Source organism: Leuresthes tenuis, unplaced genomic scaffold (assembly GCF_036924035.1).
Source record: "Leuresthes tenuis unplaced genomic scaffold, fLeuTen1.0.hap1 SCAF_20, whole genome shotgun sequence".
NCBI lineage: Eukaryota > Metazoa > Chordata > Actinopteri > Atheriniformes > Atherinopsidae > Leuresthes > Leuresthes tenuis.
Genome location: NW_027325374.1, coordinates 23,169,104 through 23,230,051, shown reverse-complemented (window position 1 = coordinate 23,230,051; position 60,948 = coordinate 23,169,104). Strand labels below are relative to the sequence as shown.

General features: G+C 40.8%; 1 protein-coding gene across 1 annotated transcript; it reads right to left on the bottom strand.

Annotated features, from left to right (window-relative positions):
- Positions 1–253: 253 nt before the first annotated feature.
- ipmkb (inositol polyphosphate multikinase b) lies at positions 254–32,599 on the bottom strand. The gene is made up of 6 exons (XM_072372717.1): positions 31,595–32,599; positions 20,149–20,234; positions 14,612–14,708; positions 11,367–11,539; positions 2,854–2,935; positions 254–2,487 (listed from the first exon to the last, which is right to left on the bottom strand). The coding sequence occupies exons 1-6, from the start codon at positions 31,821–31,823 to the stop codon at positions 1,697–1,699; spliced, it is 1,458 nt and encodes a 485-aa protein (XP_072228818.1). The 5' UTR covers positions 31,824–32,599; the 3' UTR covers positions 254–1,696.
- Positions 32,600–60,948: the final 28,349 nt, after the last annotated feature.

Genomic DNA, 60,948 nt, shown 5'->3' with positions numbered 1-60,948 from the left:
TCAAGCCTTGATTTACAACAAAGTATATCTGCACCAAGCCTAAGTACAAACACCCACATATAAACACACACAAAATCATTATTTTACCATATTCCTCTCTTTCTGTCAATCATCTGTTGTTGATTTAAAGCAGCATTTTCCTGGAATATTTTACTACAATCTTGCAACTCTTAGATCATAATAACTATCATCATGTCAACCAGTCCCAGCAGATCATGCGCTCTACAGGATAACAGGTTTGTTTTGTTCAAACTATGGCCTCTCCAGCAGCTGGGACGTGAATGGCCGGTTTTCCAATTCTTGCTCTGATCGGGTTTCATTACAAGTTAACTCATACATTATAATAACTTAAAATCAGAAGTTAAATCATACGTCACTCTACAACAATGGCACCGACAGACACATGAGCAATGCTGCCACTCGATATACAGTTCCATCACATGTGATCACACCGATTCATTTTGAATGAGTAGGTGTGTTGGACTCGCACTCTGAGTAACTCTTAAAAAAAGGAATACAAGTATGATATCGGCAATATAATCCTGTTCCTCAAAGCAGGTGGGGGCAGCGCATAACTGGAATGAAAGAAAGACCACACCCTTCTAAAATGAGTACAACAACAATGAAAACAGCCACTTTAAAAACTTATACATCATGTAGAGGCTCCTCCTCGTCCTTAACAGCTCAAACATACAAAATCCAAAAAAACTCAAGCTCAAGAATGATGAGATAAGGTCCGTCATGAAATAACAGAAACATCAACTACGACTTTAAAAGATAACCCTTTAAAAGTGAACAACAAGCTTACAGCATAAGGATCATTTGCTGAGAAACTAAGAGTAGTATTTGTCTTCCAGTAAATACCTGAGTTAGATACCTGTTGACAGTGATTTCAATGATGACCCAAGTTAACATCAGCATCGTCAGAGCTTCTTCCTTTCAGCTCTCCTGATCAGGGTTAGTTCACTCCGTCTCCACCCTGATCCACTGGGAACGGAGTCAGCCCTGCTTTGTCTGGACTGGGACTGTAAACAGAAGTTAACCAAATCCAGTTGCAAGGACACGAACGAAAGAAAAATGTGAGCATATGTAAGACTCACGTTTGACTGGGCTTCCAGGTAGACTGAAAACTCATTTCTACCCAAACATACAGTGACATTCACTTTGAATTGGCCATGATTGGAAAATCTACTTTCCATCATACAGCCTTTCCTGAACTTCTTTCAAATGCAAATCAAATTAAAAAAATTCTTGTGGAATCTGGGGATTGACTCTTTATCATTGGGAGTTTTCAGCAGGCAGCATTCAGGAGTGAACCTGATCCAGGATGTTCTTCTAAGTATAAAGGCTGATCGAGTTCTAATCCTTAGTTTTCTCTTGATATGTTGTCAAAACAGTTAGTTTTTCAAATGGTGCAGTACAAGTGGAAATGAGGGGTAGGGGACAGTCCTCATCAGCCAGGACTCATTACAAGTAATCCATTTTTGATTGAAACCAAACAAAAACCCATTGTCTCATGACAATGTTATGTGATGAACATCGGTGTAATGTTGCGTTAAGTACAGGTCACAGTGCCTTCATTAGTGCACGTAGAGCTGCTGATCACAGCGGTCAGCCGACTGAGCGACCATCACAGGCTGCTGTGACGACAGCTGATGGCTCTGCTGAGAAAAGGAGAGAGTGGTTCTTGGATGAGTCAGGAGGTAGATGACTGTGAGCAGTGTGCAGCGTCACACAGGATCTGCTCCAGGACCGTCAGCAGGTGTTTCAGACCGTAGATGTAGCCCTGATCCAGGCTCTGACTCGGGAAGACGTGAGCAAAGTCAATCATCCTGACCTCCACATCTGCATCTCCTGTACTGCCCTGCCCTGCATCTGCTCGTCCCTTCACCTCCTCCTTTCTCCTTCTCGCGCTGCTGTTGTCCCTGTCTCCATCCTCATTCTTTGCTTTGTTTCCATTTCCATGAGGTGCTGGTTTCAGCTCACTTGTTTGCTGCCATGTGACGTTGTCTCCCTCACACAGTGCTGAAGTGCTATCCCCAGAATCTCTGTTTGATGTCACCTGTGAAACCCCATCATCTCTACAGTTATGGAGATGACTCCTCACACGGTGATCACTACCTTTCCTGTGATGGCTGTAGATAGTAACCAGGCTGAAGTCGCAGGTCGCTGCCAGCTGAATGTTGTTGTTGTACTCAGCCACTTCCTTTTCCTGCCCCATCTCCTTCTCAATTACTTTCCTTTCCTGACCTCGAGTGCCATCGCCCACCAACATCTTGGCAGTTTTTATAATAGTAGGACTGATTGGTGGGATAGTGTGGAGGGAAGAGGAGGGGAGGCCTTCATAGACAAAGAGAAGGGAGCTGGCATAGAAGGCCAGTTGGTGCTGGGAATCAAACCAGTGGAGGATCCGCTGAACTCTGCGAATGCTGGCTGAAATGGCATCCTTCCTAAGACCAACTCCATTATGGAAGAATTTAGCTAAGCCTGGAGGGGAGAGGAGAACAAGCAAGGTAAATCTTTGTGTGTGATGAGCTGGTCCTCCCTCAGCGTATGGAAAGGAAAGCTCACACATTCATCTGGGCTAAGCAGCCCCTCCAATTTATGATGACAGCCATCCGTTAGCCTAACCCTGCACTTTTACTTTAATCATACTGTAACAACAACATGTTCCAAATGCTGCTAAGACAATTAGACAACAAAACATACAACAGTGGAGCATAAAATAAAATGGCAACAGTGACGTAATAAAAGCCACAAACTTAACAGGAAATTAAAAGAATGTCCATAATCAGTTTCTTTAATTATTCGATTGGAAAAAGAAATACGGAAAACACAGATGGGCACACGCACCTTCTTTAACAGTGTCTTTAACCAGTCCTCTTCCATAGTGTTGGTCATAGGAATCAAAACGGTCACTGCGCACATTATACACCTGAACGGCAAGACACACATTAAACATCACATTGGCTTTATAACACAGCATGTCACCACTGTTATCAGAACAAAAGGATTCAGTCATTCATCAGCTCTTACACAGCTGATCAGACTCTGGCTCCGCCCACACCTGCTTCATCACTGTGGTTGGAGCTTTTAGCTGCAAAACGTGTTGTATCAAAGTTTTTTCAGTTTAATAATTCAGGTTTGCTCCAAAATTACTGAATTTGAGTGGCGTTTAGGGTTCTCTCTGGAAGAATCAGGTGGTAAAAAAGTCAAAGAACATTATCTGCTAACCTCACCATGTTTTCTGTGCTGCCTTCAGGCACCCCTGTAGAGAAATAACATACTCCAATTCTCAGACAGTACACAGTTCAGATGACATTTAGAATGTTGGAATCTCACATGTTAACACATGGAACTATAGCCATCTCTGAGAATGTTTTACTCATTTGTTCTCATCTTATCATCCTCCTCTCTGTCCATTTATTGAATCGTGTTTTTGACACAAATCATTTGGGATATTGAACACTGACATGTGATTGTGGAGCTGGTAAGCTGTACATGAACTGTCCTTTTTGGGATCAATCTGAATCTCAAACATCGAGGACTACAGGTGTTAAAGCAACAAAGTCTTTCAGTCTAAACCATACTAACATGCATTTAAACAACACATTTCAGGTTGAAGCCTGAATGCAAATTCGTTTTCAGACTCATCAATGGCTCCTACTTTTTGTCTAATAACTAAAGAAAGTTGATAAAATGCAGAGAAATAACAATGAAAATGTATGTTTCTCTAATTTTAAATCGAAATGCACAGTTGAAGCCACTCAGGCTAAGTAAATCAATGATCAAACTGAATTCAAAGCGTTTTCTCAAAAGCATGTTGTCCTGACACATTGAAGAGACATTTGATGATCACATAATCTGTCGTGTGTTTTGCTTTCAACATTCCTCAGACACCCCCCACCCCCACTATCCCTCCCCAAATCAGGAAGATCTTTGTCAGTAATTGGTCTCCATTCCATCCAAACAAACACTTAGCAGAGATGAGGAGGAACATTTCCCAAGCTCAGTGTCAGGCAAGCCCAAATTGCAGAGCTAAAGTTACACTGCACTCATACCAAATGCAGTAAGCTTCTCCATCAGAGTGCTGACAGACTGGACCAAATACCGGTTCTATTTGTTTGTTTGTGATTTAACATAGATTGAAAGAGGAAGACTTTCTTTTTATTGAGCTTAAATAACATTTGCCTGAAAATGCTCTATTCTTTATGCTAGTGTTTCCAATCCATAGTTTTGGGGAGCTACTACAAGCCATTGACATTATGAAGAGCAGACGCCGCATCGACCGCTGGGGCGCGAGAAATGCGGGCGCCATCTTGGACCGGTCATCCTACCCATAGACAGCAGAGTATTTACGAGAGTATTGCTGTGCAAATTGGCGGACGATTGCGAACAGTTTTCTCTGGACCCCTGCCAAATCTGACCAGTAATGACATGTTTAGCCGTATGTCCTCATTCAATCGCTGGTTGTCTAGATGGTGTCCAGCAAACAACGTGGGCTACATAGATAATTGGCAATCTTTCTGGAGAAAACCTGGTCTGATGAGGAGAGACGGCATCCATCCCACTTTGGAAGGAGCGGCTCTCATTTCTACAAATATGGACAAATTTATTAGTCATCCAAAAACATGACAACCCAGGGTTGAGACCAGGATGCAGAGTTGTAGTCTTACATACTTCTCTGCGGCTTCCCACCTGATGCTGCCCCCCCTCAATCAAAAAACATAAAAGGAGAAAATCCTCTTGTGCAAAAAAAATTTAAAACAAAAACTTTAACTGAACAAAAACACCAAACTATTAAATGTGGTTTGCTGAATATTAGATCTCTCCTTTCGAAGTCTCTGTTAGTGAATGATTTGATTTGTGATCATCATATTGATATATTTTGTTTTACAGAAACCTGGCTGCAGCAGGAGGATAATATTAGCATTAATGAATCAACTCCCTCTGACTATTTAAATGTTCAGGTTCCTCCAACCACAGGCAGAGGAGGAGGAGTGTTTCAGATCAGGGTTACTAATCAGTCCTAGACCCAAGATTAGTTTGAGCTCTTTTGAAGCTCTGATTTTCCCACCCAAAGTGGAAATCACAAAAACCTCTTGTGTTTGTTGTTGTGTATCGTCCACCTGGCCCTTATTCTGAGTTTCTGTCTGAATTCTCAGAGTTTTTATCCCAGTTAGTGCTGAGTACAGATAAAGTCATTGTAGTGTGTGACTTTAATATTCATGTAGATGCTGAAAATGACAGCCTAAATATTAACTTTAATTCTATATTAGACTCTATTGGATTTTCTCAAAGTGTTCACAGACCTACTCACTGCCTTAATCATACCCTTGACCTTGTGCTGACTTATGGCATTGACAGTGAACAGTTAGCAGTGTTCCCTGATAACTTGTCTAACATTTGACTTGTCTGACCATTTTTTAATAATTTTTGAATTTACATTACTTGACTATACGGCTTCTGAGAAGAATTTTACATATAGAAGGTGTCTATCAGAGAATGCTGTAACCAGATTTTGTCACGGTTTATATTCTGTTCCATGTCTTGTCTCATCATTTCCTGTTTTATTTTGAAATCACTGTCTCCTCTCGTTTCAGGTATCTTGCCCTTCCTCCCGTGTCAAGCGTCTCATTGTCTTCCCTGAATCTCAAGTGTTTCCACCTGTTCCCCTTGGTCCCTCATGTGTTCAAATAGTCTGTGTTTCCCTTGTCTTGTGCCAGTATGTTGTCTCTCCACATGAGCATCATTAATTCAATTCAATTTTCAATTCAATTTTATTTATATAGCGCCAGATTACAACAATTGTCATCTCAAGGCACTTAAGTAACATAGTCCAATTCAAGCCAATTGGAATTCAATTCATTGTAATCATTGTAATTCAAAAATGTATATCCTAGCTAAGGAAACCAACAGATTGCACCGAAACTTGTCTTCAGTCCAATCTCCCGTCCTGAGCGTGCCTGAGGCGACTGTGGAAAGGAACAACTCCCTTTTAACAGGAAGAAACCTCTGGCAGAACCAGACTCAGGAAGGGTGGCCATCCGCCTCGACCAGCTGGGGTTTGAGAAGACAGAAAAGAGGGAAAAGAGGGGGAAAAAACACCATAACGCCATTCAAAGGATATCTATTGGAATAGGGAAACACAAGTTAATAACCACAGTAATGTCACATGTACATAATATCAATTGTGAAATTAAACAGGGGGAATAAGAGAGCAAAGTGAGGAAAGGTGTGACAGATGAGGTCCCCCAGCAGTCTAAGCCTATAGCAGCTTAACTATGGGATATTTCAGGATTACCTGAGCCATCCCTAACTATAAGCTTTATCAAAAAGGAAAGTTTTAAGCCTAATCTTAAAAGTGGAAAGGGTGTCTGCTTCCCGGACATTTACTGGTAGCTTATTCCACAAGAGAGGGGCCTGATAACTGAAGGCTCTACCTCCCATTCTACTTTTAGAAACTCTGGGAACAACAAGTAAACCTGCAGTGTGGGAGCGAAGTGCTCTGTTAGGAAAATATCTTACAGTGAGATCTTTAAGATATGATGGAGCTCGGTCATTAAGAGCTTTATATGTGAGAAGAAGAATCTTAAATTCTATTCTGAATTTAACAGGGAACCTGTACTCTGGCTGCAGCATTTTGGATCAGCTGGAGGCTTTTCAGAGAATATGTGGGACAGCCCAATAATAAGGAATTACAGTAGTCCAATCATGAAGTAACAAATGCATGAACTAGTTTCTCTGCATCACCCTGAGACAGGATGTTCCTGATTCTTCATTTACAAGAACAAACTGGAATCTATCAGATAAATATGACTTAAACCAGCCTAATGCAGTTCCTTTAATCCCAATAACATGTTCAAGTCTCTGTAACAGAATGCTGTGATCGATCGTATCAAATCCAGCACTGAGATCCAACAGGACAAGCACAGAAACAAGTCCGCTATCAGAGGCTAAGAGGAGATCATTGGTAACTTTCACCAGTGCTGTTTCTGTGCTATGATGCACTCTGAATCCTTCCTCACACATTGGAGTAAGTCATGGAGTTCCTCACGGTTCTGTGCTTGGACCAATTCTTTTTACTTTGTACATGCTTCCATTAGGTAACATTATTAGACAGCATGGCATAAATTTCCATTGTTATGCTGATGATACTCAGCTGTACTTATCTATGAAACCAGATGAAACCAATAGGTTGGTCAGACTACAAGCCTGTCTTAAAGACATAAAGACCTGGATGACTCAGAACTGTCTGCTTCTAAATTCAGACAAAACTGAAGTTGTTATCTTTGGACCTGAGCGCTTCAGGAAGAAACTGTCTAGCTATGTGCTATCCAATTGAGTATCCAATTGAAGGATATTTAATTTGTGTTAGTTTGTTTTGTTATTGTATTAAAATAAAATCATATTTATTTTCATTATTTTTTGTAGCTCAAAATATGCATCACACTTGCCGAAAGCCAGTCTGTAGTCTATGCCAGCCAAAACGCTGTGCATTTATTGAGACTTTCAACCCAAGGTAGACCAAGTATGGAGAAAGGTAAGAAAAGAAAAAAATAGAACATTTAATGATGCCTGGGCAGATTAATTTGCATTTACCTCTGACGAGAGAGGCTTACCAGTATGCCTACTTTGTGGTGAGAAAGAGACCTTCAACTCTGCCTTTTTTTATTATTCTTATTATTTTCTTAAGAGTTCAAAATGTGTTCATTACATGAATCAAATTTCATTTTCTCTGTAGCACTTCATGGATTTCATAAGCAACACATTTAAGTTGTTTATACAAAGCATGAGGTAAAAAAAACTATCTTCATTTTAGATTATAAAGTATTTGTGGCTCCAAGTGTTTTCTTTTCTGTGGAAACCGTGTCCAAATGGGTCTTTGAGTGTTAAAGGTTGCCGACCCCTGCCCTTGATGGTATTTCCTTGGCTTCTGGTACAACAGTGAGGAATTATTTCAGACAAGGATCTGTCCTTTGACTCGCATATAAAACAGGTTTCTGGGACTGCCTTCTTTCACCTTCGTAATATTGCTAAAAATCAGGAACATCCTTTATTATTGGGCTGTCCCACAGATTCTCTGAAAAGCCTCCAGCTGATCCAAAATGCTGCAGCCAGAGTTCTGATGAGAACTAACAGGAGAGATCATGTTTCTCCAGTTTTAGCTTCTCTTCATTGGTTCCCTGTTAAATTCAGAATAGAATATAAGATTCTTCTCCTCACATATAAAGCTCTTAATGACCGAGGTCCATCATATCTTAAAGATCTCATTGTAAGATATTTTCCTAACAGAGCACTTCGCTCCCAAACTGCAGGTTTACTTGTTGTTCCCAGAGTTTCTAAAAGTAGAATGGGAGGCAGAGCCTTCAGTTATCAGGCCCCTCTCTTGTGGAATAAGCTGCCAGTAAATGTCCGGGAAGCAGACACCCTTTCCACTTTTAAGATTAGGCTTAAAACTTTCCTTTTTGATAGAGCTTATAGTTAGGGATGGCTTAGGTGATCCTGAAACATCCCATAGTTAAGCTGCTATAGGCTTAGACTGCTGGGGGACCTCATCTGTCACACCTTTCCTCACTTTGCTCTCTTTTTCCCCCTGTTTCATTTCTCAAATTACATTATATACATGTGACATTATTGTGGTTATTAACTTGTGTTTCCCTGTTCCAACGGGTATCCTTTGAATGGTGTTATGGTGTTTTTCTCCCTCTTTTCTGTTTTCTCAAACCCCAGCTGGTCAAGGCGGATGGCCACCCTTCCTGAGTCTGGTTCTGCCAGAGGTTTCTTCCGGAGTCTGGTTCTGCCAGAGGTTTCTTCCGGAGTCTGGTTCTGCCAGAGGTTTCTTCCGGAGTCTGGTTCTGCCAGAGGTTTCTTCCGGAGTCTGGTTCTGCCAGAGGTTTCTTCCTGTTAAAAGGGAGTCGTTCCTTTCCACAGTGGCTATTTACCTCATATTCATACTTCTCTCACTCAATGAGCTTAAGACAGGAAAGGATGCTACTTATTGTCATGTCAGTATAATAATGTATGTCTTTTCATTCTTTTCTCTTCTTCTCCTCAACATCAGGGACTAAACAAAATCTTTTAACACAAAACTGGCCCACAACTACCTCGTCTTTCACATACATACTGACAATAAGAATACAAATGATAGGCATTTTCAATGTGAGAGAACAGTTCATTGAGCTCAGTAGGTAATTATTGTTTATCTTGTAGGAATGGAAACTGATCAAAGTCTAGATAGTTCTGCAGTTTGACTCTTCCTTTCAAAATGATAAGTTCTGAGTATTTCCTGTAATCTGTTTGTTTTGATCATATTGGACAAAAGAAGTGTGTGCGTGTGATAGGGTAGATAACGAAGAGCCGTTAGGGACACTAATTAGAGATGGCGTGCATACACATCAATGAAAACAAACTGTACTGAAAACTTTGCACACACACAAAAAACACTAAGTAGCCCAAGTGACTGTATATGCCAGCTTGATTTAATTCTACAATGGTAGCGGTTTCCAAATCAGTACATTCACAGATGGTTGTCCATTATTGGCGTCCTTCTGGCTGGATCTGGGATCAATGCATAACTATCCCCCAAAGTCAATACTTTGTAAAGCCACATTTTACAGCAGTTACAGCAGCAAGTCTCTTAGAGTTTGTCTCTATGAGCAATTCTAGCCACTTGGATTTTTGCTCGTTCAAGTTGGATGGGTTCTGCTGGTGTACATAAATCTTTAGTCATATCACATATTTCTCAGTTTGATTGAGGTTGAGGTCTTGGCTTTGTCTAGGCCATTCTAACACATTTAAATGTTTCCAATTAAACATTTACTTTGATAGACATTTACTTCACTGAAGTCTCAAATCTCTGGAAGAATGAAAGTATGTCCTTGTAACAAGCACCATCTATCATTCCCTCAATTCTGACCTTTTTCTAGTCCCTGCTGATGCAACTTTCAATGTAGCAAACTGCTTGTGGTGTGTTAACATTACATTTATCTGCATGTTTCTGATAAAGATGTAGGTCTCCAAGTACAATAATTTAATGGCATTGCTTTATACAAAATGTTTAAACGCAGTAATTAACGGAACACATGCATTACTCGAGTTACGCTGTGTACATCTCCGGCTTGGTCCATTACTGTTGATGAGAAAGCATTGTTTGCTAGCATCTGCTGCTAACTTACAGCTACATGCTAAACTGTTTCCCTCTGTGATCAACAGAGGAACTATCTGTATCTATATACAGAGCTGGAGCGTTTTTGGTCTGACTGGAGGAGTAGCTTCATTAGTCTTGCATTTACTGATAACTGTATGTAAACACACCATTTCGTATAAACTTGTGTTTATAGAAGCATGACAGTGTGTCCATAGCCAAAAATGACATAAACTAACCCTTTACAGACATCCTGTTGCAGGCTTGTTGGTTGAACCCATTTTGCGGCGCCTTGTTGTTCGTGTCTGACTCCGGTTCAAACTGATATGGCCGTTCAGTTCAGTCAGAGACAGTCAGTTTGGAAACTTTCTTCCTAACCTGCGATTCACTCAGCAGTTAGTTATGGTAAGGAGAAGCAATATTTCACAAGAACAACCCCAAGAAGGGAGCTGATCAGGGTGAGTAGCTTCTCAGCTGCTTGGTCTACACCCCTCCAAACAGGCTGCTCTCAGAGTTCTTTGCTTTGGGGTGAGGGAAGAGCCACTGTGTAAACTAACAGATATTTTGACCATAGCTTGTCTCGTACAGTTGAGCAAGACTTCAGGATATTGTGCCAGTTTGTTAACAGAATTACATAATTTGTGTCTTTTAATGTGTTGGTCACTTGCATTACTCTTTGAGTTAATATTTTTTTATATCCATTGGCAGATGTGAACCAAAGAGGCAGCCAAAAGAATCCTTAAACAATGACATTTAGCATTTCTGCTTCATTTCCACATGTTGACTTTGTTAGACTTTACCTGCTTTTGTAACTTTTCTCTTTTTGGGACAGCAACTAGCCCATTACCAAAAAAAGGATTTGTAGCTGATCACAGAGGCAGCGCCATAAGAAACTGAGGAATCCTTGAGACAAAACACAAACTTCTACGTGTGTACATCTTTAAAGAAGAGAGTAGAGAGTGGAGGCGCGCATCCTGGTCTGAGTGCAGAGGGTGCTACATCTTTTCAAAGTAAGCAAAATGACTGCGCACAGGAGGCTGTTGGCATGCAAACACCAGATGAATGGTGAACCATTAGGGCTCTGCAGCATTTTCATAACAACTTAAGTGAAGTGTTAAGATTTGTCAGGAGTTGCTTTTTTTTGTCATTTTTTCATCATTCCACTAATAATGGAAACTGAAGATGCTTCATAGCAACCACACAAGAACAAGCAACTCACCCTCATGCCGAGGATCAGAAAACCAATTTCTTCCATAAGAGGGTATTTTCTGATCTGCTGTTCTCGTTTCTCCTGTGAGGCAAATGGATCGTAGCTCTGCTGGCCCAGCTTTACATCCATGATGCATGGCTTGCTGAAGCGGCGAGTCACGTCCTCCAGCTTCAGGTACACGTCTGGGTCAGTGATGCAGATAAAATAACGATTATGTGAGCGGAAATTTAACTGATATGACATAATGAATTATGCTTATCAACATCGAAAGAGGTACTGCAGGTTGTGATTATATGCAAGAGACCCTCAGACCAACTACAGCCAACCCAAACACTGCTGGAAGAGAGAGGAGTGCAGCCTGCAAAAGAGTGTAAGATGAACCAGCTTGGAACTAAGGCTTCCTCTCAGTGTAGATGACCTTGGAGTATTGATAGTTACAGGAGACGATGAAATGGGGACTTGGAGGTTGAAGAACACATGTAGAGGCCTGGCTCCACCACAGCTTGATGGGAAGGCCTTGTCCTGTCACAGCAACCAGGCTCCCTAAATGAACCTCATAATAATAAAGTGCTATCTGGTGCATAACCAAACCCAACATGGCAGGCAAATGCAGTTAAGATACAGATGCAGTGTCTCAAAAAGTAAGTACACCGAAGTGCTTTAGATCAGAACCTGGCTGCTTTTTATCCTCATAATTCCTGTAAAATGTACATCTTTGCGTTTTTTGGCATGAAAATTTAAAAAAAAGAAAAGAAAAGTATGCAACAAAAAATTATTCAAGTAATAAAAGGCCTCATGTTGTCTAGGCTATGTTTTTCACAATGCAGGGGCTTGCAAAAGTTTTCACTCCCCTTAACGTTTTTTCCTATTACAACCTGTAATTAGATTTTTTCTTATTTTATTTTTCTTTATTATTTTAAGTAAAGAAACTACACATAACAGTCCAAACTGGTGAAGTGAAATGAAAAAAAAAAAAAAAAACAATACATAAGGTCGGTACCTTCAGCAGTCAAATAATTAGTGAAGTGAGGATCATCTGTATAGGTGTCATCAGTTCTCTGTATAGACACACCTGTTTTGAAAGGCCCCAAACACCACTAATCATGAAGACTAAAGTGCTCTCTAAAAAGCTCAGGGACAAAGTTGTAGAGAAGTCCAAATCCACAATGAGGGAATGAGTGATGGTGCTAAATAAAGGGAAATTCTTGAGGAAACCCTGTTTCAATCTTTCAGAGGTTTGAGACTGGGATGGAGGATAACCTTCCAGCAGCACAGTGACCCTCTGTATTCTGCTTAAGCAACACTGGAGTGGTTGAAGGGAAACATTTAAAAGTGTTGGAATGGCCTAGTCAAAGCCCAGACCTCAGTCCAACTGAGAGCTGGGCTGGACACCAGCAGTACCCATCCAACTCAAAGGAGCCGGAGCAGTTTTGCTTTGAAGACTTGACTTTCCTTAAAAGTAGGCGGTAAAAAGTGCTGGCTTTGGGGGGTTAATAGCTATGTAAATATGAAGAGGGGTGAATATTTCTTTAAGCCACTGCTGGTTATCGTTTAATTTAAGCCCAACAAGAATGCCTGAATAAACCTGCTCAGAGACAATCAACAAATACAATGAAAATATGTGACTGGGAGCACAAAAACAATGAACATCGTGTTAAGCTGAAGATCCCCTGGTCTCAACTGGGACCTTTGCAACCGACCAAAGAATCTGAGGACAACAGACCTTGTTAGTAATTAGTCCAATTGTAACAAAGCCAGCTAAAAAAATATCCTAGCTAAGGAAACCAACAGAAACCTGTCTTCAGTCCAATCTCCCGTCCTGAGCGTGCCTGTGGCGACTGTGGAAAGGAACGACTCCCTTTTAACAGGAAGAAACCTCTGGCAGAACCAGAACCAGGAAGAAACCTCTGGCGGAACCAGACTCAGGAAGGGTGGCCATCCGCCTCGACCAGCTGGGGTCATTGACAGTCCAATTCATTGTTTTCCGTTTCTTGTTGTTTATATTAAAAGGAAAAGACAACTAATGTATCTACAAAAGATCAGGCTTTCTTCATTGTATTCATGTATCATTAAGGGCACCCATCTACCTCAAATATTGACATACAATTAAATATTGAACTGGTGGATCAAGATTACAAGGCAGGTTGTATTTGTGATTTAACCATCTATCCAAATCATAGCTATCCAGAACATATTTTCAGCAAACTCAGAACATTAGCTCAAGTTCTGTTCAATTTCACAAGCAAATGACATGTACATTTAGCATTACTGTTGTCATTAACTTGTGTTTCCCTGTTCCAGCAGGTATCCTTTGAATGGCGTTATGGTGTTTTTTCCCCCCTCTTTTCCCTCTTTTCTGTCTTCTCAAACCCCAGCTGGTCGAGGCAGATGGCCACTCTTCCTGAGTCTGGTTCTGCCAGAGGTTTCTTCCTGTTAAAAGGGAGTTGTTCCTTTCCACAGTCGCCTCAGGCACGCTCAGGACGGGAGATTGGACTGAAGACAAGTTTCGGTGCAATCTGTTGGTTTCCTTAGCTAGGATATTGTTTTTGAATCGGCTCTATATGAATTAATTGGATTATTCTTAATTTAATTAATTGGATTATGATTACATTGAATTGAACTCTAACTGGCTTGAATTTGTTGTAATTGGTGCCATATAAATAAAATTGAATTGAATTTTTCCTCTGAAGTCGTCTCAACTTGCTAACATTTAATCTTCATCTACAATGCAGGCAAAAAGGGAGGATGGTACATCAAATTAAAAAATGTGGACGCAGTTTCATGGACTCGAAGTGGAAGATGTATAGCTTATCATGTCCTGATATTGTGCAATAAAATTTCTACTATAGAAATAAAACTCAAAGCATGTTTCCAAGCCTGGATTCCAGTTGTCTCTGTGAAAGGCTCTACTCTTTACTTTTTTTAATTTTGTAAAAACAGAAAACCCAACTTCTTTCTGAACAGCTCCTCGCTATTTTAGATATGTTTTCAAGTGCTTTCGATTCAGTGAGATAGTCCATAGTCATTGATCCAGTGGTCTTATTTTGCCCCACAGTGGGTGTAAACAGGTGCAACCCTGGTACAATCAAGTCAGATGACATCACATGCAGTCCTTCTATAATAGTACATACCAGAATAAGGCAGTTCACGCTTGGCCGGTTTGTGTCTATTGCTTAAATATCACTGAAATCTTTTTAATCAACAAACTTTATTTCTATAAGAGAAAGACAGTTTAGTAAAGTTCATTTTCTTACCATTGGAGCTGTCAGGAGAAGACCAGGTGCCATAATATTTTGGAAGATGGTTTTGAAGGTCTAGCAGACAAGGATCAAAACAGTCCTCTGCATACACCTAAGACATACACACAGATATGGATATATTTTACTTTACACAAATGGATGAGGCTCAACATTAACACGCTTAAAAAGTACAGGGGTTGTTCCACTTTGTGCTGCCAAAGTAGCTCTGACACACTGCAGCATAGACACAAGGCCTCTAATGGCATTTTGCCATTAAGACTTTAGCAACTGATCCTTTGGCTTCCGAGTGTTGGGTAGTGGATCTAATCTGGACCAGGTGGTAAAAAGTAGCCAGTAGGTACAATCTGTCAAAGCAGCAGCATTATAAATACTAGGACAGAAGACTTCCAAACAGAACGTTGTAAATGCATTGAAAAGAGGTTACAAAATAACTGTTTTTCACTTCACCTATCAGTACACTGTTGGTCTCTGTCTGTTCCTTTGCTGCAAGATACAGTTTTGCTGTAAACAATTTCAATGTGTCCCGGTATCCCAAGCCCAATGAACCAATCCCCAGTGTGGATTACACTGTAAGTGGGGTTACATGCGTGCCATCGGATCGGATTAATGGCTAAATTACAATAAGATTGAGTTATTCAGTTCATGTAGACACCTTAATCTGACAAAAAAAAAAAAAAAAAAAAAAAAACGGATTGAGTTACTCGCGATCAGATTAAGACCCTGAGATAACTCGATCCAAATGTACACTGAAAGTGCATGTAGACGGCAGAAGCACATTATGGATCGGATCGAGCGTTCTGCGCATGCTCCAGATTTTTTCCTGCGATCGTCATCAAAGGAGACGATATTACTGTTGTTGTCGCCGCCGTCAGAAACAAACAAACAACACGATGGAGAATGCGCCGTTGTGCATCAAGTTTGTGCCATAAGCAACTCATCACAGATGTAGAGGGACACAGCTTCATCTCGCTCTGCGTTCGCCATCTTTCTGAATGGCTGAGTTTGTTGTCGTTGGTGGTGAAGACGTCAACAGGAAGTGGCTCTATTAGGATAGTTGAAATGGGTACAGCGCCACCTATCATACCGGGGTATGACATGCTTTGTGCCAGTGATTCCATTGATTCACCGCCATATATCCAAGGATAATTACCCTCAGATAAGGAGCAGAACCCAACTGTAGCTGTAATCCAGTTAATCTCATCATGTAGACCCACCGAGTGTGTCACATACTCATTGTTGGAATTATGTCTGATTGGTCTGGTCAAAAGAAAAGTGATGATGCTATGACTCATCCCATTAGTACAGCTCTTTTCAGACCTGAATTACATCAATGTAATGGCTTCATTCATCTGTAAAAGTAACAGCATTAACCTCTTCAACCTTAGCCTGAGTCAGGAAAAACTTCCAGTGTTGTGGAAGACATCCTGCCTTGTTCCAGTACCTTAAAAATATCATCAATCTGCCCTCAGTGACTACAGACCAGTTGTCCCAACATCCCTGTTATTGGCTCACCTCAGTAAACCAGTGAGCACCTTTCAGAACCAACTACGGTTTTCTCATCATCATGGGGTTGGTGTTGAAGATGTCATCCTCTACCTGATCCAGTGAGCCCACGCTTATCTGGACAAAGCAGGCAGCACAGTGAGGATAATGTTCTTTGATTTTTCCTAGTGCTTTTAATACAATACAGCCTGCACTGTTATGTAAGAGGCTGCAGAAAATCCAGGTGGATGCCTCCACAACCCCCTGGATAACTGACTACCTGACAAACAGACCACAGTTTGTGAGACTGGAGAGTTGTGCGTCTGAGAAGGTGGTCAGCAGCACAGGAGCACCACAGGGGACTGTACTCTCGCTGTTTCTCTTCACTCTCTACACCTCAGACTTACCTTATAACTCAAGTCCCGTCATCTCCAGAAATACTCAGATGACTCTGCAGTGATGGACAAGAGGCTGGGTTCATGGAACTGGTCAACACTTTGTGGCATGGTGTGAGAACAATAACCTCATTTTGAACACAAACAAAACAAAAGAGATGATTGTGGATTTTAGGAGGACCAGGAATAAGCCAAACACTGTCTCCATCCAAGGAGAAGAAGTGTAGGAGGTTGAAAAATACAGACAATATGTACCTCTCAACGAAACTTAGGTCCTTCAATGTCTGCACCTGGATGTTTTATATCCTCTACAACTCTGTGGTGGAGAGTCCAATCTGCTTTGCAGCATCTGTTGGGGCAGCATCAGAGCCAGAGACTCAAAGAAACTCAATAGACTGATAAAGAAGGCTGGCTCTGTGCTGGGGACTGCTCTGGAGCTGATTGTAAAAGAAAAAGGTTGCAAAAGCAACTTAACATAATGGATAATACTTCAAATCTTCAACATTACAAAGTGATCGCACAACGAATTGTGTGTGTCAGTCAGAGGCTTCTTCAGCTATCCAGCAGCAAAATAACTGTTTTGATTCTTTATGATGAAATAGGGGGTTATTTTATCATTATTTTAAAACACTGTAAGTACATGATGCTTTTTTTCATCACGCTCTGATATGTAAAACTTAAGAATTTATAGTGGACTTACTTTTACAATGAGTATACCAAATTAAAGGAACTGCATTAGGCTGGTTTAAGTCATATTTATCTGATAGATTCCAGTTTGTTCTTGCAAACAACACATTCTAATGTTGATTGTGTGTTATGGATAAAAAGATTCCAGCTGATCCAAAATGCTGCAGCCAGAGTTCTGAAGAGATCTAACAGATCTTAATCATATTTCTCCAGTTTTAGCTTCTCTTCATTGGCTCCCTGTTAAATTCAGAACAGAATTTCAAATTAGCGTTTCTAAAGGCAGAATGGGAGGCAGAGCCTTCAGTTATCAGGCCCCTCTCTGTGGAATAAGCTGCCAGTTTGGGTTCAGGAAGCAGACACCCTCTCTACCTTTAAGATTAGGCTTAAAACTTTCCTTTTTGATAAAGCTTATAGTTAGGGATGGCTCAGGTAATCCTGAAACATCCCATAGTTAAGCTGCTATAGGCCTAGACTGCTGGGGGACCTCCCATGGTGCACCTCTCCTCCCTCTGCTCTCTTTATTCTCCATGTACATGTGACATTATTGTTATCATTAACATGCGTTTCTCTCTCTCAGCAGGCATCCTTTGAATGGTGTTACGGTGTTTGTTGTCCCCTCTTTTCTGTCCTCTCAAACCCCCAGCTGGTCGAGGAGGTTTCCTACTGTTCAAAGGAAGTTTTTTGTCTCTCCACAGTCGCTCAGGCCGGGAGATTGGATCGAAGAGAAGTTTTGAAGCGATCGGTTAGTTTCCTTAGATCGGCTACTTATCTTTCAAACTAGCATTATATGAATTAGGCTTATTTGCATTTCAATCAATTTGATATTGATTGGATTAGAATATATTTGATTAGAATTGTCTTGAATTGGACTGTATCTTTGATGCGTCTTGTTTGTTGCGATTTGGCTCGAATTTTAAAAAAAAAACAAAAACAATTCAATTCACCAACCTCTACTGTGCATACCCATGCATTAATGTGACTACAACAGATCAGTTTAGTGCTGTAAGACATATTTATGTGTTAATTGGTTGTGTAAGTACTATCTAAATATTACTAAGTCCAAACCTGGTAAATTGGCATCCCAAAAAGTTACAAAAAAGTATGACGGGGTGTCACACATGACACCAACACATTCAGCTGAATAAGGCACCTGAGAGGTACCTTAAGTCTAAATCAAACCCAGAAGCTCTGCAGCAGCAGATCGCTATTGTCTTCTTTTTACAAATTAACACAGAGGATTTTCAGGAGAATATGCAGACAATTTGGTCCAGACTTTTTACAGTTATTGTCACATGTTTCACAGCAAGAGACTAGAGTCTAGAGTTCATAGAAGACGGTAATTATACTGTGTAAAATGCTGTTTTCTTTCCAACACATTGAGAATAGCCGATAAGGCCCAAAACAGCACACAGGTCAGCAGTAAGAACAAACTGTCACCAGTACACACACACACACACACACACACTAACAAAATCTCACACAGCAGCAGCAAATGCTCCGAAACATTCATACATTGTCTCAGCTGCTGAGGTTCTACACATTCAACAAGGAGGCTTGGTGGATAATCTCAGCAGAAAATCTGTAATAAATGTCAGGGACATTTGTGTTCTCACATGCCGCCACTACAGAACATCTAGAATATTTCAGGAGTCCAGTGTATCTGAAAGCAGGTTCTGTGCGATTACACACAGCAAAGGCAAAAGATTCATTTTACAAGGAAGAAGGAGCAAAAAAGCTAAAAATGCATGGACGTTACAACTTCTCTTAAAAGCAATATGCTTTGATTAGAAAGGCATATTTTTGTCTGGTTAATCTTGCAGAAATGTAAAATTCCAACAGCATGTCAGCTAGGCCCTGTAGCTAACAATTATTTAGGTAAATCAAATATTTTATCAAAGAGAAAAAAGACAGGTGTCAAAAAGAATAATGAAAAGTGGTAAACTGCCCTGCCCAAGCCTCAGCTTCCTTCTGTTCTCCGCTAGCGTCCTTCTGTTCTCCGCTAGCGTCCTTCTCAACTAACAAGCAGACTGATTTCCATTAAAATGTTAACGTGAAATGTTCCCTTGTGTTTGTTCTGCTCAGTGGACTCTATATGTGAACTGGCTGCTTTCTGCTGAGATGCTGTAGCATTGACGTTGTGCTATCGTGCTAATGTAACTGGCTTTTACAATGGACACACTGTAGAGTTTTTTCTCTTTTCTTTTCTTTGAAATGCTCCCAAACTTTTTCTCTGATTTTGCTCCTCATTGTTTTCTCCAGTTTCCTCCATCCAATCACGCTGCAACAAACGCAGCATGTTGTGTGACAGTAAAAACTGTCCGTTTGAAACGGTGATCACTCAGCAGACCATATTTGAGTGAATAAATGATGCCTCAAAGAAAATAAGTTTCATTGAAGATTCTTTGTAATAGAGTTATTCAAGTTACTCAATGCATCATTTCAGTCCTAATGTCAGTCCTTTCTCAAAAAGATCATTTCAGGAAGGCCCAAAACTGTGACTACTGTGATCCACATAAAAAAGAAGATGGGATTAATAGCAAGGATAGGATGGATTCTGGAAAAGGTTAAGCTATTCCTAAACTTTTTTCAAAGAACTTGTGTTTTCTGTGTTACGTGACAATATATATAGAATGTTTTTTAACCAATTGTTGGTAAAATAAAAACAAGGTGATTTTAACGTCTCACTGATTGATCATTAATAAAAAATAAAAGACACAATTTCATCAAGTGGTCATGAGATCAATGTTGTCAAATGCAATGACTGTGCATCGTACAGAAATGTGTGATGGTCTTAGTTAATTTACATCTGGAACATGTTCTTACGAATAAAAACTGAAGCAGCTGTGTTTGTTTCGTTTTGGCTGAGTTGATCTACACACCTGGATTTATGCATAGTTTATCAGAATTAGCAATAAAGCTAGTTAAGACATAAAAAGGGAAAAAATGTGTGTGTGTGTTTTGTATTACCATGCTATAAAACTGCATTTCTCGTGGACCTCTTGGTGGAGGCTGAACTTGCTTCAGTACTGTACCATCTGGGTGCTGCAAAATACCTATAATAAGCACAAAAATTCATCAAAGCAAAGTTTATCAAAGCAGAAGTTCTGTTGGTTTAGGGAGGCCAAAACAATTACTGACAAAATGAGTCAATGACTTAAAACCTCAGTTTTAGTATATAATTGTTAGAATGACATTCAGTGTATAAAAGATTCCATATGCTGGTGTAGCTAAAAACTTTTCAGCTGAGGAATCTTAGAATTTTTATGAATATGGCCCCCGATTACATCATCTGTACATAATGGTGTAGATTCTCAGTTATCCAGGTCATAACAGCTTGAAAAAGGGCAACTGGACTTCTTCTTGGATCTTGAAGACTCATCTGAAAGTCTTCTTCAGTTATAGAAGAACCAGGACGTTACAACTGGTGGGGAGTATCAGCTCATAAGCAGAGAGGGTTGTTCCAGTCATATGTGCCACTGAACCTTCTGACCAATGTGCATGTTGTAGAGTCATTATCTCCTCTGAATTGTCTGCCTGCCTGAAAAGGCGAGTTCTGGTCACAGGATCCAAAGTGTGGATGGTTGTGAACTGCCTGGGGAGGAGAGACAATGCTGGACTGTAGGTGCTGGGAAGGTGGTACCTGAGACCCCTGATTGCCCCTTACAGTTTTTTGTAATGCTCCTGAAATGTTATTTCTATTATATGTATGAAAGGAAAATGTCTTTACTTGTTTGTTTTTTTATTACACATTTGACAATAAATGCCTTTGAATCCTTTTAACTCAAAGTGTATGCTTGCCAAGCAAAAATGCTTACACATTGGTAGGTCTGCAAAATGTAATCCAGCAAATAAAGCACCAATTAAAAAGAATGAGGGAAACTTAGATATTCTGTTACAAATTACATAATTATTGTTTTATTTTTTTTTTCTTTGAGTAACACGAGGAGGCACTTGGGCAAGTTGCAGTGCATTTGCCAGTAGTGTGGGGCTTGGACTTGGTACCGATCAATCATTAACACAGTTTAAACAGGCACAGAAAAAAAATAGTACTTTAGCACTTCAATCATCACAGCAGTTACAGAACGAACAGGGAAATCTTGTTCAGCTTGTACCTCTGATGACAGGAAATGTTCTCTTTCAGCTGTTTCCCCAACAATTCAGCATAATTTTTGTTTAAGATTGTTCAGTAGTGATGGGCAGCTGGGACAAAAAAAGGATAAAATGGTCACTGGCTACAGTTTTCAAAGACTATTTCAGTTTGTCTCATACAATTAATCCGATTCCGTCTTTTGGTTGGATTGAAAGTGTAAGGGCACTCCGTAGAACACTGAGGCTCATCCGGATCTAGCTTCAGAGAGTAGGTATCGTGCTCCAAATATATTTTTTGATTGTTTTTGTGAGAACCTTCATTGATAACATGAAACATTAAAGAAAAAAGACCAATCTTAGCCATGAGGCACAGGGCACCCTAGCCCTTGTACATCATGCACAAACATGAACTGTCCTGCGATTAATCTTCAAAAATGTCCAGCATTCAGTTGGACTGACAAATAAACCATTGTGTGAATACTTTGTGTTCCAGATTAACTAATTATTTATGATCACAACTATGGGACAGTAGTTTATTGTGGGTGAAACATTAACTACATGCAGCTTACATGCACAATGAACTGACACAGTTGGGCTTGCAGAGCACAGTGCTGTATCCAGCATAGTCCTGAACTTGTTTGTTGGTTTGTTAACACCTCTTATGGAAACACTGCACTTTTATATCTGCATGGTAGAAGAGTGAGGTGAAGTCTTTACTATCAGATATATTTTACATCCTTTATGTCCCAGGAGTGGTGAGGCCTGAAGTATGTGTCAGGACAACTTGTTTGCCCACTTCCCATAATAACTAGAGATGTCCAGATCCAGATTTTTTTACCTCCCGATACAATCCGATTTTTTTAATGATTAGTCTTGCCAATACCGATCCGATCCAGAAAAACAGCGCGGAATAATGGTAACAAACGGTAAGTTTCATTGTGTGGAAAAGACTGGGATAATTTTTTTGTGCAAGGCAACATCGGACTTGACTGAAACATTTCTTTCCTATGTTTTAAAAAGCAAATTAACATAAATATCCTGAATTACTTATTTAATAATTGTGCAAACAATCTTAACCATAAAAATATAACAAGTGTAACTGGTTAAATCAGTGCAATTAGGGATTCAAAATCCATGTAAACCAAAATATTAAATAATAAAAGGAGCTGAAACTGAGAAAAAAAAACAATAGCTTTACTAGCTTGGTTGGTAGACTTTCAAAATAAATAGCAATCAGTTCTTTATATAGTTTAGTGCAAATGTGAATTAAACATCCATTACAAAAGCATCTTAACAAAACAATAGCTTCTCTTGCTTGGTATAAACTTAATTCTTTTTTTTTTTTAATAAATCAGTTGTTTTTTTTTTTTTTTTTTTTTTTATTACCACTAGTGGGGGCAGAATGTCCTTGAATGAATGCTAATGTTTGACAGGACAAGGGGGAAATTAAAAAAACAAAAATCGGCGATATGGAATAAAAGCATGTATGATCATTTCCATCTCAGAGCGTGACACAGTGCGACTTAGCTTGGCAATATTTTCTAAATGATAAAAACAAGAGCGAATCAGTGATTTAACATGAGCATCCAAAGTCGATGCTGGGTCAAGAGTTACCTCGAGGTTCCGAACTGAGGGTTTAACAAATTAAGCGAGAGGACCGAGAGTCTGCATTATTTTAGGTAAAAACCTATCAGGACTTCAGTTTTCTCTGCATTAAGTTGAAGAAAAATGTCAGCCATCCAACTTCTGACAGAATCTAAGCACCTAAGCAAGAACTTTACCTTTAAAACATCATTGGGTTTAAAATAAATATATAACTGAATACCATCTGCATAACAGTGATAAGAGATGTCCTCAACATAATCTAAGATATGCTGAAGAGGGAGCTGATATAAAAGAAACAATAAAGGTCCAAAAACAGACCCTTGTGGCACACCAAGGGATGAGGAAGAGGACCTGAATTTAGCAGCAGCCACAGAAAATTATTATCCAGACATATCAGGAAAACCATTCCAAAGATATAGTATTTCATTCCCAGTATTTCAGCCTATGGTGCATGATGTAACGGCTGAGGTCAAGTCCAACATCAGTAAAACAGAAAATTCTCCTGCATCAGGATCGCATTGGCGACTGTAAGAAGGGCTGTTTTAGTGGCATGAGCCCTGTGAAAATGATCAAGAATGCTGATTTTTTTTTATAAAACTGCTGAAAGCTTCTTAGCCAGAACCTTTTCTAAAATCTTAGCAATAAACGATCATTTTGAAATGGGTGGCCAATCCATTGTGAAAATGTCTCATGTTGAAGTTTGAGTCCCATTGATCAGGACATCATCCTCATCTTAGAATATGAAATTAATTTAAAAAAAAAAAATACAATATTTATCCCAAAGCGAAGTTTTATTATAGCAAATATTGTAAATCTTTAAAACAATCATCATAACCGGTCATTACATATGCTTATTGCTGCTGGCAAGAATGATCTTCTGTATATCTGTCTTACAGTGAAGCTGAGCAAGCTTCATGCTGATCACACTGCTTTTTCCACACTGCATTATGTAAAGGATGTGCAGTGCGCTTCATGTTTATTAACTTGTCCTGCATTCTACATTTACAATCAGATCCAGGGACTCTAGAACAGTCCCCAGCACAGAGCCAGTGTTCTTTACATGTTTGATGAGTTTCTTTGAGTCTCTGGTTCTGATGCTGCTGCCCCAACAGATGCTGCAAAGTAGATTGTCCACCACAGACTGACAGAAGATAGAAAACATCTTGCTGCAGACATTTAAGGACCTAAGATTCCTGTTCTGTCCTTTCTTGGAGACAGCCTTGGCGTTGCATTTCCAGTCCAGTCTAGGTAAACGCACAGGCATCTGTATTCCTCAACCACACCCACCTCCCCTTCGATGGAGTTAGTGTTTACCTTATTTCTGGTCCTTCTAAAACCCACAATCACCTCTTCAGTCTGGTGTACATTCAAGATGAGTTGATTGTTTCCACATCATGCCACAAAATGATCGACCAGTAGCCTGTGCAATCCTGTCAGCTTGGTAAACAGTATGGTCTGCTAGTCCAATATCCTTGTCAGCAACAGCGCTATCCAGCCAGGTCTCTGGAAATACCACGACACCGTTGCCCACGCTTAACCTTATTTTGTCGCTCTTATTGATGAGTGACCACAGCTGTCCAGAAAGCAACTTGGAAGCAATTGTCAATATTAGTTAGCTCTTAGCCTGGTGTGCCGCTGCTCTTGCCCTGCTTCTGCCTCCTGTCCCTGCACAGCCTCAGACACCTCCATAGGGGGTCGTAGAGATGATTCCCAATCTCTCCAGAGCGCAGGATCTCCGGAGGAATGATCTGGTCTTTCAGTGGTACAGCCCAATTGCTGTTCTCCAGTGACAAGAAGTTCAGCTCGCTCAAAACTGATATGTGGATCTGGTGCATGAACAAAAACACACAAAGAAGATACTGCAATCTAACAGAGAGTACGGAGCAGCTGCATACATGCATGCCACCATCATCCAACTCTGGCCCCTGAGTCATCTGAGTATATCTGGAGATGACACAACTTTTGGGTCCAGATAAGAGTGCCAAGCTAAGTCGCACTTAGATTATGGCATCTTTAAAACCAGGATAATAGACCAACTGTAGTAGGTCACGAAAGGTGTTCACTTGCTTACTTAGGTGAGCCAAGAACAGTCTGTCCAGGACTTTCATGATGGGACTATTGGGCAACTGGTCTGTAGTCACTTAGGGCTGACGGATGAGATTCTTTAGGTACTGGAGCGAGGCAAGATGTCTTCCACAGCACAGGAACTTTCTCCTGACTCAGACTAAAGTTGAAAAAATGCTGTAGAATTCCACATAATCGTTCCACACAGGCCCTAATGACCCTGGACTGAGACCATACAGGCCTTGTTCTGATTCTTTCTCTCCATCTACTTCTTTATGTTGACTGTTGGAGACACGTAGGCTGGAGGGGGGGGGGGGGGGGGGGGGGGGGGGGGGGGGGGGGGGGGGCAGAGGAGCTCTCAGTGTGTCCCAATGTGGGGGGAGATGTTGGTGAAGATGTGTTTAGATTCATTACCGTGGTGGAGGATGACATTATGGAGGTGTGACAGGGAAGATGTGGGTACAGACAGGGTGACAGGCCTGTGTAGCTTGAGGCAGGAGAGGAGCATCAGTGTTCTTCTGAACTGAGCGTACTGAAAAACATGTTCAGCTTGTTGGCTCTGTCCAGGCTTCCATCAGTCTGATACCCCTCCACTTCAAATCTGGTGATCTTTTCACTGTTCTTTATATGTAATAATACTCTCCACATAGAAGTTAATGTAGTCTGTCTCGCACTCAGTCAGTGTACTGTTATAATGTCCATGTGGCTCACATAGTGCATTTCAGTCTGTGGATTTAAAGCTCTCCCACAGCTCCTCTTCAGCTTTTTTAGAACATTTTTTCCTACAGTCAGAGAATGTAGCTGATAAATGGGTATATAGTTGGAGGTGAAGAGAACCAGATTGTGGTGTGATTTTCCAAATGGAGGAGCTGTATGCATCTTTTACATTAATATAGAATAAATCCAACTTTTACTTTCTCTGGTGAAGCAGTTGAAACTGTTGAAAGGTCGACAGTATAATAGAGAGGCAACCTTGTTTGAAATCCCCTTAAATGTGTTCGGATGTAGTGTTTGTAATATGGCAACAACTGAGTTGCTGACATCTTAGACAGGGCCAGCAGCAGCAGCAGCAGCAGCAAGTAACATGTACACCGCTATCTGAAAAACACAGGTGAACTCACTCTGTAAATAATATGGATGCAAATCCACAGCTAACAGTTCAATGTCACAGGTACAAAAACTAACCTTCACAGTGACATGTCCAGGATAACACCATCAGTTATTAACTGCAACACTTCTACCATTGTTTTGCAACTGACCCAGATGTCTCTGATGACTTGTATCAGGTGGAGAGGTGTTGGAGTTCAGCATGCTCCTGCAGCCGTGTCTCAGTGAAGCACATAATATTGCACTCTCAATATTGTTTTTTTGTCCTCCGGAGTGCTCCAAACGTGTTAATTTGCACTGAATGACACGTAACAAAACAGATGCTCCTATTAAAGGCAGCGAAAGATGGGCCCAGTGTACAACAGCTGTTGCAAGATATGGCGAAGGATTCAGTCCCATTTCAGACAGCTGAGAGAGAAAGTTTAAAAAAAAAAAAAAAATGCGGCTACACTGGATGCGCAATATGAGTCGCCTGGCAGGAAATATTTCTCAAAGGGCTCTGTCAGACATGTTGCTCAGACATGTTGCTCCATGACAAACTTTTTACAGTACACAGTAAAGCGCAGGTTCCAGAGATTTTTACTTTAACATCTTATGGCATTAAATTAATTCAAGATTGCCTTAAAGATTTGAAAAAAAAAAAAGATCATGATCCTCCCTTCGATCACCGATCCGATTGAAAATGCCTCCATCCCTGCTGTCAGGATGGAAATAATAAGTGTTTCACTAAAGTCGACTTAAGCAGTGCTCCTGTTGGTACAGTTGGGATCGCTGGTGCTGCAAGTGCAAAAATTCATCTGGAGCTTTTTTCGCAAAACATTTTGTCTCTTTATTTGTCATTTTTTCCTGCTGCGGTATTGAAAAAGTATAAATCATTGTCTTTGGAATCTTATTGCATTGTCAGTATCATGACAAACCTAACACCAAATAGCATACATGTTTTTGGAAATTAACTTTTGGGGCTGCCTCAATATGTGGAGTTGTTGAGACGCTTTGACACTCCTGTGAACAAGACCCATACAAATATATCAAACAGTCCAAATTGGCTTGAGTTTGTGTGTTTCTGTGTGCATGTGTCTATGAGGATGATGGGGGAAGGGGAGAGCCCCCCATTGGAATAACACGGCAGTGATTAATGCACTGACACTCTGCACTTGATTTTTTTAGCCTCTGTGAGGCACTTTGTATTGCTTCTAAAGTATGAAAGGTGCCATATAAATTAAATTTGATTCTTGACACATCACAGTAAGAGCGTTTCTAACACTACATGCCACATTCACTCACTCCCACACATTCATACACTGATGTATGCATCAGTAGGCAATGTGGGGTTCAGTGTCTTGCCCAAGGACGCTTTGACATGTGGCCTGGGGAAGCTGGAGTCGAAACACTGACCTTCCGATTGGTGGGGCACTGCTCTTCCTCCTGAGCTACAGCTACTGTAATTCCTTATTATTGGGCTGTCCCACATATTCTCTGAACAGCCTCCAACTGATCCAAAATGCTGCAGCCAGAGTTCTGATTAGAACAGGAGAGATCATGTTTCTCCAGTTTTAGCTTCTCTTCATTGGCTCCCTGTTAAATTCAGAATAGAATATAAGATTCTTCTTCTCACATATAAAGCTCTTAATGACCGAGCTCCATCATATCTTAAAGATCTCATTGTAAGGTATTTTCCTAACAGAGCACTTTGCTCCCAAACTGCAGGTTTACTTGTTGTTCCCAGAGTTTCTAAAAGTAGAATGGGAGGCAGAGCCTTCAGTTATCAGGCCCCTCTCTTGTGGAATAAGCTGCCAGTAAATGTCCAGGAAGCAGACACCCTTTCCACTTTTAAGATAAGGCTTAAAACTTTCCTTTTTGATAAAGCTTATAGTTAGGGATGGCTCAGGAATAGTGTTGTCACAATACTAGGGGTGCAACGGTACAGGTAACCCACGGTACCGTCTGTACCTCGGTTTTTGGGCCACAGTTTCAGTTCAGTTTCGGTGCATGTTTTGTGCGTAAAGAGAACAATTTTTTTTCTCCCAAAATTCTCTTTATTTTGCTTGTCAGCAAAAACTGTAAACATACCAGTATCATTGGTATACTGAATAATATAACACTTTTCTTTTACGTTAACAGTTACTTTGAAACTTTGAAAAGGTAAAATTAAAATCAGAGCTCATAAATACCGACATTCGCGTATAACTTGAACGCACCATTAGTTGCAGCACACAAACGCCGCCCTCTCAATGCGAGCTGCAATGTAAATTAGTCTAACTAACTAACGGAACATTACTCTGCTGTTAGACTCTGTTAGCCCAGCCTTCCAGACCAGTCCCCACCAGACGGCCCACTGACCATCGGCAATCGCCGAACGGGCCACCTGGAAATGTCCTGGTGCTCCCTATGTTTTAAAGCCGAAGTAATTCCGTATAGCACTTTGCGCACCTGGTTTATCTACGAGTTGCAGCATGGTGAAGGCTGCAGCAGCAGCCAATCTCTCCCTGCTCCTGTCTCTCTCTGGGGTTTGTCATTACAGATATCTACAATTCAGTTGCAGACATCCGCTACGCGATTACAGATATCTGTAACTGAATTACGACTAGAAGTAATTCCAGTTTGAGATTACATCGTCATTTCACCTAGTCTGTTTCAGGGTCCAGTTATCGGCTTCAGAGAATGCTGAAACTACTCCAACTGGCTTAAGAACTGTGGAGGACGGTGGTGAACCATCATCTTCCATGAAGTAAATCACAGATCACTTCAATGTTGGTGAAATGAAATCAAAGAAAATCAACAGCAGAACTCACAGTAATGTTTAGTAGTGAAAGTAAGAGAAATCAATGTGTTGGGACCAAACAGCTGTGTAGACTTAAGAAGACCACTTATCAATGAGGATAATTCAGAAAGACTTCAAATTGCAGGACAGTATAAAGACTGGACTCTGGAGCCATGGAAACAGGTCATGTGGACTGATGGGGTCCAGAGCGACCCTGTTCAGAATGATGGGGGGCATCAGGATAAGAAGGGCAGGGGATGACGTGCTGTTCCTGTCGTGCCTTTTGTCTACTGAACAAGCCTGTGGGGGTCTGAGGTCTATGATCTGAGGTTGCTGCAGTTGGTCAGCAACCTCAGAGGTTCAGCAACATTGACGTCAGCTGACCACCTGAACATAGAGGGTATGCACCTCCATCACTGTTCTATCAAGCCACTCCTAGGTGGTTTCAATATATGGTCACTCAGTGACAAACCATTAAACACTCCTGCTACCACTGGGATTGGAAGTATTCCAACTTAATATCTTAAATCAATGTTGGTCTCGACTGGGATCTTTGAGACATTCTAAAGAATATCAAGGTAAGGTTGGGGGACCAAAGACATTTTTCCTGATGTTTCTAAGTTCCTCATTTCTATACTGAGAAAATTTACAAAGCAAAGCCTGACTTTCAAAGAGGAATATGTTAGCATTAGTAAGCTCAAGATGTCCCTAATTCACATTCTGGCTGTGTACAGACAAATGAATACCAACATCTTTTATTTTATTCAAACTTTTATCACATAAACTGTCAACATGGATAAAATTATATTCACATTCTGACTATATACAGACATAACAGCTTCTGCCCAGAATCCAGCTGTTTCGTGTGCTCAAACATGACGTGAGACAATTCAAATGTTGTCAGGGCTTACTTTTTTCTCCTTTATAGTATTTTTTAAAAACCTTTTACCAGTACCACCTAAATTTATAATATTGGGAAACAATTGAATTGTGAACCGGTGGATCAGGATTACAACGTGCCAGTGTCAAAGAAACGTGAAGATTCTAAAAGCCGTTTCAACCAAAGACCACATCACCTGGTCATTTTACACCAGGCTTGACTGTATTTTAGGGTATAAATAAATCTATATGCTCTGCAGGTGCACACCAATTGAGCCAGTAACTCTTCAGAGCTTGGTTTTTTTTTTATGGCTAGGTAACTAAATGACCTTGCTGCCATTTGAAAGTTTTGAATATGTGCCTGGGGTGACCGACTCTCTTTATCCTTATCCTCTTATATGTTATCATCTGCTCACAAATTTGCCAACTTCCACTGCATACAACCTTACAAATTAAAACATCAATGATGGCTGCTGTTGCCTTCACTGTACACCGCCTTTTAGTTATTGTTCTTCGGCCTGTGCAGGCCAGTTTAGGGCTATGATTTCTTACCACTGTCTATCCATTCATCAAGTTTCTGCTAGTTATGGGACTAGATTGAAGGAGCAACTATCTGAGCCGAGATCTTCAGTATCTTCAGTGGGCCTCGCCACTGAGCAAGCCGCTAACCTTACACCACAGGAACGTCATCAGAAAAATTTGAAGGGGGAGGACAAAATTAATGTGCAAACATAACTACACAGTTTCAACATCTGTTTGACTTTTAAGCATTTTCTTCAGTTTTTGTAACATTTACAATAGTTGAACCTTTTGATGGGTTGTACAGATGCTCGTAGAGACAGACCTGCTGTTCACTGCGGCTCTTCCTGTATTTCATAGATGCCACATTCCCCCAATTACTATCAAATATCTACTGAAACATCAGGAGGAGTGTGTCTGTGTGGGAGTTTAAATGAGAAACTGTTTTTTGGAATTATTAAGAGGGTGGGGACAATTAAAACCACACAGGACGTCATCTGTTCCCGTTTGTCGAGTTAGCATCATGACATGTTTTCCTCTTGACTCACTCTGTTCTTAGAACAAAAGAGACAAGCATTCAGACCTGTGAGTCAACTGTCCTGAATATAAGATGTGCAGTCAGCGGTCAAGATATTAAAATGAGGGGAATGCTGTGTATTTTACTTAATGTACCACTGTCGCCCTGTGGCTGTGCATTTGAGCTAATAACTAGTTAGTTGAGTTGACCTCAAACTCAAAACATGAACCACAGCAAAGGTCTGCACAAATGACTGAAATTCACTCAGCTACCATTCACCATGTATGAGTCCCATTTGAAATGATATCTGACTCCATTAACAACGTGTCCAGCTCAGTGACACGAGTGGGTCAACAAAATAACTGTGATTAACATGCAACTCAACCCGATAATATTCATTCCATCTGAACATCTTTAGTGATAAATGTAAAAGTAATGAAGAGTTTAGCCAACAGAAATCCTAAGCTGCTGTTTTATCTTAAATTATGGGACTCATAAAAGGATTTATTTGACCCTGTCGTTAAAAAAAACAAACCGTTTCCCTAATTAATTACTTTGCTCTGACATTTTCTTTCGTTTGGAATAAAACCGGTTTGGAAGTTAACTCATTTTTCAGTAATGCAGTAATGCAATGAAACCAGTGAGGAGCCTTTCTCTCTGTTCAGAGCTACTGGTTTCAACATTTCATTCTTCTTCCTTTGTCATTTTGCCCTCCATGGTATCCAAAGCAGCTGTACCTACTGACTGCTAACTGCCAGAGCCGGTGGTGGCAGTTTTCACTGCTGCTAAATATTCAGTACTTAGCTTGGTGTCAGAAACACACACACACCTGCTGGGTGTCAGAGAAGTAGATAAATTTCTAATTAGCTTACCCACTTTGTCCACTCCAAACTTGTGACCTGCCACCTGATGTGACAGCGGAACACAGCCGTTCAGGTAGCTCTGGTCCTGTGGCCGCTGGTCGGACTTCTCTTTGCCGTGGGTGCTGCCAGAGAGCCGCTGGTTCGGGCTAACCCCACCGGTGCCAGAGCCGGGGGTCACTTCCAGTTTGCCGAGCGCTACAGAGGACTCCATTATTATTTTTTGCTGAGCCGATGACATCTGTAAAATAAACCACTAGAGCTTCGTCCAGCACACAGTAAATAAATGGTCAAGAATGTGACGATTCGTGTACTGTCATTACGTAAACGCAGAATTCCGCGTACACGTTGTTCGTGGAACTGAGAATGGTCCACCTAACGAAGCCAGAACACCAGCTTCAGTCGCGGCAGCAGATTCCGAGCACCGGCATTCCCGCTGACGGCCCGCCGCCCAGTCCACTGCTGAAGCTTACCTCTCGGCGTGGCGTGGATTCAGTGCTTTTCATGTCTTCAACGGCAACATAAGTACATCCGCGCCACATCCCACTTCCTCCCAGCCTTAATGCAGACAAGCAGACTCGACATCCGTCAGGAGCCTTCGAAGTAAAATTTCAGAAGCCGAGTTGATAGAGCAGTGGCAACGATGTTACCTGTTACCTGTGGACAGGCAGCTAGCTTACAGTCTCAGGGTTACTTCTCCGTACCCAAGTTAGTTTTACAGATGGCTATTAATAAAACTGACGTTTTTTTTTAATAGGAGGTTAAAGCCATCCAGCGTCAAGTTACGTTAATAACCGCAGCCCCACTTCCTGGTTGCGCATGACAATACTGATGTCCGTCACTACTGCTGTTCCAAACACCTCACACTCATGGAAATGGCAGCTGTGAACGAGGATAAGAGCACATCGAGAAACTGCCTAAAAAAGCTGATTACTTCTGTAAAACAAGCCTATACTCCTGCACTGAAAACACAACTCTATAATCGCCTGCAAAACGCAAACCGGTCTGTTTACAACGATTTGGTGTTGGCATCGACTCCATGAATGTGAGAGGAGGTCGGCAGGACGCTCATCACTCACACATATCCAGGTCAGCGGAGGCGGGACGACAGGAGCCTCAGTGTTTCCCTTTCATTTTTCTCCTGCATGGCACACACAGTCATATCATATCAGTACATGACATGAAATCATCTGCTCCTTCCAACATCGTTATTTTTGGTAAATAAACTGTCAGATGAACAATAACACATGATATTACGCTGTCTGTTCTGGCCAATGTATAATTATCAACCCCCCTTGTGGACATTTTAAGTAATATGCTTTCTATTCTGATTTCAGCTGAGAAAAGATCCATCTGCAGTGATCATGACAAAACACTTCTCTTATTCAGTTTAGCCTTGAAGTAGATATGTAGGCTATGTGGGTTTATATAGAAACACTGTTAAAATTACAGAAAGTATGCAGTTTAACATGCCAAACACTGAAAATCTGGTTGTGGACATCAGGAAGACTTTAACACCTGTGACCTGTTTTTCATCCATGTGGTCTGTGTGGAGATGGTTGAGGATTACAAATTTCTCGGTGTGCACATTGATAATAAACTGGACTGGAGTAACACCACCACTGCCATTTACAGGAAATGCCAGAGCTGTTTGAACTGTTTTTGTCCAGTCGAACTCTAACTAACAACAATAGTCTCTTCTATCTGTCTTTGTTGACAGGATATGTCAATTCAATTCAATTTTCAATTCAATTTTATTTATATAGTGTCAGATTACAACAATTGTCATCTCATGGCACTTAAATAATATAGTCCAATTCAAGCCACTTGGAATTCAATTAATTGTAATCATAATCCAATTAATTCATATAGAGCCAATTAAAAAAATAATATCCTAGCTAAGGAAACCAACAGATTACACAGAAACTATGAATGTGAGCAAGATAGTTTAAGATAGATATGTACCTCAGACTTTTAAGGTTTCTGTAATTAAACCTTGTCTTAAAAAACCTACTCTTGATTCAGAAGTGTTGGCTAATTATCGACCTATATCCAATCTCCCTTTTTTGTCTAAAGTTCTTGAAAAAATAGTCGCAGCTCAACTTTGTGATCATTTACATAGAAATAATCTGTTTGAAGAGTTTCAGTCAGGATTCAGAGTGCATCATAGCACAGAAACAGCACTGGTGAAAGTTACCAATGATCTCCTCTTAGCCTCTGATAGCGGACTTGTTTCTGTGCTTGTCCTGTTGGATCTCACTGCTGCATTTGATACGATCGATCACAGCATTCTGTTACAGAGACTTGAACATGTTATTGGGATTAAAGGAACTGCATTAGGCTGGTTTAAGTCATATTTATCTGATAGATTCCAGTTTGGATGGATGGATGGATGGATGGATGGATGGATGGATACAAATAGCAATATAAAATGTATAAATAAGCAGTGTTCTTCAGAGTCTTAGCTGTTATTGAACAGTGATGGCATGTGGCAGGAAAGATTTCCTGTATCTATCCCTTTGACAGCGGAGCTGGAGCAGCCTGTGAGGGAAGGTACTGTGCTGTATGTCTACTATGTGATGGAGAGGGTGCTGGTCATTGTCCATGATGGATAACAATTTATTAAGTGATCTCAACTCCACCACGGTCTCAAAAAACTCCAGCCTGAAACCAAGGTCAGAGCCAGCCTTCTTGATGATTTTATCAAGTCTGTTAATGTCACTGGCTCTTATGCTGCTGCCCCAATACACATTAGCAAAGAAAATGGCGCTGGCAATAACAGACTGCAACATCTTGCTACACATGTTGAGGGATCTCAGCTTCTGCAGGAAATAGAGTCGGCTCATCCCCTTCTTGCACACAGCCTCGGTATTAGATTTCCAGTCCAGTCTGTTGTCGATCACCACTCCCAGGTATATGTAGTCCTCCACCACTTCCCCCTTCATCCGTAGTGGCTGTCCAGGCAGCTTCTTCCTCCTGAAGTCAATCACCATCTCTCTGGACTTGTTGACATTCAGCCTCAGGTGATTCTGTTCGGACCACCCTACAAAGCCGTCTATCAGTGTCCTTGACTCACCCTCTTCTCCCACCGGAAAACTTCTGCAGGTGACACGACTCTGAGTTGCACTTAAAGTCAGTGGTGTATAAGGTGAAGAGGAAGGGAGAAAGCACAGTTCCCTGTGGAGCTCTTGTATCACTGACCACTACATCAGACAGGACACTGCCCAGATTAACAAACTGTGGCCTGCCTATCAAGTAGTCAATAATCCAGGAGATCATTATGTTGTCAACACCCATCACTCGCAGCTTCTCACCCAGTAGCAGAGGTTGAATGGTGTTGAAGGTACTAGAGAAATCAAAGAATGTGATCCTCACAGTGCCTCCTTCACCATCCAGATGCTTATGGGCTAGTTGTAGCAGGTAGATGACAACATTATATACGCCTAAGTGGGGCTGGTAGGCAAATTGTAAGGGGTCCAGAAACATCCTCACCTGTGGCCTCAGCTGGGCTAAGATACTTTCTCCAGGACCTTCATCACATGGGATGTGAGGGCAACTGGTCTGTAGTCTGCTGGGTCGGATGTCCTCAACTTCTTTGGGACTGGAACGAAGCATGACGTCTTACGCAACATCGGCACTTTCTCCTGACTCAGACTCAGGTTGTACAGATATCCCAGTACAGGAGAATACTGGGGGGTGGGTCGAGCCATTTGGGATAGAATTGGTGTGTTGTTGTTGTTTTATTTTTGTTTGTTTTGTTTTTTTTGGGGGGGGGGGGTTGATGGAGTGGCAGGTGGTGAGAACTGGTTTGCTCCTCCAGCTTCCTCCTGTAGTCGTCCTTGCATGTCCTCAGCATCTCTCGAAGTTCATGCTGCGCTCACCTCAGCTCCTCTCTGTCTCCAGACTTAAAAGCCATCCTCTTCTTGTTCAGAAGTGCCCTAAGGTTACTGGTAATCCAGGGCTTATTGTTGAAGAAGCAGTGCATGGTCCGGGCTGGCATGGTGGTGTCCTCACAGAATCTGATGTAGTCTGTGATGCAGTCAGTCGTCTTATCAATGTCCTCCCCATGTGAGTACATCCCAGTCTGTCGACTCAAAGCAGTCCTGCAGTGCCTCAGCTGCCTCCTGTGTCCACCTCCTCACCGTCCTGGTGTGCACAGGCTGCCTTCTCACAAGAGGACATACCCTGGCCAAGTTGTGGTCTGACCTGCCTAGCAGGGGAAGGGCTGAGGTGTCAAATGCATGTTATTAGCACACAGGAGATCCAGCGTCTCTGATGGGGCAGGTGAAGTTATTTAAAGTTTTGTCTCATGAGGCCTGATTAAAACACCTGTAATGACTATATATGCATATGGGTATTCAGTTTGTAGTTTAGAAGCGGTGTAGCTGATGACTTCACTGGCTACCACTGCATCAGCTGTTGGGGGGATGTAAACGGCGATAACAATGGCAGACATGAACTCCCTCGGTAAATAATATGGCGCATTCCCAGTTCAATGTCCAGGGTACAGAGACGTTCCTTCACGTTGACTTTGTTGACTTGAGTTTGTTCTTGTAAATGCAGAATCTTCCTCATAGTAAGTCATGGAGTTCCACAGGGTTCTGTGCTTGGGACGATTCTTTTCACTTTATACATGCTTCTATTGGGTAACATTATTAGAAAGCATGGCATGAATTTCCATTGCTATGCTGATGATACTCAGCTGTACAATAGGTTGGTCAGACTACAAGCATGTCTTAAAGACGTAAAGACCAGGATGACTCAGAACTGATAACTAAAGTCGTTATCTTTGGACCAGAGCGCTTCACGGAGAAACTGTCTACTTATATAGTTACTCTAGATGGTATTTCCTTGGCTTCTAGTACTACAGTGAGGAACCTTGGAGTTATTTCTGACCAGTATCTGTCCTTTGACTCACATATAAAATTGGTTTCTAGGACTGCCTTCTTTCACCTTCGTAATATTGTTAAAATCAGGAACATCCTGTCTCAAGGTGATGCAGAAAAACTTGTTCATGCATTTGTTACTTCAGGACTGGACTATTCCAATTCTGAATTCTTTATTATTGGGCTGTCCCACATATTTTCTGAAAAGCCTCCAGCTGATCCAAAATGCTGAAGCCAGATTTCTGATTAGAACTAACAGAAGAGATCATATTTCTCCAGTTTTAGTTTCTCTTCATTGGCTCCCTGTTAAATTCAGAGTATAATTTAAGATTCTTCTCCTCGCATATAAAGCTCTTAATGACCAAGCTCCATCATATCTGAAAGATATCATAGTTGGATATTTTCCCAACAGAGCACTTTGCTCTCAGACTGCAGGTTTACTTGTGGTTCCCAGAGTTTCTAAAAGTAGAATGGGAGGCAGAGCCTTCAGTTATCAGGCCTCTCTCTGTGGAAGAAGCTGCCAGACACCCTCTCTACCTTTAAGATTAGGCTTAAAACTTTCCTTTTTGATAAAATTTATAGTAAGGGATGGCTCAGGTGAAACATCACATAGTTATGCTGCTATAGGCCCAGACTGCTGGGGGAGCTCCCATCATGCATCTGTCCTCCCTCTGCTCTCTTTACTCTCCCTGTACATATGACATTATTGTTGTCATTAACTTGTGTTTCTCTTTCTCAGCAGATATCCCTGGCCTGGTGTTATGGTGCTTGTTGTTCCCTCTTTTCTGTCCTCTCAACTCCCAAGTGGTTGAGGCAGATGGCCACCCTTCCCGGTTCTGGTTCTGCTGAAGCTTTTATCATGTTAAAAGGGAGTTTTTTTCTTTCCACAGTCGCTCAGGACGGGGGATTGGATCAAAGAGAAGTTTCGGTGCAATCTGTTGGTTTCCTTAGATCGGCTACTTTTCTTCTGTATGAATTGGACTAATTTGGAATTGAATTAATTGGAATTGATTGGGGGCTGCACGGTGGTGTGGTGGTTAGCACCATCACCTCACAGCAAGAGGGTTTCAGGTTCGATCCCCACCTGGGGCCTTTCTGTGTGGAGTTTGCATGTTCTCCCCGTGCATGCGTGGGTTTTCTCCGGGTACTCCGGCTTCCTCCCACCGTCCAGAAAACATGCATGTCAGGTTAATTGGTGACTCCAAATTGTCCGTAGTCGTGAGTGTGAGCGTGCATGGTTGTTTGTCTCTATGTGGCCCTGTGACGGACTGGCGACCTGTCCAGGGTGTACCCTGCCTTTCGCCCGATGACTGCTGGGATAGGCTCCAGCCCACCCGCTACCTGATTAACGGACTGTCGGTATAGAAAATGGATGGATGGATTTGATTGGATTATGATTGGATTACAATTAAATGGATTTAAATTATCTTGGATTGTGTCTTTGAAGTGTCTTCAGATGATATTTGTTGTAATTGAATCCAACTGAAATCTCTATCTCTATTATTTAGGGGTGCAGCCAGCCAGGGTGCGGCCAGCCAGGGTGCGGCCAGCCAGTCAGCCTTAATTTTGCATGTGAAACCAATCTTATCCACCGATCTTATCTACCTCCGCAAAGGTCTGAAAATCAGCCACTGTCCCTTTAAGTTGTTTTGTTAGTTTGTCCTCAACTGACCTCAAACTGCTTGTAAAAGCAAAATGCTGCTGTGCACTTTAGTTTTGGTAAGAGGCTCAAAACAGGCCTGTAGTCTAACCAGTTGTGCAAGATTTGTTTGTTTTTAAAATGTGAAAAATGAAAGACTAAAGGAACTGATTTCTTTTAGTTTAGTTGATTTAGTAGCTTGGACTGCAATGCTCTAAACTTTTCATTTATTATTGAGAGCACTAGCTTGTGCAGTTAGAACAAGTTTGTATTGTTTCACGGGTATTGTTCAATGTTTTTCAGTAAAATAAGATTGGGACATTGAAGGTATATGCTGTCAGACTGCCCTTATAACACCTGACAGTGTGTTACAAAAAACAATTAAAAACATAATAAAAAATCGGTATCGGCAGGTCAGGCTTTTTAAAGATCGGTGATTGGTCAGAAAAGTGCAATCAGTGCACCCCTACTATTAATGTTTTTTACATCTCCAATGGAGCACCATAGCAAAAGAATTTCCCTCGGGGGTTAATAAATATATCTCTCACAGATCATCCTTCCCGTCTCACCTCCTATCCCTCTGCCTTAGTTATTTCCCACTCTCCCTGCCTCTGCTCCACTCTACATGACAGCCTCTATAGCCTCTCCAGCACACTCATCTTTGCCAGATTGTTCTACTGCATCCATGCAACAGTTTCCAGCGTTCGTGACCTACCTGATTTCTTGTTGCCAACCCTGCCTGCCTCCGACCTGCCGTCCTCACCTGCCTCCCAGTGAACTTACCTGTCTTCTGTCCCCGGCCACATGCTCTGCCTCAGCGTCTCTGGCGTCTCTCTGTTCTCCTGGCTTTGACTTATCTGCTTCTCGCTCCTCGTCAGCATCTCTACATCATCGGCTTGCTCTTCTGGCTCTGGACACCTCGCCTTTGCTACTTTCTCTCCCGCAAGGCCCTTCCTTTTACTCGGGGCTGATAAAGAACTGAACTGTACGGGTCCAAGGGATCACGAACAATTTTGTCCACCCCATGATCCAGCAGCATGTAGAGCCAGTAGAAGTAATGATTTTCTGTGTGACGTTATCAGTCTCTCACATGGTTGTGGAGGAATCTTGGCCCACTTTTCTTTCCAACTTTGCTTCAGCTCATTGAGGTTTGCAGCATTGGTTTCTGCACAGCTCTCTTAAGGTCCCACCACAGCATTTCAGTCAGGTTGAGGTCTGGACTTTGACTGGACCATTGCAACCTTGATTGTTTTCTTTTTCAGACTTTTGTTGTAGATTTGCTGCTGTGTTTGGGATCATTGTCCAGGTGATGACCCAACAGACACAAGAGAGGGGCCTGATAACTGAAGGCTCTGCCTCCCATTCTACTTTTAGAAACTCTGGGAACCACAAGTGAACCTGCAGTTTGGGAGCAAAGTGCTCTGTTGGGAAAATATCTTACATTGAGATAGATATAATGGAGCTCAGTCATTAAGAGTTTTATATGTAGCAAGAAGACAGGAGTTCACTATCTGGTGTCACTGATTCTGATGATCAACAGGTTGTGCTCATTCAGCTCTGAGGAAAAAAATAGGGCTTTTTACACCAGGAGTGGACCAGGAGGTTGTCAAGATATCACAGTAAGCTGCTGAAGTTTGGATTTCATCTTCATAAAAGCTACTGGTGCATTTAAAACAGAAATGCCCTAACACTACTGTGCTCCCAGGTACTTTTCATAGGTACTTTGCTTGGCAACATGAAAAGTATGAAAAGTAGCTCTTGCTGTTGAGTCAAAATATTCTGATAATAGTTTCTGCTCTGATTTCTTCCTTCCTGTGCACGCCGTTGAACTTACAAGTTACTTCTGCATTCGAGCAGAACCACATAATGTTACTGACGCTTAAAATTATTTGCTGAATGGTTTGACTTTCAGGATAGTCTGGATGATTATTTTACCATCCTGTGGTGTTGCTTTGCAAATACTTTCATACACTTCTCTCAAATCTGCCCTCTCTTTGACCGTTGGTCCTTTAACGTCCACATGTCCCCTTTCCATGTGCCCAGTTAAAAGCTGCTTTGCCTTCCTGAGGTCTGGGATGTGTCTGAACGGATGACGCATTCCAGTATTCTTTGACTTGCACTGTTGGCATTTTCTCTTCAATTAGCTGCCCTGAAACAGTTCATTTAAAGGCTCTCTCATCTGCAGTGCAGAGTGGTGAAATTAATGACAAAAATTGCAACTCCTTTGAGTGGCGTTTGCTTCCTCCTTCCCTGGTGGTTCAGCTATGACTGAGCTTTTTGCTCCAGGACACGGTTTAGCAAGTCAGTCAGGGACTGGACACAAACACACTCCGCCTAAAGGAAGGATGAAGGCCTCGTTGTATTCTGGTTTCAGATTAGTACTCTAGCATTGCCAGCAGCTTCATTTTTTTAAGATGCTATGGTCAAATTTTTGTATTTGTCTTGTTGTGCTCTTTTAATTTCTTGGGCCAGCATGACTATGATGTTCCTCATGCCAGGATTAGTCATACCTGGACTTGACATAAGCTGTCTGGGAGAGACCACTTCTGCTTGCATCCGAGTGGAGGAGAATGCTGAATAGCGTACTTTACTAGCACTTCTAACAGGAGTTGAATTGCTCACTGAAACCTTCTGCAACCAAAACTTACTAAGCCAAACTCCCCATCTTGATCGGGAGAATTTTATTTTTACACAAAAAAACAATTCTAAACACAAAAGTAGAAAGTGTGAAGATAGAAGTGTGAGCAACTCACAACAGTAATGACATACAAATGTGTATACTAACCAAAACACCAATATTTTGGAAAATCTTCCCCCTTGTTACAACACCAGAGGTCCATTTCACAAAGGAGGTAGTGAAAACTCTGAGTTCATTAACCCTGAAATGAGGGAAACTCTTGAGTTTTCCGTTTCACAAAGGGTGATTACTCAAACCAGAGAAAGAGGGGTAACGCTAGTCTGTTTCAGAGAGAGAGGTAACTTAAGCTCTCGGTCAGTTACCATAGTAACAGACTAACCTGAACCTAACCTGGTCGGAACCAGGTTTTTCTCAATAAACCTCGAATTTCTCTCCGTCTCCGCCCTCTTTCAGCCACACACGCCATTTGATTTCCTAATTCATTCATTCATTCATTCATTCATTCAGTCAGCAGGTGTGTTTTGGCGTAGCCTAGTTCCGGAAGTCCATTAGGCACAGCAGGAGGCGAATTTTTTCACAAACATGACATGTCCTTTTGACAACGATCCCGTGGATGAAGGTGCAACATTATTGTGCAGAGAATGAAATACCATCGGGAGATGGTTATCATAGAGGTTTTAGCATTTCCAGACAATTATCTTTTTGAGCGGCACCATCAGAATCTGTTGGGACAAAAGAAAAAAAGACATAAAAGACAAATGTTTCTTTGAATAGGCTTAAAAATATATCTATAGGCCTGTTACAAGGCACTTGTGTCCTGAGGGGATGAGCTCCCTCCAGGGATTCCCTCAGCCACTGGCCTTCCAATATTCTGCATTAGAGGTGCCGGTATTAAATAGCCACTTAATATTTACTTTACAGTGTGAAACATGATCAAAATTAGGTTCCTCCATGTCGAGATCTGACCTGTTTGAACAATGTTTTTATATTTAATCTTAAACTGCTGCCAAGTGCGCTTCTCCCCCTGCGGGATTGCACCTGAATGAAATAAATGAATGGTCTACCATTCAAGCAATTTTCCCCTGTAATATTATTATGATTGCGAAGGACTACATTTAAACTTACGCATTGACCCGAGCAGCAATGTTCTCCCACGCCGTCTCCCTCTCTTTTGCAGCTGCAGCAGTGTTGCACTTCTTTCTAAAAACTTGTTGAAACTCGTTGTATGAGCGCATTAAGATTTCCAATTCGAGGTTGATGAAAAGGGTAGCCCTCCTCTTCCCCGTTGCCATGGTGACTCATCGAGTCACTAATTGAAATCAGCATTTCTGGAACGGGAAACTCAGAGTTTTCTATCTCAGAGTAGATCAACTCAGAGTTTAGGATTAGACTCCGAGTTCGATGAACCTGCTTTATAAAACGGACCCCAGATTCTCTGAAGTCCTAGTCTAGTGTTAATAATAACAGTAACTTAAATTTATATAAAACCTTTCAAGGAACCCAATGTTGCTTTTCAAGTGTTGAATAAACAGTGAAAAGGTGAGTCTTAAGGACAGATTTTTCTGTTATTATTTTCTTTTTTTTTTTCTTGCCTAGCCTTGTCCCCTCCAGCATCATTGCAAGCAAAATTGTAATCTGAATACCATGTTGTGCCAAATACATTTGCCAGGGGAAGCTTTCTGAATGTAAAGCTCACCTTGATTACAAAGTACTGCTTATTATTACTATTATTTTTTTTTTATAATACTTGTGGACAGGAATAGAGGCTGAGAATGGAGAGGGGCGAGGCGGAGTGATGGACCAGAGTTTGACATCCGTGCTCTGTAGTATGCTTTTATTTAACCAGGAAAAACCTCTTTGAGATTAAAACCTATTCCAAGTCATTCTTGGAATGACTTGGAAAGAGTGATGAGGTCAATTGAAAAAATCTAGTCAGTTTGTTCTAGATTTGTTCCATTCACACACACTCATATAGCACGTCTGTTTATTGTTTTGTCATCTCCAGAAATCTGCAGTTCCAAGTTATGCATCTCCAGCTAGTGTTGAAATGCAGAGACTTGAAGGTCAAATTGTGCTTCCTACATCATAAGTGATGCTTAAGTGCAATAAGTGATCTGTTTTGACTTAAGATTGTGAGTTTCATACAAAGAACCCCTCAACCTCAGCCTTGCCAAATGCTCAAGTCAAATTCTCAAAGAAATCTGATGCTGTAGATAGCCTCCACATAACAGTATTACATTGCATATACAAGACACATGGTGACAGAATTATTTTGCAAACATTTTTTGGAAGATATATTCAGCAGCAAATCTACAGAGCTGTGGTGTTTGTTTGGCTTCTTAGGCGCGGTTGAGCAGGTTCTCCAAGAAGCTCCAGATAATGTATATCTATTAATAAAAACCTACAAAGAATGTTGCATTGTTTTTTTAAACCAGTAAAGCCTCAAATCATTGCAATAAGCAACAATGGCTGGCAAGTGTAGGGCTGTTTATAAAAAGCTGCTTAACTTGTTCAGAACTTGTTTGTGCTTCTGGAGGCCATGTGAAGCTGTCCTTATCACTGGCACAGGCATGCATTGGGGCTGCAACTGTTGCAAAGTTGGGCAAAAACTTTGAGTACCAGGACACAAGACCCAAGAAGGATCTCAGTGCAGCAGCATCTGACGGGGGGTTTCAAGACAGCCTCAGTATGCTCTTGATAAGGAAGAATGGCATCTGCAGTCACAACATGACCATGGGATGGCCTTCTGAAATTAAATTGATTGTAGAGAAAGAAATTCACCTTGTAAATTTGCAAAGATTTCATCCATGTGTGGCATGGTAAAAATAATTTTATCAGCACAGACATAAATATGTATTGTGTCAGTTGACAACTGTTGCAAACTCAGGCAATGTACAGGAAAGCCAATGATTTGATGGCTAGTGGCAAGAGGTAACTGTCAGAGATGAAAGCTTTATTTGGTTCTCTCATGTCAGTGCACATTCTTAGTCCAAGTTTTACATCCTGTAACTACAGTGGGTGAAATCCAGGGTGATGCATCAATCCTTGCCAGTTTTCAGTATGCAGTCATGTGGAGGAAGGACTGTGCTGCCTGCAGTCCAGATGTTTAAAGCTTCCATGAGATATCATCCTAGAAGAGGTGTACCCTTCTTCACCACTAAGAAGGTAGCAGAAGCAGTTAAGTTTTCTCTACTAGTTGTGACTTGTAGGCAGCCTAATACAGGAATTACCATCTTTGTGTATGTGACAAGATCTGGTGGACGTAGAGGTGTGTCACAAAAGTACTTTCTGTAAATGTGGTCAGGAAAGATGGAGAGAGCAGAGCCTGTATCCACAATCAGTTCAACGTTCTTCAGTAGAGAACCACGTGTTTTTAATACCACACGGTAATTTTTTTGATGCATGCAAAGGGACTTAGGTTTAACACAGTCAGTTTTGGTAATAGTACTTCGCATACATCTGTGGTCTTAGATGGACGGCAAACACAGGCAAAATGTCCAAATTTGCTGCATGATTTACATGTAGCCTTAGTAGCAAGGCATTGATGGAAGTTAGCTAAATGCTTATCTGAACCACATCTGAAACTGTTTTGGGCAGACTTAGCAGCAACATAATGTAGGATGAGTACTCTGTTTGTGGTTTATTTTAGGTAGATGTGATTGCAAAGCTTGGACTGAAACACTGTTGTTTGCAGAAATCGTCTTAGCTTGGTGAACAGCAGACTATTTGTATTGCAAGAGTAACAGCTCTATCCAACGTCAAATCTTGTTGAAGCAGAAATCTTTCCCTTATACTGGAGCTGGAGACATGTTGAATTAGCTGATCATGGATAATTTAATCTGTTCTATCTTCAAATTCACATTTAGAAGCAAGGTCACACAACGCGGCCATATACTGCACAACTGTTTCATGTGATAGCTGTGATCGCTTCCTGAAAGCATGTCTTTCTACAACAACATATACTTTGGGTGAAAAATGTTTTTTCCAGCAGAAGCCAAAGTGTCACCTCTTTTGGGCAAAGAGTAGAAAATTTGCTGTCCCTCAGTTCCCAAGAGTAAAGTTGCTGTCTTTTGCACTTCAGGCCAAGGATTCCCTGTTGCATTTATGACAAGCAAGCAGTTGCTGAACATATGCATCCACATATCAAAGGGAAACATTGGTTATCCTGGGCAGGTTAAGAACTCTTGTGGCAGGTGGACATTTGCATCCATATTGACTCCATAGGAGAAAAAAATCTGTAAATCTAAGAAAACACGCAGTCACTTGTTGCCAAAATGTAGTGTGGCGTAATGAGACATAGGCTTGAACTAAAAAAGTATGTGCCTTTACTTAACAATAGCACAGAACATCATATTGTAGCATACTCAAAAAGATACACTATATTGCCAAATGTATTTGCTCATCTGCTTTTACACACATATGAACTTAAGTAACATCCCATTCTTAATCCATAGAGTTTAATATGACGTCGGCCCACCCTTTGCAGCTATAATAGCTTCAACTCTTCTGGCCAAGCTTTCCACAAGATTTTAGGAGTGTGTTTATGTAATTTTTTGACCAGGGGGCCAAGCCCGGCTCCTGAAAAACAACCCCACACCATAATCCCCCCTCCACCAAACTTTACACTTGGCACAATGCAGTCAGACAAGTACCGTTCCCCTGGCGACCGCCAAACCCAGACTTCTCCATCAGATTTCCAGATGGAGAAGCGTGAGTCGTCACTCCAGAGAACATGTCTCCACTGCTCTAGAGTCCAGTGGCGGCGTGCTTTACACCACTGCATCTGACGCTTTGCATTGCACTTGGTGTTGGCTTGGTATGGCTTGGATGCAGCCACTCGCCCATGGAAACCCATTCCATGAAGCTCTTTGTGCACTGCTCTTGAGCTAATTTGAAGGCCACATGAAGTTTGAAGGTCTGTAGCGATTGACTCTGCAGAAAGTTGGCGACCCCTGCACACTATGCTCCTCAGCATCTGCTGACCCTGCTCTTTCATTTCATTCTCTGTCATTCCCAATCGCTTCCACTTTGTTATAATACCACTGACAGTTGACTGTGGAATATTTAGAAGTGAGGAAATTTCTCGACTGGACTTGTTGCACAGGTGGTATCCTATCACGGTACCACGCTGGAATTCACTGAGCTCCTAAGAGCGACCTTTTCTTTCAGAAATGTCTGTAGAAGCAGGGTGCATGCCTAGGTGCTGGACTTTATACACCATGGAAGGGATTAGAACATCTGGATTTAGTTATTTGGATGGGTGGGTGAATACTTTTGGCAATATAGAGTACATTCATCCATCATCTCTCTCGCTCTCGCTTTAGTGTATATCCCCTATAGCACCATCGTGTGGTGTGGCATAGCAGTAAAACTTTTACAGAACACAGGTTCTGTGTGAAAGGGAAATCAAAGGTGTGGAAGATGTGTAAGAGAACACAAGTAATTTGAAATGTGGAAAAGCTCATATATTGTAACTGTTGTGAGTTATATAGCTTAGCAAACAATGGGTGTGAAGTTAGTAAGACAGTGGCAGAGGTATGAGTAATTGTGTCCTATGGAATCAGTTATGCAGAGATATTCAAGAAAGTTTCAGAAAACAGACTCCAATAAGTACCAAACAAACAAAATAACAGAAAAAAATACAAGTATTAAATATGGAGGAGAATATAAAAGATATGATTTATTATAGGAAGAGACTATTGATTGATGAGAACAATTTTGGTCCATGGTTGATATAGTTAAATGTGTAGCACAATCAAAAGTTGAAATGAAACGATTAATCTAATTATCAGAGCAGCTGGGAAATATCTGAATGTTAAAGGTATGCGCTGGGAGACAGATAAAGACATTCCAAGTTAAGAGACACAACCTCCGATATGGGATGGACCATCTTTATCATGTTAATTTTGTTTCAATCTAATGCACAAAGCTTAATTTCAAATGGTCAATAACCTGAAAAGTATATTAATAGAGTGAAAGGCTTAATGTAATTTGTTAAACAACACAGTTAGATTGTATTATTAAAGGCTAGACAGCAATTAGAAAATATAGAGATTGAGACAAAGAAGGAGGAGATGAAATGTTCATATAGATAAGATTATGCATATAGGTACAGATCAGGAATCAATTAAGATCAAATTATGGACATATAAAGGTATTATAGACATAATAAATTACTATATTCCATGTGAGAAATTAAGCTGACATAATATATAAAGATGGAGCAACAGGATAGATGCAACTAGTTTAGTTCTTGAAGAATTTATAGATTATCACTGTTTGGTGTGTAATAGCATGGAAAACAACAATTTAATTCAATTCAATTTTATTTATATAGCGCCAAATTACAAAATCAAGGCACTTAAATAATATAGTCCAATTCAAGCCAATTGGAATTCAATTAATTATAATCATAATCCAATTAATTCATATAGAGCCAATTAAAAAAAATAATATCCTAGCTAAGGAAACCAACAGATGGTAAATGGACTTGTACTTGTATAGCGCTTTTCTAGTCTAACTGACCACTCAAAGCGCTTCACTACATGCCGCATTCACCCCACTCACACACATTCATACAGCATGTCTTCAGATACTTAACTATGTGCTTTTTCTAATCATTCATACACACATTCATACCCCAATGATACACTGGGAGGCAACGTGGGGTTCACCTCCTGAGCTACAGCCGCCCCTATTGCACCAATAGTCCAATCTCCCGTCCTGAGCGTGCCTGTGGCGACTGTGGAAAGGAACAACTCCCTTTTAACAGGAAGAAACCTCTGGCAGAACCAGACTCAGGAAGGGTGGCCATCCGCCTCGACCAGCTGGGGTTTGAGAAGACAGAAAAGAGGGAAAAGAGGGGGGAAAAACACCATAACGCCATTCAAAGGATACCTGTTGGAATAATCTTAAAAGTGGAAAGGGTGTTTGCTTCCCGGACATTTACTGGCAGCTTATTCCACAAGAGAGGGGCCTGATAACTGAAGGCTCTGCCTCCCATTCTACTTTTAGAAACTCTGGAAACAACAAGTAAACCTGCAGTTTGGGAGCGAAGTGCTCTGTTCGGAAAATATCTTACAATGAGATCTTTAAGATATGATGGAGATCGGTCATTAAGAGCTTTATATGTGAGGAGAAGAATCTTATATTCTATTCTGAATTTAACAGGGAACCAATGAAGAGAAGCTAAAACTGGAGAAACATGATCTCTGCTGTTAGTTCTCATCAGAACTCTGGCTGCAGCATTTTGGATCAGCTGGAGGCTTTTCAGAAAATATGTGGGACAGCCCAATAATAAAGAATTACAGTAGTCCAATCTTGAAGTAACAAATGCATGAACTAGTTTCTCTGCATCACCCTGAGACAGGATGTTCCTGATTTTAGCAATATTACGAAGGTGAAAGAAGGCAGTCCTAGAAACCAGTTTTATATGTGCGTCAAATGATAAATTCTGGTCAAAAATAACTCCAAGGTTCCTCACTGTAGAACTAGAAGCCAAGGAAATACCATCTAGAGTAACTATATAACTAGACAATTTCTCCCTGAAGCGCTCAGGTCCAAAGATAACAACTTCAGTTTTGTCTGAATTTAGAAGCAGACAGTTCTGAGTCATCCAGGTCTTTATGTCTTTAAGACAGGCTTGTAGTCTGACCAACCTATTGGTTTCATCTGGTTTCATAGATAAGTACAGCTGAGTATCATCAGCATAACAATGGAAATTTATGCCATGCTGTCTAATAATGTTACCTAATGGAAGCATGTATAAAGTAAAAAGAATCGGTCCAAGCACAGAACCCTGAGGAACTCCATGACTTACTCTGGTGTGTGAGGAAGATTCTTCATTTACAAGAACAAACTGGAATCTATCAGATAAATATGATTTAAACCAGCCTAATGCAGTTCCTTTAATCCCAATAACATGTTCCAGTCTCTGTAACAGAATGCTGTGATCGATCGTATCAAATCCAGCACTGAGATCCAAAAGGACAAGCACAGAAACAAGTCCGCTATCAGAGGCTAACAGGAGATCATTGGTAACTTTCACCAGTGCTGTTTCTGTGCTATGATGCACTCTGAATCCTGACTGAAACTCTTCAAACAGATTATTTACATGTAAATGATCACAAAGTTGAGCTGCAACTATTTTTTCAAGAACTTTAGACAAAAAAGGCAGATTGGATATAGGTCGATAATTAGCCAACACTTCTGAATCAAGAGTAGGTTTTTTAAGTAAAGGTTTAATTACAGCAACCTTAAAAGTCTGAGGTACAAATCCTGTCAACAAAGACAGATTGATCAAATCCAATATGGAAGTCTCAATTAAGGGGAAAACCTTGAACAGTGTGGTTGGGATTGGGTCTAACATACAAATTGATGGTTTAGAAGAGACTATTGCTGTTATTAGCTCAGAGAGATCAACTAGAAGCTGTCTAAATACAAATCAGGTTCTAAACATACTTCTAAAGCTGCTCTACTTGATGATACATCAGTGATAATAGTGGGAAGGATTCCATTAATCTTCTCTCTGATAGAAACAATTTTATTGATAAAGAATCTCATGAAATCATCACTGCTGAGAGTTAAAGGAATACATGGCTCAACAGAGCTCGGACTCTTTGTCAGCCTGGCAACAGTGCTGAAAAGAAACCTGGGATTATTCTTAGTCTCTTCTATCAATGATGAATAATAAGCAGTTCTTGCTTTACGAAGGGCTTTCTTATACGTTATTAAACTATCTTTCCAGACTAATTGAGACTCTTCTAAATTAGAGGAACGCCACTGTCTCTCCAGCTTTCTTGCAGTCTGCTTTAACGCACGCAGCTGTGAATTATACCAGCTGTGAATTATAGCAAGGTGCGCTGCAGGAGAGTCGCTCACTGCAGGCTCGTGGGATCTGTGGTAAACAAGACAAGGTGGCTGGTAGTGACGCTCGAACAGAGACAACATACTGGCACAAGACAAGGGAAACGCAGACTATTTGAACACATGAGGGACCAAGGGGAACAGGTGGAAACACTTGGGAATCAGGGAAGACAATGAGACGCATGACACGGGAGGGAGGGCAAGTTACCTGAAACGAGGGGAGTTGTTAATTTCAAAATAAAACAGGAAGTGACGAGACAAGACATGGAACAGAGAATAAACCGTGACAGTTTGCTGGACACCATCTAGACAACCAGCGATTGAATGAGGACACGCGGCTAAACATGTCATCGCTGGTCAGATTTGGCAGGGGTCCAGAGAAAACTACTTTGTTTTGGCAAAATTACACACCGATGCAACATTAATTTTAGTGACCTCCAATTGGCGTAACCGGGTGTCATTACCGCTGACGTGAATAATTATTTTACTGTATTTACGTTTATCCTTAGCCAGCAGTTTTAAATAGGATGCTATGTCGCGCGCTCTGGCCCCTGGAATACATTTGACTATGGTCGCTGGTGTCTCTAATGCCACGTTTCTGACTATAGAGCTGCCAATTACCAGGGTTTTGTCCTCAGCGGGTGTGTCGCTGAGTGGGGAAAATCTATTTGAAACGTGGACAGGTTGATGGCTTGACTTTAGGACTATGACTCCTCTTTCTGACAGTCACCCAGCCACCCTGGGGTCCCGGCTGCTCGGGATCTTCTATGGGACGACTAATGGAGCTAGCTACACTAGTTGGCTCCGCACTGGCTAAAGGGGCCTGGCTCGCTATCGGGTGGTTTTCAACAGTGCAGAGCCGAGCTTCCCATTCAGATAACCTTGCCTCCAAAACTACAAAAAGACTACATTTGTTACATGTATCATTACCACTGAAGGACGCAGAGGAGTAACTAAACATCTGATACACGGAGCAGGTGAAAGCAGGAGATGGAGGAAGATAACTGGTAGCCATGCTAAGCTAGAGAACCAGACACACCGCTAAAAAGTGAAAAATAAAGACTAAAGATCTGTAAGAGTGAGCGTTAGACTATAACAAGTATGCGATAGAGTTAACTCTGCAAAATATGTAAACTATAGGACGATATAAGGTGATTATTAGTAGTTCAAGAGGAGCAAGAAATGTCACAGTGCACACACACAAGGCAAGAGGAAGTGATGCAATACGTCTTACTGCAAAGCAAAGTCTCAAAGTCACAAATTGATCATAATCAGAGAATATAAACCCAGCAGAGCTCTTAGATCCAATGACTGAGGTCAGCTGGTCCAGTCCAGAGTCCAGAATAACCCATTTAGCTGTTATGCTGCAAACAAGTGGAACAAACTGCCAGAGGAGATTAAACTGTCACCAAATGTAGACATTTTTAAGTCCAGGTTAAAAACATGTCTTTTCTCATGTGTCTATGCATGAAATCTGCACAGTATCTTTTAACTTATCTAGACTGTTAATTGTTTTTAATCATTGTAATTTCATTTTAATGATTTTATTTCTTTCTTTATATTATTTTATGTACTTTTAATGCTTCTTCCACACCCAGCTGCAATGCTTTTATTTTATGTAAAGCACTTTGAATTGTTTTATACATAAAATGTGCTTGACAACTGTGAGTGAAGCCATTGTTTGCGTGGTATATATTCCCCGTTTTAGTTTGTTTTGAGATGCGTTTGAAGTAACGCAACCTTAAATGCATGTTAGGTTAATTTTTCTCTCTAAATTGTCCTTAGGAGTGAGTGTGTGTGGATGGTTGTTTGTCTCATTTATTCTCCACGTGGCCCTGTGATGGACTGGCGACCTATGACAGCTGTTATAGGCCAGCCTTATAGAAAGGGAGTTACGACACTCTTTGAACTAACTGACACACGGTCGCATGGTTCACGTAGCCCTCAAAAGTTCCACCCATCTCATCACTGTCAATCAGTTTGAACGGGTTCTGGTGAGACGCAGAGCAAAAGCGACTATTTTCCCCACAGTTTTCGGTAAACATTGACCAATAATGTACATTAATTACTACACTGACTGTATTTTATCAAAGCATTATTTTTGGGAGCGGCAGAGACATATTTATCACTGTTACCTGTTATGATAAGGAAGTGAGACTGCAAACACATCTTTGAATACATTTACAGATTATATTTAGTGATGAAAAATAAATATTAGCTTATGCAATACAGTGATCAGTATGAGCATGTAAATGGATTGTGCTGTAGTTGTATAGCATTTTTCTAGTCTAGCTGACCACTCAAAGCACTTCTAATACTACATGCCACATTCACACATCTTATATACATAACTATGTGCTTTCTAACCATTCATACTCCAATAGATATACCAGTAGGCAATGTGGGGTTCAGTGTCCTGCCCATGTAGCCCAGGGAAGCCAGTGTCGAGCCACTGACCTTCTGAATGATGTGTGACTGCTCTTCCTCCTGAGCTACAGCTGCCTGGATTATAATGAGAGGACCAAACACAGGGGACATAACACCCATTTTAAAGCTCTTTCAGTTGTTCTCTCCTCGCTAACATGGGAATGCTTTACCTCGTCCTCCTAAAAATGGCAGTGATTCAGTGCCAGCTTACATTCAGATCTACATTATTAAAAAAAGAATATTACTGTCTGTTCACAAGATTTACTCCTGTTGTCCCAAACACTCCATCTGTAGAAGATCATTCAGTCTGTCTGCTCTCTCTGCCCAGTGTCAGATGGAAAATGAGCTGAATGGCAAAGCTGAGCTAAATAAATTAAATAAATTTGAAATAACTTGGAAAAAAATATGTGGCTGTAGATGTTTTGGCTGCTGAAGACATAATTATTCTAGATTTCATTTTTTACTTTTCATGTGAACTGAATACATGTATCTGTAACCCTGTTTATTATGCTTCTATAAACAATTTTATAACTTCTATAAACTATTGTAAAATATTGATTAATTGATTTAAATATTAATCTAAATAAAACTTTTTTGGTTAAAACAACATCAAATGACAAAATAAGTCTGTCAGTTGCTCAAAAACAAAGAGATTTCAAACAAACATTTTATTAGAAAATGTGATCATGGAAAATGTAAAACGAGCCTTAATAAAGAAGTTATTACACTGCTATTTATACTGTTGGGTAGTTTAATCTCCAACAATGAACTGTATTTGATCAAATTAAAGGGTTTGGACACTGTAGAAATGTGCTGAAGTCCTAATGAGGGTTGATCCTTGGCAGCATGACAGCAGCTCCCTCTGACAGCGACCATCTGCTGACCTCCCTGACAACAACAACAGGGAAACAATTCATCTCACAGCTGCAGTCATGCTGAGAAAAGTGGCAATATGTGTTGCTTTGAAGGAATTAACTTATGTAAACCTTTTTTACATTTATGTTGAAATTAATGAGTGATCCTGATTAAATGAAAACACCCAGATTACTCTAGAAGGTGCTTCAGGTGTTCACTGTATTATCAGAGGAATAGAATAGAATAGAATGTCTTTATTGTTGTACAGGTACAATGAAATTAAGGTGACGTAATATCCCCCCAGGTGCCGTATAAAAATAAGAATAAAAAATGTACAAACTATAAAAAACAGTAACATGTCCCATGTGTAACATGTCCCATTCACACTCAGTATGAGTCACAATTAAAAAAATATTGCACATGATATTGAATTATTGCACATTTGAAAGAAGAATCTAGCTGTTTGCTGAACTGGGGAAGGAATCCAGCTGTTCACTGAACTGTCAGAGGAATCCAACTGTTCGCTGAACTGTCAGAAGAATCCAGTTGTTCGCTGAACTGTCAGAGGAACCCAGCTGTTCACTGAACTGTCAGAGGAATGCAGCTGTTCGCTGAACTGTCAGAAGAATCCAGCTGTTCGCTGAACTGGGGAAGGAATCCAGCTGTTTGCTGAACTGTCAGAGGAATCCAACTGTTCGCTGAACTGTCAGAAGAATCCAGCTGTTCGCTGAACTGTCAGAGGAATCCAACTGTTCGCTGAACTGTCAGAAGAATCCAGCTGTTCGCTGAACTGTCAGAAGAATCCAGCTGTTCGCCTGAACTGTCAGAAGATTCCAGCTGTTCGCTGAACTGTCAGAAGATTCCAACGGTTTGCTGAACTGTCAGAAGAATCCAACGGTTCGCTGAACTGTCAGAGGAATCCAACTGTTCGCTGAACTGTCAGAGGAATCCAACTGTTCGCTGAACTGGCAGAAGAATCCAGCTGTTCGCTGAACTGTCAGAGGAATCCAGATGTTCGCTGAACTGGCAGAAGAATCCAGCCGTTCACTGATCAGTCAGAGGAATCCAACTGTTTGCTGAATTAGCGAAGGAATCCAGCTGTTCGCTGAACTGTCAGAGGAATCCAGCTGTTTGCTGAACTGTCAGAGGAATCCAGCTGTTTTCTGAACTGGTGAAGGAATCCAGCTGTTTGCTGAACTGGTGAAGGAATCCAGCTGTTCGCTGAACTGTCAGAAGAATCCAGCTGTTCACTGAACTGTCAGAGGAATCCAGCTGTTTGCTGAACTGTCAGAGGAATCCAGCTGTTTGCTGAACTGGGGAAAGAATCCAGCTATTCGCTGAATGGGCGAAGGAATCCAGCTGTTTGCTGAACTGTCAGAAGAATCCAGCTGTTCGCTGAACTGGCAAAGGAATCCAGTCCTCATTTCTTTCTGTTTCCTTCCAAGCAGTCAGACTTTCCAGCAATCTTTAAAGAGGTCCTAATCAACAGTTCTCCAGCTTCCTGACGGTCTTTCAGAGGTTTTCTTTGGACATTTTCGGCCTTTTCACTCATTTTCAGTCCAGTTCTTGTACCTGAGCATTTTCAGAGGAATGTGTTTTTCTTTGTTAAGCCACTTAACTCTGACCTATGAACCATTCAGGCAGAAAAAAGGCTCCTAACTCAAGGGATGAACCAATGTTGTGTCGACACATAACAGACAACAAGGACAATGAAATATAAAAAGAAAAGAGGGGTGGCTCAACACTTCTGCATAGGACTGTATCAGCAAATACAATTCAGATTACTTTACATTATTATTTCATCTTAGCTTAGTGTTCAATGTTGACAGTAGAACAAGACAAAAGTTTTTAGTCTAATTGTACATATCACTATATTTTTGGTTTTGCACAAAATAAATATCCACAATCATGCTGCCTTTATCTGTCAAATAAAGTTTAACTCAAACTAAATCAACCTTCATATCAATCTTGCAGTACAGTCACCACCAAAGGACAAATCTAATAAGCACAGAACATCTTTATATGAAAAAAACTGCCAATAACTACAATAAATCGGAGATAAATGCAGGCTTACTGACGATGTCTACAGTGACTGAAGCCGTGCTCACATTAGCTCACTAGCTGCAGTTAAAGTACAACTGTCTGGTTAACATGATTAATTAACTATAACTGGCTACATGAAATAACGCTGTTGACTTAATTTGTTACAGTCAGCTAATGCCTCACAATGCCAAAATTTGTTTAGTAATTTTATCAACTTAGCAGGGCTTTCAAGTTCTCAAGTTTGCTTGGAGTGAGATTCGGGCCGGGCCACGTGCGCGGAGGGGGTTTTCTGTTGTTTTTTTGGGGGGTGAGGTCCTTTGCAGTATCCCATCGCCATAAACTAGCTTCTTAAAGAAGAACAAAGTCCACTATAGCCGAGACATTGTTTATTTATACCGAAATCACAAATCTTTACTTTTACACTCAATTTTGCTATATTTTAAAATAAATTGTTTTGCCTATGCCTTTCTAAACAAAAATGCAAATTACACAGAGATAAACACATATAGTTGTTGCCATTGTCTTTGCTTAAAACGTCATTCTTCTATATCAAATAAATTGTTTTAGGTAGGCAATGTCTTAACAAACAAAAAACAGACAAACTAAATAAAGAAAAACTCACATAACCCCAAATGGGCCCCTTGAGCAGTGGTGGTTATTCTGTCCCTCTCTGCGTGTGTTTGTTTATGAGTGTTGTAAGTGTTTGTGGTAGATTTTGATGGCCTGATGACTAATATTGGGGGCTCCCAGTTAAAGCACTGTGGCTCAATGTCAGCCATTTTCACAGTCATCATGGATGACAGAGTTCCATCCAGAGCCAATGTGTTCCTGGTCCTGGTTTTATTGAGCCCCACCATGGAAAAAACCCTCTCTGCATCAGCATTTGAGTGTGGCAGAACTACTACCAGGTTGGCAATTGTAGACAGCCTTGGGAATCTGCTCATACCAACCACCTTTGAAAAAAATTAACCATGGAAGCCTAATTACACTCCTAATATATTTTTCATTAAGTTGCTCATTTCAAATGGTGTGTGCTGAATGTTTCTTACCCTGTTCTTCTTCTCGTCTTACCTGATGATGATCTCTTCCACCTCCAGCTCGTCTACAAATTCTACACGCATTCAGAGCATAGGTTACGTTCGCTGTGCTTGACCGCCATTTCAGACCTCACCCGGCAACAAGAAATGCTGTTTTCTGATAGGCTGAGAAATTCTGTTTTATGATTTCCCCATGGGTAAATCAAGACAGCTGTACGAGCGCACAGTAATCAACCATTGACTAGTTTATAGTATATGCCATTAGAATTTCTGTGCGACGAAGTTAATCATTTCTCAGCGTGAGAAGTGCCACGTGTGGCGTGTGAACTTGTTGAAATGCATGTGTCTCACGCTCATTACATGAGACTTGAGAGAAAATACTTCCGAAACACCGAAAATGAACGGCGTTATATGCGGGGACTGCTGGTGTTTGGAACTATCTATCTTTGCCTACTATCGAGGCTATTGTATGGAGTCAGGCAGGCTGCATATCGCATCAAAGCGTAGATATGCATTAATTATATGAAAGAAAGAAATGTAAGTCAGACAAATTTAGTTTAAATTCAGGTTCTTTATTTTTTTTAAAGCGTAATGGAGACTGATGGGGTGCGGCCGCATCAGCCCTTTGTTGCTTTTTCTTTTCTGTATATATAGTATTTCTATATAAAGAAAACCTACTGTACATCCAAACTCCAGTACGAAATTAATCAAGCCGCCCCCTCCATTACTGGACACACGGGGAGAGAGAGGCTGGATGCTCGCGAGATTTCGGTGCGGAAGGATAGTTTGGTGGAGTGCGGTAAATTCAAAAACAACACGAGAGGAAAAAAGTGAAATAATGAGTGTTTAACATCATCACTAGAGTGTAGAAGGTAGGTAGAAAAGCAACTTACGGAGAGTAGAGTGGGGGATATCGGCCGACGGCCTGTACAGGTCTGGTAGCGATATCCTAGCGCTACTTTTGGGAAGCGGGTGTAAAATGGAGGGGCATAGAGAGAGTTGTAACAATACGGAGATGAGTGAAGAGGAGTTTGAGATTGATAAAGAGGGTGGTGAGTGGGAGCAAGTAGGGAGAGGGGGAAGGGATAAAGTGGAATGTGGGAGAAAGAGAAAGAAAGAAGATAAAGATAGCGTAGAACACACGGAGAGTGAGGGACAGGAAGATGAGGAAAGGAATAGGAAGTAAGGGAAACCTTAATGTTGTAGTGAGATTTGAAGGTGAAGGGGGAGTTAAAAAAATGGATCCATTAAAAATTACAAAAATAATCAGAACACAAGTAGGAGAAGTCAAATACGCTAAAGTGTTAGGAGAACACAGATACACAAGTGGAAAAAGCTCGGAAAATGGTGAGTGTAGGAAAAATGAAAGTTACAAAAACGGTGAGTGTTGGAGAGCAGAGAAGTTTTGGATGTAAGGGAGTGATAACAGGGGTTCCCCTTGGAATCAGTATGAAAGTCGTAATAGAAAATCTGAGAGTAAGAAATACAACAGTTAAAGATGTTAAAAGAATGACAAGAGGACCAGAGAAAAAAGAATCAGAAACAGTGGTTATAGAGTTCGATGCAAAAACTATCCCAAAATAAATTTATTTTGGATTTGTAAAGTATAGTGTTAGAGAATTTGTCCCAAAACCAATGAGGTGCTTTAACTGTCAAGAGTACGGACATATTGCTAGCAGGTGCACAGGGAAAAGAAGGTGTGCAAGGTGTGGAGGGGACCATGAATATGGGAAATGTGGGACAGGTGTGAAACCAAAATGCTGTAACTGTGGAGGAGAACATAGTGTAGCATACTGGGGATGTGAGGTTATGAAGAAAGCGATAACAGTGCAGCGGATGAAAGTGAATGAGGAAAATATCGTATGATGAAGCTGCCAGGAGAGCAGGAAAGGAGAATGATAAGCAGAAGCATAGAGAGAAACAAGTGGTGACGGATATTGGGCAAGAAATTGAAAAGAAAATGATGGAGGAGAAAAAAAGATTGGTGACATTTGTAGCAGGGGTCATAAATGCGACTGCAGATGTTAAATCTAAAACCGAAAGAATCATACAGATCATAGTCAAAGCAGCAGTACATCATCTGGGTATGAGAGGGATACGATGGGAAGAAGTGAGAGATGAGTTAAGTGTTCAGGCCAGTCAAGATTCTTCATGTATTGGATAGTATTAATAATAATGATAATCCTTCAATGGAATGCAAGAAGTCTAATTGCTAATGGTCAGGAATTTAAACAATTCATATATAGTCAGCAGGAAAAACCAGACATATTGTGCATACAGGAATCATGGTTAAAACCAAATTTAGATTTTATTATCACAGGATACATGGCAGTCAGAAGGGACAGGGAAGAAGGGGTAGGAGGTGGGTGTGTCACGTTTGTTAAAGAGGGCATTCCTTACAGGGTTATCGATATTGGAGTTGAGATGGAGACTATTATAATAGAAATATGGATAGGGAAGAGAAAGTTGGCAATAATAAATTTTTATAACCCATGCAGGAAGTTGGATATAAAGAAACTGGAAGAAATGGGGGGCAAGAGCAATGGAAATACAGTGTGGTGTGGAGATTTTAATGCTCATAATACATTGTGGGGGAGTGGGAAAATGACAGTAATGGAGAAATAGTAGAAGAAATGTTAGATGGACAGAATCTGGTTTGTGTGAATGATGGAAGAGGGACAAGGATAGATGTAAATACTGGGAAGGAGTCGGCTATAGACCTAATGATAGTGACCAATGTATTAGCACCACTGTGTGACTGGAATGTGTATCAAAAAGGGACCATAGGAAGTGATCACTACCCTATATATAATAAAATCAATATAGAGACAGTACAGGACACGGAGAGAGTAGGGGGAAGATGGATCTTTAAAAAAGCAAATTGGATAGAGTATACAAAGGAAAGTGAAAAAAATCTGGATCAGTGAGTGATAACATGGAGGTGGAAATGATGGCGAGGGACATAAAGCAGGGGATTATATCAGCAGCAAACAGATATATACCTAAAACTTCAGGGAGAAAGAAAAACAAGTTAGTACCATGGTGGGATAAAAATGCAAACAAGCAATAAAGAGTAGAAATAAAGCGTTTAAGTTAGTTAAAAGGTACCATAACTTTCAACATTTGATTCAATATAAGCAAGCGCAAGCAATGGTAAGGAAAACAATAAGACAAGCAAAGAGGTCGTATTGGAGGAAATTTTGTGGATCGATTGGGAGCAAAACTAAGATAGGAGAAGTATGGGGAATGTTGAGGAAAATGTGAGGGGATAGGAAGGATTGGACTTATCCAGTCCTGAGTTCTGGAGATGAAGTGGCTATAACTAATAAAGAAAAGGCGGAATTAATGGTTAAAACTTTGGTTGCGATGTACAGTTCAAATAATTTAACTGAGGAGGGAAGAAATGGAAGGAAGGTGTTAAAAAGAAAGGAAAGTAGAGAAAACGAATTAGATGTACCATTTACAATTAGAGAAATGAAACGAGCAATAGAGAATACAAGAAGGAGTGCGCCAGGCAAAGATGGGATATGTTACACTATGATCAAACATTTAAGTGAGGGGGGATTAACAAAGATATTAACATTATTCAATAAAGTCTGGAAAGAGGGGAAAGTACCACGAAGTTGGAAGGAGGCAATATTAGTACCAATTAGGAAACCGGGGAAAGATCATAGTAAGACAATAAATTACAGACCCATAGCACTAACATCACATATAGGTAAGATAATGGAATGAATGATAAATGAAAGAATGGTGTATTATATAGAAATAAGGGGATTGGTAACTAGACATCAGAGTGGGTTTAGAAGAGGTCGGAGCACTATGGATCCAGCAGTATGCATTAAAGATGATATAAGAAAAGCACAAGTAAATAAAGAAACAGTGGCAGCAGTGTTTTTTGATGTGGAAAAGGCATATGACATGTTGTGGAGAGAGGGATTGCTAATTAAAATGCATCGAATGGAAATTGAGGGAAACATGTTTAACTGGACTATGGATTTTTTAAGTGAAAGAGTTATACAAGTTAAAATAGGGTCGGAGGTGTCAGAGAGCTATGTGGTAGAGAATGGTACACCGCAGGGGAGTGTGATAAGTTCAACGTTGTTTACAATAATGATAAACGATATATTCGACAGTATACCAGCAGGAATGGGAAGATCTTTGTTTGCAGATGATGGGGAGGCAACATAGATCACATAGTTAATAAACTGCAGGAAGGGATAGATCAAGTGGAGAAATGGGGAGAAGAGTGGGGTTTTAAATTTTCAGTGGAGAAAAGTAAAGTAATGGTCTTCTCAAAAAAAGAAAATTAGTGAAAATAAAAAGTAAAACTTGTACAGAAAGAACTTAGAGAGAGTAAACAGCTTTCGATTCTTAGGAATGATAATGGATTCTAGATTAACATGGAGGGAGCATGTGAAGGGAATTGTAGAGAGAATTAAGAGAGTATTGAATATTATGAGGTGTTTGGCTGGGTTAGAGTGGGGTGCGGATTTTACAGCATTAAAATATATATACATAGCATTAATAAGGTCTAGAATAGATTACAGTTGTGTGGGATATGGATCGGCAGCAAAATCAGTACTCTCGCAATTAGATATAATTCAAGCCAGAGCATTAAGAACTTGTCTCGGAGCAATAAAAACAGCACCAATATGTAATAGCAATAGAATGGATGGAGGATGTAAGGGATAGGAGAATAGTTATATGTAGCGATTCATTTTCATCACTCTTACTTATTAAAAGCGGAACAGCAAAAACACATCAGGAAATTTTATATGAAATACAGTTAAAAACATCCAGGTTAATGCAACAGGGGAGGGAAATAGTGTTCATGTGGGTACCAGCTCATGTAGGAATAAAAGGAAATGAAAAAGCAGACAAAGCTGCTAAGGATGCAGTAAAGAAAGAGGTGGTGGAAATGAAAGTAAAATTATCAAAAACAGAAGGGAAAAGTTTAGTATGGAAAGAAATAA

Coding starts and splice junctions, on each gene's coding strand:
- ipmkb (XM_072372717.1), bottom strand. CDS start 31,823: ATGTCATCGGCTCAGCAAAAAATAATAATGGAGTCCTCTGTAGCGCTC. Junction 20,235..31,594: donor GTTTGGAGTGGACAAAGTGG/GTAAGCTAATTA, acceptor TGCTTATTATAG/GTATTTTGCAGCACCCAGAT. Junction 11,540..14,611: donor TTCTCCTGACAGCTCCAATG/GTAAGAAAATGA, acceptor TCACTGACCCAG/ACGTGTACCTGAAGCTGGAG.